The 72,089-nt window shown below is 43.3% G+C and overlaps 2 protein-coding genes and 1 long non-coding RNA gene across 3 annotated transcripts; 1 reads left to right on the top strand and 2 right to left on the bottom strand.

The window, feature by feature from the left end:
- The first annotated feature begins 41,140 nt into the window (after positions 1 to 41,140).
- Positions 41,141 to 43,358, top strand: LOC142892187 (uncharacterized). The gene is made up of 7 exons (XR_012927381.1): positions 41,141 to 41,617; positions 42,120 to 42,456; positions 42,530 to 42,594; positions 42,666 to 42,752; positions 42,844 to 42,885; positions 42,919 to 43,094; positions 43,177 to 43,358. It is a non-coding gene; the product is annotated as an uncharacterized LOC142892187 (long non-coding RNA).
- A 12,644-nt stretch (positions 43,359 to 56,002) lies between these two features.
- Positions 56,003 to 59,853, bottom strand: LOC142892451 (leucine-rich repeat and coiled-coil domain-containing protein 1-like). The gene has a single exon (XM_076032633.1). It carries the CDS (start codon positions 59,681 to 59,683, stop codon positions 56,252 to 56,254), a length of 3,432 nt encoding a protein of 1,143 aa, XP_075888748.1. The 5' UTR covers positions 59,684 to 59,853; the 3' UTR covers positions 56,003 to 56,251.
- Positions 59,743 to 62,084, bottom strand: LOC142892505 (uncharacterized). The gene is made up of 2 exons (XM_076032721.1): positions 60,149 to 62,084; positions 59,743 to 59,757 (listed from the first exon to the last, which is right to left on the bottom strand). Exons 1-2 carry the CDS (start codon positions 61,427 to 61,429, stop codon positions 59,743 to 59,745), a joined length of 1,296 nt encoding a protein of 431 aa, XP_075888836.1. The 5' UTR covers positions 61,430 to 62,084.
- Positions 62,085 to 72,089: the final 10,005 nt, after the last annotated feature.

Raw genomic sequence — 72,089 nt, 5'->3', positions numbered from 1 at the left:
CGTAATTTGTAGGCTGTGCAACATTTATTTTGAACACATTTTTTCTGACTGATTCACTTCTCTTGCAAGAGACAAAGGATACAGGTACACACAGACCTTAGTTATATAGTTTAATAAATTGGGATAAACTGCTTTTCTTTGCCATTCAGTACAAGGTCTTCAGATCTTCTCATGTGGCTCATAAGGATGAAAAACAAGACACATTAGTGAAAAAATATATAATTAATTATCATATAATTATTTTTACATGCACACACAAGGTAAACAAAACACATTACCACAATGGCATTAGCAGTGGAGTCTGGCTATTTTGAGCCTCCACATGATTATCCAGAGAGGCCCTGCTCTTGGTGAAATCACCACAAGAGTTGACTGGCGTGTTGTTTTGTGGAATAGAGGGCATTGCCTCTAAAACACGGTGTCCTGAAAAAGGCCTTGGGGCGAAACAAAGGCATGTTTGGATAAACATAATAGGTGGCTTTGCAACCATCTGCTTAATACAGGAATCCTCCTTTATATATATATATATTTTTTTTTTTTCACTTTGCTGGGCCATATTCAGATACAACTATTCACTAGGTTTCATGGTGCAGCCTACTTTCCTCTAATTCAACACTTTCACATGTCCTGAATTATTGCATATTTTTAGTTTAAGAATTTCTCCCAATGGAAGGGTTGCCTTTGTCTTTCATCGCCAACCCACGTTGCAGCATGTCTTACCTAATTAGCCGCTCTGCTTCACCACGTGGGTGCCTTAAAGCAAGGCTTAGCAGCCCCTTTGCAATTATAATGCTTGTTTCACCGAAGAGGCACATGCACTTTCTATGTGCAGTCTTCAGCCCCTAAATACTGCCTCCATGACTCGGAGATGTGGTTATTGCAGTGGCAGGCCATGCATTTAACACCTTTCATACCTTTCACGTCCTTTAGTCATACTTAGCCCTACCTAAATTAATATACAGTACCTCATGTTATCCCAACATCCGCAACACAGCAACGCTTGAGAATTCCTACAGAATCCCTCTGACATATTACATCACCTCAATACGGGCCAGTTGAGCAATGCTTCAGAGCATTTAAATTCAACGAGCTTGCATTCACACTAAATATTAGGAAACTAAGATCACTGATATTGTCAAAACGTACAGAAAAACCAATTTGAGGTGCAAATCTTTGGCTGTTGGGGTGAGGGAAGTTGGACCAATTCAGAGCATGTCTGATTTATCGCAGTTGAGTTTAACAAAGTTTGCTTGCATCCAGATTTTAATTTCGGAGAGACAGTTTGACAGGGTTAAATGGGCGATGGACAGTGTTGTGCCTGAACACATTCAATGAACGATGGTTCATATATTGGGCGAACGTGGACCGTTCATTAATTGCGTTTGAAGGCGTTGTTGTCGAATGCGCTCATTCTGGCGTTTGTGAGCGGTGTTCAAACTCCGGTGTTCAAACTCCGGTGTTCAAGACTGTGCCAGATGTCCAGAGCCTGCCAGGTGAAACCCAAGCTAAAACACGCCGTGAACAGTCTTTGATATTTAGCAGACAACCACCCAATCTGGCAACTGCAAGCTACATCACTATCAGGAGGGCTCTCAAGTTTTGAATGCAGACCAGAGTGATCCCCCCCCCCCCTTTCATATTATCATCAGTGTGGTTGCTGCTATAATAACTGCTCAGGCTTACAGAAGTATGACACTAGGCACCGACAATTAAACCAATTAGAAAATCTTGATTGAATTTCTGTTCATTGAATATGAGTGAGTGAGTGAGTGCCTATGACTTGTGTTGTTGGCCAGGACTATGTTCAATCAATCAACTTTTATTTGTAAAGCACTAAATCACATCCAAAGACGTCTCAAAGCGCTTTGCACAATCAGAGAAAAGGCAACCAACTGGGCCCCCAGTTGTTAATTTTGTAATTTTGTTTACTAAACGTAAACACTATTTCAGCAGCAGGTATACTCGCTCGGCACTAAGCAGCAGAACAAAGTATCCATTTAACTAGCAGCTAGTTACCGTTGGTCAGCCGTTAACATAACAAACCCGTTGTCTGTCACGGGAAAACCATTTCTATTTATTGACTACCGTCATTCAAACAACCTGAGATGGTTCGCTGATGTGTGTGAGTATTTATGACTTACTCTGTTCGCATACTCCGGTGGTTTCTGTGACGCTCGTAGCTCATGATCCAGTCGTAATTTCCAAAGAAAATAAAACTTCCAGGGAATGCCGCCGGTTGTAGCAGAAGTGCTTTTTTCATTGGTTGTTAAGATTTACCCAGATATAGTAGCGCTTCTGTTTCTGATTGGCCATAACTTTCCTTTTTTGACTGACGGTACTGACACAGGCGCTCTAATGGGAGACGTGCTCGATGCCTGCCGGTTCCGTAGCGAGAGCGGTACGCTCTCGATATATATATGTATTTTTTTTTATCAGCGTGAAAAATACAATGTGTGGCGGGAGTGCGTGACAAAAGACTCAAAAGAATGACTGTCACGCTCAATGCGCGACACTTGAGAGCGCTGCAATCAGTCATCACTACAGCATCCTGGTACACTGGGACGAGGAAGGCAGCAATGGGCTGTGTCTCGATTCAGGGTCTGAATCCTTTGAAGCCTTCATTTGAAGGCCAGTTACGCCGTAAGACTGCACAAAAAAAATCCCCCCCTTCAAATGCCCCGTACTTTTAGCTGATTTTGGGGATGCACCGCCACTATCCTTCGTAGCCTCCCGTATCCCAGGATGCTTTGCGTGCTGCTGCAAAGCATCCTAGGTAGTCAGCTGAAATGGCTGCATCTACTGGCAAAGACATGAAATATAAATTTAAGTATTCAAAATTTCACATAAAATATTAACTTTTTACCGTAGGGTTTTTACTTATTTGAACATCTAACGGCATATATGTTAAAACAAAACACCCAAATTCAGTTAAAATATGGGACTGTTAATGCTGAGTAAGGGTTAGCTTGATGCTATAAAAACGTCACTTCTGGGATTGGCCAGCAGCAGGGAACGGTGGTGAAGCAACCAGAAAACACCCCAAAGGCTAGACCGTCCCACGTGGTTGCCGGGGAGGCGGGTTTGGGTTTGTTCTCCGTCGACCGGGTCCTCCAAAGGACCCCCCGCCCTGTCGAGCACCTGAGTGCACTCTGTGCTCAGGCAGGTGGAGGAGACTACAAAAGGAGGAGAGAGGAGCAGCTTCACTTTCCTCTCACTAGCCTTTTGGTCGGGCGCACACTGCGACCACAGAGGAGGCCAGGTTATCGCTCAGTTTGATTTTTGTTTTGCCAACACCACACAACACATACAACTGCAGTCTGAGCTCCCTTTTCATATGTCACAACTCTTCCGAGCCACATTTTTTTAACAAACTGCCTTGAAAAAGAAAAATGTTGAAAAGTTTTGTACTCTACTATACTATGTTTGTATGCCTCGGCTGGTATATTTTTTCAGTATTTGTTTAGGTTCATTTTTAGCATGATTGAAATGGAATTCCATGTGAATTGTTTCCAGGTAGGTTTGGAAAAGTATAGAAATGAAAAACATTTACACCTTAATTACAACAGTTCTGTTTTCGTATTCATAATAAAGAGTCTAAAGACCATTTAAGCAACAGGTTTCCTCATTTTATGAAAATGCACTCTAGATTAATGCTGCAAGGGCTACTAGTGTCGACTGGGGCCGGTTCTAGGAATGCACATATGAGGGAGCAGTTACAAATGTTAAGGGGGCTTTTTCTTTTCTTACACACTGTTCGTGTTTTCTTCACGACGTGGGTTGTTAGCTGTGTGTCCAGCTCTCAACCTGGAGAAGTGGATTGCACTCTGTCAGGCCTCTACCCTAAGACCTGTCCAACTTGGGTGTCCCACCTCAAGACTAAAGCTCCTGCTGGTCGAGAGCTTAGGGTCACTGTGGCATGGAAACCCCCTGACCACAATAAGGTGGCAATCCCTCAGGGGGAAAACTGAAAAATCTAAATGAAAAGTAAAATAAAATATCCTTCACCTCACCTTCATCATTCACTGCAATCAGTATTTACAAAACTGAAAGGTAGTCTTTTGAAAAAAATATCAACAAGCATTACAAGTTCTCAAACTAATTTGTAAGACACAAAAGATAAAGGGAAGAACATTTAAAAAAAAAAATATTCATTCGCGAATAACTCAAAAACATTCCTTTCTCTCCACCTCACTATTCTTTCTCTCACCTCTCCTTTTTCTCCACTCCACTATACAACAACACAAAGCATTTTTTCAAATTTATAAAACACATCTGTACAACACTGTTACGGCCACCTGCCGTCTCACCTCCTGCTCAGCTCCCGCTGTGCCATTCATCCATTCATTTCAATGGAAGCGGAAGCGCCGACGAAATTCGCGAGCGAGGCTCGAACCGGTTCACACCAGACGCGAACAGCTCTGCGACGGTCGACAAGCGCTTCTGCTGAGCTGAGACTGCCTCACAAACCGACCCCAGGCAGTGAAGCTCGGTCCCCACCTGTCCTCTACCCACAAACTGAGCACGGGCTCCCCACAAGGGTGCCTGCTGAGCCCTCTCCTCTACACACTACACATCGGACTGCAGCCTCATTTCAATAACACCATTGTGAAGTTTGCGGACGACACGACAGTGGAGGGGGGGGCTGCGACGTGGTGTTCGTTTAACAACCTGTTGCGGAATACCATGAAGACCAAGGAGATCATCTTGGACTTCAGGAAGAACAGAGCAGACCTGCCTCCCCTCCACATCAATGGAGCCTGTGTAGAGAGGGTCCACTTCACCCTCACCTTCCCATATCAGCCAACCTGTCATGGTCCCAAAACACAACAGCTATAGTGAAGAAGGCCCAGCAGCATCTGCACTTCCTGAGGCTCCTCAGGAACAACAATATCAGTCAGAAGCTGCTGGTGAACTTCTACCGCTCCTCCATAGAGAGCATACTCACTTACGGTATCTCAGTGTGGTTCACTCTCTGCACTGAGGCAGAGCGGAGGAAGCTACAGGGGGTGGTGAAGACGGCCCAGAGAATCATTGGCTGTCCCCTCCCCTCCCCGAAGGACATCTACATCTCCCGATGCCTCAGCAGGATTACACAGGATGTATCCCACCCCGCACACCACCTCTTTGAACTGTTGCCCTCAGGCAGGCGCTACAGGTCAATCAGAACCCGGCGCGACTCGGTGAGCTTGTTCCACTGCCACCAAATGCCGATTAATAGTGGGACTAAACTACGTTTTTTTGGCCAGTGGAGAAGGACGTAAAGTGTGTGAGAATGTAAAAATTTCGACTTTGAAGCTTATCTCACTAAGTATGAGTTCGAAAATTCTTCTACTATCAGTCCAAGACGCGCCCCCGCTCAATGTCAAAAGAAGTCAATAAGTTATAATGAAGATGAGTCAGCCAGTCTCCAAGTCAAACAGGCGTTTATTGTAAAAAATACAAAAGAACACTGTGAGTTTGTTGACTGTGTTGAAAAATCCTCGCCGGCCTTTTCACTTCCTGATGTGAGGGACAAAAATCTGTCATCATCATGAGAAACAAGTATGATTTTTTAGGAGGAAAATTGCACAATGAAAACAAAGTGAGTGTGGACTCACATGGGAGAAGAGAAGGAGCGCTCCACTCCAAGCACTGAACTCAACACTCTTCAACCTCATACCTCTCCCCGTGTTGGTCCTGCTGAGTTGGCCTGATGTCTTTGTAGAGGGATTTTTCCGGGTTCTTAATGAAACTCCCGCTGGTGTCGTGAAGCTGGACCTGCTGCTCATCACACAATGAACTCCTTCTCAGCTTAAGGGCAACAAAGTAATTTTTTTACTAGTGAGCACAGTCAACTTTAATTAATTTCAATCACAAATTGACCAACATTGAGCTTATGGAGTCACTGAGGACAGAACTGCTAAAATTACAAAACTTTTTTGTTCTATTTAGTTTTTCTTCTGACGTGTGTGTTGGAGACTGGTCGCTCACTTCTGTGGTTTAACAGCAATTGTCTCCTGAACAGATGTTAAACACAAAGCAAATAAATGAATGAATACGATATAAATAGGAAAGAGGCAGTTTGCTTAAAAGGAGCTTCATGCTGCGACTGTTCTGAGGGCTGGTGGGGGGAGCTCAGATGTACATGGTCACTTGTATAAGCACGGTAACCTGATTGTGGAGGCAGTCGGCCACTAAATGAGACACAGTGCGCTCTGATGTCACTTCCTGCTGTGGAAGTCATGGTCATAGAGGTTTTTTACAGAGCAACATTTGTTTTCCGGAAGTGTTCAAAGCTGAAGTTTGTTTTGCTTTAAAGTATAATAGGATTTCTGTATGGAGACTTTGTTTAATTGTAGCTTCTCACCTGATCAGGATCAAGATGGAGATAAAAACCAGAGTCAGAAAGACAGTAACAGCTGACCTGACGATCAGTGATGTCTTTGACCCTGCAAAGGAAACAGAGGAGAAAAGTCATTGCAAAGGGAACATTTTCGGTGAATGCTGATTGCTTTGAAATGTTGAGAGTGAAACCGTGCTGATTAACAAATTTGACTAATAATAGACACAAATACAGTTTTTATGATTTGGAAAAGTATCAGAGGTATGAACAGGACTATTGAATTCTGTAGACATCTAGAAATAAAAATAATAATAATAATGATAATTTTAATCACGATGGTAATAAAAAAAAAAATGAGACCTCCAGTTTAAAGAGGAGATTCTGTCTCTGATAGGACAGGAATAAGAGGAGCGGTGATGACAAAAAAAAATAAAAAAAAAAATACATGGAATCCATTTGAATCCTTCCGTTTGGGAAATAACGTGGGAAAATAAAACAGATTCTCAAAAGCAAAAGAATGGTGGGTGGGTGGGATCATCAAGCTTTGAGTAACTCAATCAATCAATCAATTATGGACTTTTATTTGTGAAGCACTAAATTGCGACCAAAGGCGTCTCAAAGCTCTTTGCACAATCAAGAGAAAAAATCTGACCAAGAAGTAGTGGAATAAAACAGCTTTTACCATTTATATCACCAGGTTGACACATGAGCAAGATTTAATGACTATTCGTCACATGCTCATGCACTGAACTGTAAAAGTGGCAGTGCTTGCCAAAGATCGTGCAAACAGCAAAACAACATTCACATTACAGGAACTTGATTAGAACATGTCCCAGTTAGCGTCTCCCACAGCATCCTGCACAGCGTGGTCTTTCATTGGTCAGACCACGGCTTCGCATCCCTTGTCACCACCGCAACGTGTGCTGTCCTTTGTTTATACTCTAGTAGCAGGAAACTAGCGTCATGGTCCGATTTCCCAAGAGAAGCCTTGTATCCTTGTAAAAAGCCTTGTATCCTCTCTTATAGCAGTGCTCCAAAGTTCTGTCTCCCCTGGTAGCACCCGTGAAGTGCTGATGGAAGCTAGGTATAACTTTTTTAAGGTTCGCCCAATTAAAGTCAATTAAACACCTGCTCTAGGAAGAACACTTTCACCCACAAATCACAGTTGGGAGTCCACGCCGAAGCTTTCTCAGACAACCTGGTTCCAGGCAGGGACTGGTACCACTGGCGGCCAGCGCCTGTCTTACGACCGTTATTATCTGCAGAACATTCCAAGGGCCATCCTCAACACAGATGTTCCTGAACATCTCAATATCAGACAAAGTTAAAAACTCTATTTTCTCTTTTCCAGAGACATCTGGAAGTGACATGTTGTGACCACCATCAAAAATAAAGCATTAATGGACTTTGAATCACTCTTCTAACCTCAAAATTAACAGATTTAGGATTTCCTCCTAAAGGAAGCCTGGAGGCTCTCAAGCTTCAGGTGGAGCAAGAGTGTCCTCTAAGGGGGGGGTTACGAAAGTGATTCCTAACTTTTAATTCCATAAATTAAAAGTTGAATAAACTTTGCACGTCGGTTTTCATCATATCAATGTTATATGCTTTGCCATAATCCCTATCATTACCATCACCATAGGCGACTGTTACCTCAATCCATACATACACCTTTTAAATATTGACAACCACAGATACATATATCTATTCATGTATATAAATATATTTGCTTATATATATACGTGCTTATATAAGTGCCTGAATGCGAAATCCTTTCAATCTTTCAGTTATCTTTTAAATATAAACAAACTTCCTCCTACTTCTGTATGCATGCTTAGATAGGTTGATAGGTATTTAGATATAAATATATGCTGAAAGTTTAATGTGCTCTGAATGCTATATCTTCCTCAACTGTTGCCTAACTTTCGTAAGGCATCCACCATACGAAGGATTCTATTTCATTTTTGGTTGTTGTTTCATTTCTTTATCAGCAACGAACCGGACACCACATACATATTCATCATATGCATATAGAGTAAGACGACCCATCCAGTTTTAGTGTTGGAACAGCCTTTTCATTGGTTCTTGGAGTTCAAAAGACCGCCCTCTTCTCCAAGTTTATACCAGTGAATTCAGTTCCTTTGTTTAGAGAGAGTGTTTTTTGTTTTCCTGAGTGTTGTCAGTCTTTCTTAGTGTCGTCTTGTCTAGTGTTTTTGTCTTTGTCATTTTTCTTTCTTCTATTTTTTTGTCAACTTGATTTTTTTCTAATTGCAAAAAGGCCAATTTAAGATAGTAGCAGAAACAACTCAGCCTCGTCCAGTGACCATTATTTTTCATTTTAACTTTTGCCCAATCTCAACCTGCTCATCCTCAGCCCCGAGATTGTGATTTTTGTAACTTTTCTTTTTGGACCAGCCAAGCAGCTTTTCCTTCCTCGTAACCGTGTAATTCGTTTGATCACTGAAATTACAACTGGTTACGAAGAAAGACTCTAATCTGATGCCAAAACGCCAGTGAAGCTTCCTGCAGGACAGAGCAGAACGGGCAGTTCCACCTCAACGGCCAGTGTGCTAATCCAAGCTCACACACAGTTCGTTGCTGATTGTCTCTTCATGATCACACTCATGTCATACTGTTCTGTGTGAACCATCTATTGTTACACAAATAAATGCACATGAAGCCTGATGTCATTGTTTGACTGACTTATTAAAGTGTGGTTCAAATCCCTGCGTATCGCCAAGAACTCCCCGCTAAGGAAACGGTACTGAGACTGATTCTGGCGTTTCCTGCTGACGTCAACAATCAAAAAGCAGGTGGTGCCCCTGTGGTGTCGGCACGGAAATAAGGAGCAGCGGTTTAGAACACAAAATCGTTCACTAGGCAGTCAGCAATAAGAACATGTGTACAGCAGCAGTACGTTAGCAACACGTAGGGCCATCATCACTCAGGAGCGACTTCTTCTTTTTGCCTTCTTCCTTCCTCCGTCACACCGCCACCTAGAGTTCACTCAAGGAACACAACATATCCGCTCTCTCTAAGGATAACACTCAATACTCAGTGAATAATACAGCTTCACAAAACAATAGAATAGTGTGCACCATTGTAAATAAAGAATTACTCTTACTTAAATTTCACAATTGCTCAGGAAGTAACAAGCATTTCAGGATGAACATTAATATAATAACTGTCTTAGCCTTACTATTCAAATTTTGGTCAATCTAAGGCATGACATAATCCTTGTGCCACTTGGGTTTGTGTTTAACACGTGGTTGTCTTTGAGAGGGGGAATGACTGGCATGTGTGTGTAGCAGACGAGATGCGTCACAGTCCTGTCCAGCCACAGGAGAAGTGTGGGCAAGATGATTGGCATTCCAAGTCTTCCCATCACTCAGTAAGAAGGTGTTTGGACCTTTTCTCTCTCTCACTGTTACTGGGGAAGTGAATCTGGGGTGTGCTTTCGGGATGTGATGAGGCTTCCTTATCCTCACTGTCTCTCTCCTGGACGGAAAGAAGGCATGCGTGCACCACGTTTAGTGTCGGTGTACTGCTTCATTTTACTCTGATGTCTCTGGACTGCATGACGAGCAGAGACATCCATTGAAGATGTAGCAGATGGTAAGGGAAGAATGTCCAATTTGGTGCGCATCTTCCTGCCATAGAGGAGCTCATACGGTGAGGTGGAGGTCGCAGCTTGAGGTGTTGCACGATACACCTGGAGCCAGTTCATCACGGTTTCTCGCCACGGTTGGGACTGATGAATGGCAGTTTGAATGCAGCTTCTTAAGGCCCGGTGGAATCTCTCCACAGCTCCATTTGCAGCTGGATGGTAGACTGATGTTCTGCTATGAGATATGCCTCTATCGTGCAGGAACAAGGCAAAAGCTGCAGACGTAAACTGTGGACCGTTGTCCGTAACAATGTTCTCCGGGTTACCATGACGACTGAAGATAGATGTCAAGAACCGAATGACATCATCTGTAGTGGCAGTATGCGAAAATGCCAGCTCTGGCCACTTAGAATAATAGTCTGTAAGGGTGATGGCAAACTTGCAGGCTGAGATGGCTGTATCAAAGGGACCAACAATATCTAGGCCAAGCTTCTTCCATGGTCCATCAGGCAGTGGAACAGGTTGCAAAGGGCCAGGGCGAGTAAAGGCCGTTTTTATCATTAACCTGACAGAGTACACATGAGATGATGCAAGACTGTACTTGTGAGTCCATTTGTGGCCGCCAGTAAAGGTCGCGCAAGCGCTGCTTCGTGCGGGCAATCCCTTGATGACGCTCATGTGCATGTGTGATCAGTGTGTGTTGTAAGGAAAGTGGAGCTACGAGTCTTGAGCCTCTGAGAACGTAGTCATCTTTGACTGAGAGCTCATCTCTGATCCTGTAGTATGGTGTCAGAATACTACTCACTGATTTAGCAGAGGGAGGCCAACCACTTTCAATTTGCAGGCGCAGGGCAGGCAGTTCAGGACAAGATGAGCAAGCAAAGTCAAACTCTGCCACTGGAAGGGAGCTCAGAGTAGCAGCAATCTGTGCCACCATTTCAGGTTCTACATCTGGAACAGAGTCGGAAGGCACAGGTAACGGAAGACGTGAAAGACAATCTGCAGTGTAGTTCTGAGAACCTGGTCGGTAGACAATGTCATAATTAAAACAGAGCAGGCGTGCGGACCAGCGGGCGACGCGCATTCCAGCCCGACCAATTCCTTTGATATTGAGCAGTGTTGTCAACGCCTGATGATCTGTGCGGAGAGTAAAGCGGCGACCCCACAGGTAGGTCCTCCACTTTTCAGTCGCCCACACGCAGGCGAGGGCTTCCTTTTCAACAATTGAATATTTTCTCTCCGTTGCGCGATGCAAAAGCCACTGGCTTCTCTGTGCCATCAGGCTGAACTTGTGCAAAGACAGCTCCTAGGACGTAGTCGCTTGCGTCTGTGGAAATCACAGGTCGCAAGGAGGGGTCAAAAAGGGCGAGTGCTGGACTGCTTACAAGAAGTTGTTTTACTTCCTCAAAACTGTCTTGTGCTGCAGGAGTCCATGTAAACTTGTCCTTGTCACTGGCACAGGCACGCATAGGGGCCACAACTGTTGCAAAGTTAGGCAGAAACTTTGAGTACCAGGAGACCAGACCTAGAAATGATCTCAGGGCAACAGCGTCAGATGGAGGAGGAGCTTTCAGAACTGCATCGATGTGATCTTGATCAGGAAGCCATTTGCAGTAATAGTGTGACCCAGGAAGCGAGGAAGGAGGTCTTCTTGAAGTGGCATTTGTTCTCATTGAGCACCAGCCCAGCCTCTTTCAGCCTTTGGAGAACAGCGGTGAGATGCTGGTCATGCTCATCAGGAGTGTTGCCGTAGACGATCAAGTCATCTAAATAATTCTGGACACCTGGTAGGCCGCTGAGGATGTCAGCCATCATTTTCTGGAAGGCTGAGGGAGGAGACGCAAGACTGTAAGGAACTCTGCGAAATCTAAACAGTCCATCATGTGTGATGAATGCAGTAAGGTCTCTGCTATCTTCATGAAGAGGCAACTGGTAATAGGCATTAGCCAAGTCGAGGGTGGAAAACATCTTTGCGCCTTGTAAGCTTGCAAACAGTTCATCAACATGAGGCAAGGGGTAACAGTCAGTGACAACAGCTTTGTTTGGTTCACGGAGATCTGTGCACATCTGTATTCCACCAGTTCTCCGACATGTGACAACAATAGGTGAAACCCAGGGTGATGCATCAATTCTTTCGATTACGCCAGCTTTCAGCAAACGGTCCAGTTCAGCTGTGACAGAAGCTCTCACAGCGAAAGGCAGACGCCTTAGTTTCTGGCGAACAGGCTTTACAGTCAGATCAATTTTTACTTTATGCACAAAATTTTGCGCACAGCCGATGTCTGGAGGTGCTGGGATGCAGGATGCAGGAGCAGAGGTTGTGGACAGCACAGGAGCAGGCAAGACTGTTGCACAGCTGACGACAGGAGGGGTAGAGATGGAGGGAGCAGATGCAGAGTTTGTAGATACAGGAGGAAGAACAGCATCACCTTCAATGCGAATGCTTAAGGCTTTCATGATATCTCTACCCAAGAGAGGGGTGCCCTTCCTTACCACATAGAACGAAGCTGGGGCAGTGAAATCTCCTCTGCTCACTTTGACTTGTAGGCAGCCAATCACAGGAATCCTCTTCCTTGTGTAAGTCACTAGTTGACTAGCAGGTGGAAGCAGCGGCGTGTCTTTAAAGTGCTGCACATAGATGTAGTGTGGCAGAACAGATACTGCAGAACCTGTGTCAACAACCAGTTCGTGTTCTTTGGTGCTGGTAAGTGAAGCAGATGAACTGATGTGGATTTAGCACTTAAGTGTGCCTGGTGCATGGCAAGGGTCACTTAAGTAGAGTACTGTCATTTCAGGTATCTGAATCTCACTTACATCACTTGGTTTAGACGAGCGGCAAACACGAGCAAAATGTCCAACTTTATGACACGATTTACAAGTTGCTTTGGCTGCGGGGCACTGAGAAGAGTTAGCCAGGTGTTTATCAGAACCACACCTGTAGCAGCTGCGGGAACGTGCGGGAGTGGCAGCAGAGGATTTATTTGCGCGAGCATGCTGTTTATATTTACTTTTGTTGAATTGAGAACGTGGCTGTGTGGCTTGCACTGGAACACTGTCGTTTGCTGGAATTGCTTTGGCTTGTTGAACAGCTGACTCCACTTGCGATGCAATTGTCAACGCTTTGTCCAGTGTCAGCTCTGGCTCAAGCAAGAGTCTCTCTCTTATGTTTGGATTAGCGACATGTTCAACCAACTGGTCACGGATCATTTCATTCGCTCTGTCGTCGAAACCGCATTTAGAAGCAAGATCACGGAGCACGGCGACATACTGAGCAATAGTCTCATGGGGTGCTTGTCTTCGCTGTCTGAAGGCGTGGCGTTCCACGACGACTACTCCTCCTACTTTCGGTGTGTAGTGTTTTTCTAGGGCGGCGACAGCAGAGTCAAACGAGTCACCTGTATCCGGTAGGGAATAGAAAGTCCGTTGTCCCTCGGCTCCGAGACAGTGGAGTAACGTGGCTCACCTGCGAGCTTCAGGCCAAGCAGCTCCCGTAGCATTAATCACCAGCATGTAATTTCTGAACATCCGCATCCACATGTCGAAGGGTATCGACGGCTCTCCCGGGCAAGGCAAAAACGTTGGCGGTGCAGGCACATGTCCGGCCATGTTGAATCGTCAGGAAGGTGGGAAAAAAGTTTTCAGAGAAAAAAAAAAAATCCCTTCTCGTCGCCAAAAAATGTGGTGTCGGCACGGAAATAAGGAGCAGCGGTTTAGAACACAAAATCGTTTACTAGGCAGTCAGCAATAAGAACATGTGTACAGCAGCAGTACGTTAGCAACAGGTAGGGCCATCATCACTCAGGAGCAACTTCTTCTTTTCGCCTTCTTCCTTTCTCCGTCACACCGCCACCTAGAGTTCACTCAAGGAACACAACAGCCCCGATCAAATCATATTAAATATTATAAATATTAAAAAATATTTAATTTATTTCTTTACATGCCCTTCCTACCTACCACAGACTCCCTCCGGTGGTCAGGGTAAGAACTGCATTCAAAACCCATTCATATCTATTTGATGACCCGTTTCCATTCCTTTGTGCTGGGCAGAGGAGGACGATGGTGTCAGGATTCCCACCTGGAACAATGTTTTTGTTTCCCTCTACCTGTCAGAGAGTGTCGCTGTCTTTCGTTTTTGTCACCATGTGCTTTGTCATGTGACTTCAATCAACCTTCTAATTTGGGTAACTTCTGTCTGTGATTTTCCTGCCATTTTGTTAATTCATCTGATTCCTATCTTGGACAATCAAATTAACTACTTCAGCCCAGCCTTTGCAATCCTGCTTTGTCTGATCGTGAATTCATATCTTTGGATGTTCCTGACCATTTTGAGAAGCCATTCACTCTGCTTTGTCACGTCTGTCCAGACCTTTTCTGTTTTTGACCTCCGTCTGTTTTTGACTTTAGAACTTGCAAGCCAATTTGGATTTCTCTGCCTCAGTCTGCCTGTCTGCCTGCCTGTGTACAACCCCTGCCTGTTTGGATTCCATCTATGTCTGCTGGATTTGAGAAAAAAAAAAAAAAAAAAAGGAATAAAGAATTCTGATTGCCTGTGGTTTCTGAATTGTGCCCTGACACATGGACCTGACTCCTCAGTCTGTTCTAAATACTACCCCATTTTCCAAGATGTTTTCTCTTTCACGTCATCCTTGGTATTGTTGTGGCTTGTATGCAAGATCTCCTCCGGCCAGACTGGATCAAAACGGAAAGTGAAATAAAACTTTTCCCCAAAGCAAGGAGAGTTTATATCCATAAGTGTGTCACGGTCATAGGTTTTAAGGGCACATTTCCACTGGCGCTACTCGACTCGGGCAACCTCGGCTCGGCATGGTATGCCTCAGCAGATGTTTGCTATGCCTTCCTTGTCCCCGATTAATAGGTTTTACTTTTTGTATTGACAGTATTTTGGTTTTATTTTTAACAAGACATTTTAGAAGGGCTTTGAATTATTTTGTTTAATACTGTCGACTTGTATCAAAACACTGTCCTGTTTGATACAAGTCAACAGTATGAAACGAAATCATTCCAAGCCCTATTGAAATGTCTTGCAAAAATACAAAACAAAAACATGGTCAGTACACAAAGTAAAATATATTTCGCAGTGACTTCCCTCCGACCAGACATGGTACTGATATCCAGGAGCGCAAAAACCATCATTATCGCTGAACTCACAGTACCCTGGGAGGAGAGGCTGGCTTCATCCCACCAACTAAAAAAAGCCAAATACCAGGACCTGGTCGATGAAGCTGTGTTAAAGGGGTGGCACGCAACCAGCTACCCCATTGAAGTCGGCTGCCGCGGTTTCCCAGCAAAATCGGTGAACTACTTCTTGCAGAGGGTTGGGCTGGGACCTGATCAGCTGAAGAAAGCCACCAGGGACATTGCCGCAGCAGCGGAATCCAGCTCAAGATGGCTGTGGCTGAAAAGAGCCCACAGTTGGAACCCTTCTGCAGGTTCACACATATATACACACACACGTATGTGTGTGTATATATATATACATATATATATATACATACATAGGGAGAGAGAGAGAGAGAGAGAGAGAGAGAGAGAGAGAGAGAGAGAGAGAGATTTTATAGATTTTTTATATATATAGATTTTATAGGTGGTGCCTTATGGTCCTGGGGCTGATGCCGTCTGTGCTTTTGTCACCACTGCCCTCACTTCATCCATGGTGAAGTCTGCCATGTTAAAAGGGGTGGCTGGCATGGGGCTCGGAAGTTGGATTGGACATTCGCCCAGGGGAATGCCTCTGGATATATATGTGTATATATATATATATATATATATATATATATATATATATATATATATATATATATATATATATACATATATATATATATATATATATATATATATATATATATATATATATATATATATATATACACACATATATATATATATATATATATATATATATATATATATATATATATATTCATTCATTCATTTTCCATACCCGCTTAGTCCCGAGCTCAGGGTCACGGGGGTCTGCTGGAGCCTATCCCAGCTGTCTTAGGGCGAAGGCAGGGTGACACCCTGGACAAGTCGCCAGTTCATCGCAGGGCTATATACATATATATATATATACATATATATATATGTATATATATATATATATATATATATATATATATATATATATATATATATATATATATACACATATATATATATACATACACATACAGGTACCTCTTTTACACCGTAGTTAAGGCGGGATGAGAGTAATGTGGAGTTTAAAAACGGTATCATCCATCCCAGGAGCCACAACAATTGAAAGGACAAGCAGAGCAGGAACACAGTATCAGGTAAAGGGCTGAATGGCGTGCAAACATGGTGTTAAAAATGATGAATAATGAAATTGAAATTGCATTTTAAATAATTGAACATGTGGTCATGGAGTGACAGGATGCAAGGTCCTGACAGGTGAGTACAGTTTCCAGAAAGTCTCTGATTATTCTCGAAGTGTAGATGACTCCAAGTAGGCACTCTGGAAGGTCGCATAGCAGCCCAGCTCAGGTGAGTAGAAGCAAGTTAGTTTATACAAGTAGGTGTAATTGGTGCTTGTGGAGAGGGAGAGGACCTGGCGTCATCACTCCCTCCTGCAGAAACTCAGATGGAAAGGTTAATTGCAGTGAGTCAGAATAAACAAATAGTAAAAGCTGTGTCCTGTCTGATGTGCCTTGAAAAAGTAATTAATTAATTAATTAATTTGTTCATCTTCTATACCCGCTTATTCCTATGCAGGGTCACGGGGGTCTGCTGGAGCTTATCCCAGCTGTCTTAGGGTGAAGGCTGGGGACACAATAATTATTAAAAATAATTATTATGATAAAATATGTTGTCAACGTTTTCTGTGTTTTTTTCATTTTCGTCGTGTGAATTGTTATGTGTGATTTTTTAATGAATGCTGGTGCAATAGACCGGGCCTGAGTTAAGAACTCATCTCCCACGTCGTCATCGTCGTCATCATCGTTGCTGTGTGCTGCATCTGCACCCCTGGGGTCAGTGGGAGCCAGTTATCCTGCGTCCCTCAGCTTGAGTGGCGGATGGGTGTTGACCCTCTGGCACTATTTTTCCAATCAATGCCATTTATTTTTTTTACCTTTTTTAAACTTAGATTTTCTTGTTGTATAAATATAAAATTATCCCTTCAATGGCATATATTTTAGAATTCACCTAACACAAATATTCTTGTTGAATAAACATACATTTTCCCTTTATAAATAAAGGTCTTATTATTTTTATTTTAAAACTAAATACAGACTAAAGCTGAATGTTATTCAATTTTTTATTTAATCAAACCATAACAGCTGCAGTGTATCAGAATCACAGTCGTACACAGCCATGAAGACATAAATAAACACACTGATAAAAATAAGGTGCATGATCTACTTAGAAAATGTAAGGCAACTTTTTGCATAAATTTTTCTCGTAGATAAAATTAGATAAATATTTGTTTGTGCAACATTCATTTTGCAAATAAAGTCAACTGGCTTTTGATAATAATCTCAACTTACTTTTTTCAAATAAAGACAAGGTCAATTGTTACATTGACTTCATTTCCAGATATTAAGTTCTCTAAATTTGAAAATGTATGTTAACTTCACAAGATAAATTATTGTTGTAAATACAAATATTACTCTGGTTTGATTTATGTATTAAAAGGATGTAAAATATCTTATTTTCCACCAGTGGATAAAACATAATATACTTTGTCACATTAAGCTACTTAACTCAAGCATGATGTATAATCTAGAAAGCAGTCTTTCATTTCCTTAAAATAACAAACAAATTCAACCGAGCAAATTATTTGAGATTTGAACTAGATGAAATGTCATGGAGCCAAAATAATCAAGAGGTCATTGCCAAAATTGACATTTATTTTAAGAAATTACCAGCAAATCCATGTTACCATGACAACAATCCAATAGAACTGGCATGTATTTGAAATTGTCACCAAAAACAATGACAGGCAAACCCAACACTGCTAAACAACATTAAGAAATTGCACAGGCCCTAATCTCTGAAAATTTTAGTCAAACGAAATGCAGATTGGTCATGTAATTTACACCACATAAGATCTAACATTCCAAGCATTAACAATTAAATTAAACTAAAAAAGTGTGGTGGAAAACATGAAAATTGAAAAAATAACACCTTCACAAGATTACTCAAAACACTTACACATTGACAGCTATATCGGTACTACTTTTAGGCCTTCAAACTGACCTTGAGGTCATGAACTTTTGGCGAAACCTTTTGGTTTGTCAGCTTTGTCAGTCCACTTGTAGGGGAAAAGTTTGGATGAGATAATTGAGCTGAAAAAAACTAAAGTGTTTTCTTAACTAAAACATTAAGACACAAAGCCAATTCCAGAGGTACAATTTCCTCAAACAAGTCATGAAGCAAGTCTGGTGGATAGCCTGATAAAACATGAAAATAGCGCAGTGTATTGGTTAAGGCACACTGCCTTTTCACCATATCTCTTGACATCCACGGCCTTACAAAGCACAGCTAGATAAATTAATTTCAGTGTAGCTCGAAACTGAGATTGACTTTTTTCAGTGCAGGCAGATGCATCCAACCCCAACATCACTTGGGTCAAACCATCTTTTTTCAAGTAACTTCTTCTTTAGTTCTTCACTCTTTAAACACATCAACCTTCACCTGAAGCAAAGAGTATGTAATGGAAAATAAGTATTCTTGGCATCCCGTGTAATCTGTTAGTCTGTCTTCTCGAGACATTCTCCTCGTGGCCCGCCAGGGTGAGGTATTCGTTGTTTTGTCTCCTCTCATCCTCCCCTCCCCTGTCCTTATCCTCGTCCTTCCCAGTCCAAGGGATAAAGGACCTCCATCTTCCTTGTCTCTTTGCACTTGCACTGGCATTCATTCGAGCTGTTGCACCTGTTGCATCTGTTCTGTTGGTTGTACTTTGCTTGTGCTTCGGATAGCCGATCTTTTATTTTCTGTTCATTAAATTACTTATTCACTCAGCATTTCTGCATCAGTAGCTTTGCTCTTTTCCACAACAAGTATAAAATACAGAGAAACATATCCTGCAGAGACAACACCTGATGTCATCTTTCAATGATCGAAAATACAACCCTCACTAAAATCAGAGAAAACTTTGTTTCCACATGCAGCAGAAACAAACCCTGCACGTCATTTTTTCCTACTTTCTCGAGAATATAATAAAAAACCATTGTGTCCAAACAATCACAACTGCAACGTGCTTTCCTGCATTAGTCAGGTAGCTGTATAAAACACTAACATTAACACACTTATAAAAAACAATACTTTGAACGTTTTGGCAACTGCCAAAGTCACAGGACACGTTTGGATTTGAGCGCCCTTGTGCACTGGGAGCATCGAGACCCTCCAAGCGAAAAGAAGATGGTCTGGATGCCCTCGAAGGTGTACCTAATGTCTTTGGGGTAGTCTATGTTAAGGGCGTACAGAAGACCAAAGAGGTATGCCATTGCAGCAGACATGTCGGGAATATTGTGAAGCACAATTGCCCCTTCCAAAATGACCAACTGGTCTCGCACACAGGATTGATCCTCAGAACACCGTGAGGATGGCAACAATCACTGGAGCCATATTTTCCCACATGATAAGAATATGGATGACTGATCTAATTTCCTTCTTTTTCTCAATGAATTATTACTTTTTAAACCAAAATATATGTGCGTTACATGTCGTCTATATGCGAAAGTCTTTTCCATCTTGAACTTCACAGCCTCTCGGTTGTTCCTCTTCTTTGCGTCCAAAAATAAAGCTTTCCGCATGGCTTCAAGACTCTCGTCAGTTTCATCTGATGGGTGTGTGGGGCAGAAATTAACTTCTGCTCTTTTAGCCTTTTTGATGGCAAAGGCTGATACAGTTTCTGTGCACCCCTTACAACTCCACATTCCCTGGACTTAATCCTGCAACATACATCAAGATCATCATTAGCCATATCATTCATACAAAATGCAATTCAGAACAAAAAGGATCCCTGTGCTACTAAAATTCTATAAAAGACGGAAATATGCCATCATTTCAAAATAAATTCATAGGACTTTAAACACAAGGACTAACGCTTACATTTGGCAGATAGATGCAAGTAAATATTTTCGATAATAATCAAATGAGGAAAAAAAAAAATTTAATCAATACATCTCAGATTCTTTTAAAATGGATCTGAAGACACAAATTTAGGGCTTGAATAAGAGTGACACTACCTACCCATTATAGAGCCTTTGAATGCATGATATGCAAATGGTACAATGAACCTGTAAAAGAAAATATTAAGCATCAGTCAGGTGTCTCAGAAAAAAAGGAACACACACACACACACAATCCGAGACATGTCGTAACTACATACAAGTTCTTACTTCTCCCCTCCCCCACCCGCCATACTTTTTAACAAACAGCGCTTCAACGCATCTCATCTCTGTCACCCGCTTAACGTTAAAGTCTGGGTGTTAGCTAAAGCTACCCAACATGTAGGCTAATGTTAGAGTTAACAGGCTTTTTATATTACGTTACTGTTGAAAATAGCGCTCAAGTCGACAGTCCCCCAACTTACTCTAATAAGAACATAACACAACTTACTTTTTCTAATAGTTTGGTCGTGACCTCGTGCTGCAAAGATTGGAGAATTTCTTCTCACCGATCGGTTCGCGTATGGATCTGTTGTTTCGCGGTCTTTCCTTTGGCTTTTCTTCTTTTGGTTAATTTTTAGCATTGAACTACCACCGCATGAGCGCCACCCTCTGTTCCGGAGGGATAACGACAATAAACTCAATTACAATGAGTTTGTATTTTTTAATTTGATCAATTTCAATCACCTTGTAAGAAACTAGTTAATTCAACATTCTTCATTAACAACTTAAGTGTACTTGATTAAAACATGTTCACAAATGGAATATAAATTAATTGTGTTGGTTTTACTAACTTCACTTTTGTAAATTCAAAGACCCAACATTTCCCTTTTTTCAGTGTACCTCCTCATAAGAAAACAGAGCAGGCCACCTCTCCTGCACCTCAGACACCATCGGCTGACACTCTAACACCTCTCTCCGCCTGAGGGAAAACGTCAGCTCCATTTTCTGCTTTATCAATGTTGTGTTCTTTTTCTTTTTCATCATTTCTTCAATCAATGCAACTCTTTCCTCTTCAAGGGTAGCATCATCATGGTATTGTGGGCAATCTGGCACGTGATTGACCTCTCCACGCTTGGGCTTCTTCATCGTGAATGGACTGTCGTCTTCACCTCCCCCTTTCCTTTTCTTGGGCACATTTAGCTCATTGCATCCTGCCTGACAAAGTTGTGATCTATAGTTTCCAAGTTTGTACTTGGAAACTATAGATCCGCCCCTGACCTGCGTTCTTGTCCTGGTAACCTGACCTCGCTTCTGCATCCGACCACGAGCCTGCTTCTCCTGCCCTGTTACTGCCGACCTGGAAAGCCTTGGACACGAACCCTCGATCTTCGCCCCGGACATCCGACCCGCCTTACCGTGATGCTATTTCCGCTGCCCTACACTCAGTTCTAACCCACCTAGACGTAAAAGACTCATACGTTAGAATGCTGTTCATTGACTACAGCTCAGCATTCAACACGGTCATCCCCCAGCATCCACAAACTGGACCAGCTGGGGCTCAGCACCTCCTTGTGCAACTGGTTGCTGGACTTCCTGACAGGGAGACCGCAGTCAGTTCGGGTGGGTAACAACACCTCCGGCACTATCATGCTGAAGACAGGGACCCCCCCAAGGATGCGTGCTGAGTCCCCTCCTCTTCACTCTGTTGACCCATGACTGCACACCGTCATTCAGCTCCAACCTTTTCATTAAGTTTGCGGATGACACAACCGTGATAGGTCGCATCAGAAACGGTGATGAGACGGCCTACAGGAACGAGGTGAGTCGTCTGGCCATGTGGTGCAAGGAGAACCAATAAAGTGTTTTGGATCATGGTAATTTGTGTTTCTCCTTTGTTATGAAATGCCAGAGAACACACAGATATATCTATGTACTTGTAATATAATGTCTTAATGAGTCATTAAAACTGTGTTTTCTGTTTAACCCTTATCTAAATAATTATCTAAATATCTGCCAGTGGCTAAAAAATATATTTTATTCTAAACTGTTTTAATAACTTTTGAACCACTAGTCTTATCCACAGGCTTTAAAAAGTCACCTTAGAGAAGATTCTCAGCTCTCCAGTTTCAATTATTTTCATTATCATCAGTTACTCTATTACTCATTTTCTAAAACTGGTTCTTAAAATGTACAAAATGTGGGAAAACGTCAGAGAGTTTTAAGATTAAAGTTTAACAGTTTTGCGTGAATAATACAGTGGAATGTGTAAATGAGGGGAAGGGGGGCAGGCTTCAGTACTCAGCCCCATCCATATCATTTGCATTTGAAAGGCCAAGCCACCAGCTAATGACTTTCGCCTGGCAGCTTCCTGAAAACCTGCTGTATTCAGGAATTTGCCGGTCCGCGTAACACATTGCTGCATACTTCCGGATACCTCTGGGAAACAGCAGGTTTGCCTGAAGTTTACTGTGCCCGGATATTTCCGGATACAGCCCTTTTCATGCAGTGACTGAAAAGACATTTTCAAAAACTAGGAATGGTTAAAGTGGAATCAATGAGTTTAAAGATCCAGGAGATCTGGGATCCAGGATCCTAAGACTTAGGCCCTGTTTGCACTTGGTCATTTCATGCGTTTTTTGCTGATCAGATTACGAAAAACGCATGAAATGACCAAGTGCAAACAGTCCAAATCCTTTTTGACATCCTCGGGAGGTGATTTTGGTGATCGCATCGCATAAAAACGCATTCGTCACGGACGTGCGAACAGAATGCGACTTCAGTCCACATTAACGACCGCCTACTCCACTCACCTCTCCTGTGTACGTACTTGGTCGGCGCCCCAACTTCCGGCGTCGTCATTATAAAGTTACAAACAAGATGCGAAAAAAAAACATTTTTGTTAGACTCGTTTATTAGCATGCTAATAAATTTCATTCCGGATTAGCGTATTTTGTCAGCGGAGCAGTGGTTGCAGTTTCCCACATATCTGATTAAATGTGCGACGTTGCATCCGAAAATTTGCCAGCCACTGTTGATCCGAAAATAAAGTCGTCACCACTCTGTCCCAACAGTCGTTACTCCTCGTTCGGATCCATACGAACTGCAGTAGAATTAAAACAAGTGACTTGATATAGCCCGCAAACAGGAAGTTGATTCTTATTCGCTGTCATGTAAAACTCGCCGTGGTTTTGCGCTTTACTGCCCCCAGTCGTTAAAAACGGAAATGACGCATGTTGCATTTGCATAGGTTCGGCAGGGGGGGGCGGGGTGTGATGCGATCACAAATGGCACGCTTGAGACGCATGTTAATGGCTAAGTGCGAACAGATGCTGCGAGATCCGTTCTCGTGATCCAATCACAAGTTACAAGTGACCAAGTGAAAACAGGGCCTTAGTCAAGCCACATGGAAACAGCTTAAATCTCAACCATTGTGCACAATGAAATTACCACAGATACACGCTCCTTAGTATGGCGGAATTGCACATTAGCGGTACTGTGTACACATCTGCTTGTAATGCGCTCAACAGGTAGGAAGGATGGTGCAGTGTCAGTCTCTGTCCCCTTAATACCCCAGACTTCCACGGGCATTTCCAAAGAAATGCCTGTTTGGGTGAGGGTCCAGCCACATCATTTTTGCCACTACATGCTGGATGATGGAGGCTTGTGTTTTCACAGAAATCACAAGAAATTCTTTCACAATTCCAGGATGCTCCTCTGCAGCTGGGTCAAGGATTGGCTCTTCAAAGCATGAATTATATGCACACCATTTTGCAGACACGCATGCACACCTTTCTGCTCTACTGTTTGCTAGTGAGACTGAGCTAGAAGGATATACAGTTGTGTACATTGTCAACAAAGCTTGTTTAGCAGACTCTGTTAATACAACATGCTGAAAGCGGGGTAACGCTTTGACCATGACAAAAGGCAAAGTAAGTGTTGTAGGTGATCTACAGGAATACTGTTTTATGTACATTGCATCAGTGGTGCCATGGAGTGACAAGGATCCCACATCTTTTTTGGACAGGATGTTAATGAAATCAGCAGCATAGGCATTTTCCTTTCCTTTGTTTAAAATGCCTCTTGATTTGAACCTCCATATTTCTGTTGTTGTTATGGTACTGCCCCAACAATCCATTAAGCCGCTCAAATGAGAAACACCAAAAGGCATAGACAGGGCCATAATCTAGCATGCAGTCTTTTAAATGTAAATGCAAGTGCATGTTGGGTGTGCACCGAAGTGGTCCATACAGTTCAACAAACTTTGACAGAAATGTTTGCAAGTAGCGGTCAGCAACTTCAAGCCTATCAAATGAGATGACCCTTGAACAGATAATGATGCAGGCTTGCACAAAGTAAAACCACATGTCATAGTCTGGGTCTCCAATCAAGCCTTTTAAGCAAAACAAAGAGTAGATGGTGGTCCAGTTCTTCCACTGGTCAGCAGTGAACCTACTAAACCCTAATGCAATTTTGTGGGAAATCCTTCCAACATCCTGTGGCACCTTGAGAGAGTCCATTCTTTCTTGGAGTTCCTCAAACTTTTGGTCACTTAACACCCCAAGCTCGATCCAGTTTGAAAACATGTCTAGTGGTTCCAAGGAGTAAATTGTGCATGGGATCAATAACAACAAACCGGATGGCATCGTAGTATGGCAGAAAGAAAAGTTCGGACCATCTCGCACCATACTGCGCTTCCAGTTTCTTCTGAGCTGCCTTTGTTGTCACCTTCTCTGTCATCTTAGCAAATCGCTTGTGTTCCTCAGATGTGCGCAAAGTCCAATTTGATCTGTCAAATCCAAAGAAGTCTGTTCTGCTACCAAATGATGTCTTCTTAAATGTCTTCAGGCACTTATTACAACTTGAACGAAAATCAAATGGGTTTTAGTATGTGATTCATGCAATATAATTCAATTCAATTTATGTGTCTTGAACAAGATCTTGTTCAAGACACTTTATATCTTTAAGCAATGGCTCAAGAAACTTTTCATACCCATATTGTTTGATGTCTACACAGCTAGCTGAATTGAAGTGAGACTCGATCGGAACCTAGCAGGTAAATTTAGAACCACCCAATATACTGCAGTGATCTTATTGTGACAGTGGCGGTCCTGTCACTATGCCTCCAATTGATCATGCGCCCTGGCTACTTGGCCAAAGGGATATCCCTTTGGCCGAATGGTTAAGCGCGCATGGCTATTACCTGGGAGTCTGGGGTTCGAAGACTCCTAGTAGATAGGGAACCTTTCTCCGATATTGTTGAAAGGAGTGGATTAGTTAGAGCTATAGCACTAGATATTTCTTGCAAAACACAATCATTTACTTCAATTTTATGTTTTGAAAGGATCTCTTTGACACTGTTGAAGGTTTGAATGTTGGAGAAAGACAGAAGGCTTTGCACATTTTCTACAATCTGCACTTGCAACACAGTTTGCACAGACAAAAAGAGAGAGGCAAATTGGTGCTCAAGTGTCTCACTGGCCCTGGTTTGACCTCATGGATGAGGTGCTCGGACAAAGGCCTTCCAAATTGTTGAAGTTTTTGTTTGTTAAAAAAATAAAAAGTGTTATGTTATCCCATGTTATCTTGCATCAAGTACTTGCAACTTAAGTAAAATTCATAAAAGTTTTAATAGACAACATCAATTGATACTTTCATAAAGAAGGTTTTTAATGTAAAACAAACATTTGCAACTATTTACAGAACTAATAAACATTTCAATCTATTTAAACAATAACAAACTTAAGTGTTACAAAAGTGGTACAAAAAAAACTGAACAGGAGTCCCTGGCAGTGCTGCTGGGATGGATGGGGTGCCACAATAGACATCTTTTGTTCCTCTTCTGGCTGGCTAGGACATCATATGGGGTGGTGGTGTTCAGGGTGTTTGGGATGCCTCGCTCAACTCCACCGGATTGTCCTGGGTTTGCAGGGTGACTTGATCAACGGCTGCCATGTCACTAAGAAGTTTTTTGAGAAAGAGGCAAAGATTATTACATACTTTAATAATATAAATATGATAATAAATTATCACAACAAACAAAACCGTCTACAAAACACTTCAAGTAGGAATAATTGGCTTTAAAGTTATGTTACTTACCAACTACATATGTAGTCGTGATCAGGGTTAACCTACTCCAGAGCAGACACCTCAGCAGACAGACGGTCCCGCCATGGAGCCCCACTGACGGCCTCTAGCCCGCTCCCCCCCTCAACCTCCGGCATGACGTCCTGCACTTCATCTTCTGGGGGCATGATGTCACCAGCTCCCAGGCAGATGTTGTGCAGGACGCCTCTTGCTGTTATGACCTAAAATAATCAAGGATTATTCATTAGTTTGGATTGACTGTTTCAGGACTCAAAAACAGGAGTCATGCTTTGTTAGGCCTTACCTGAGGCACAAAGGTGTGGTGCACCTCCAGCGCTTTAAAAAAAAATGGCCCGAAACCTGGTCTTCATCATTCCAAAGGCTCGCTCAATGATAGAGCGTGCCTTGGAATGATGGCTATTAAAGCGCTGGGCTCCCACACCTTGAACAGGTTGTTTATATGGAGTGATGAGGGGGAGAGGATGCTGGAGACATGGGTACCCGCCGTCTGCCAGGATGAAGTGTCCTGGAGGAGGGTAAGCAGCCTGCCTGTACAGTGGGCTGTACTGGAGTACTCTGGCGTCATGCACCGACCCCGGCCAGCCCACGTACGTGTCCAAAAAGCGGCCCTGATGGTCACAAACTGCCTGCAATAGGATTGATGGAAACAATTTTCTATTGATGTAGCAGTGACCATCAGGGCCGCTTGGTAGCTTTATCCTGACATGGCAGCCGTCGATCGCACCAGCAGCCTTGGAAAAGGCTTGGTGTTTTGCCAGCCCTGCAAACCCCCGAGTTACTGCCGCCAGGTCTTCTGCAGTTTTTGGGAGGTGGATGACCTTCTGGCGAATGGCCACAACCTCTTCAGTAACTCGGTGGACGATCCGGTGGACAGTGGAGCGAGGCATCCCAAAAACACTGGCAACCACCCTGTACAATGTCCCACTAGCCAGCCAGAAGAGGAACACTATGGTCTCAAGTGTGGCACCCCATCCATGCCGCCGGTCCTGGTTCAGCAGGTTCAGCAGCACTTCCAGGGACTCTCTTTTTACGCGAAAGTCCTGCCTGGTCTCCTCCTCGTTCAAAAACCTGTCCAGGACAGGAACAGCCAGGTTGATCCTGCAGTACATTGGTCGGGTCTGAAGGAATGGAAGAAGAGAAGAAAAACCATTAAACTATTACTACTTACTTTTAGTTTACAGCATGAATCAAGTTAATTTAAGAGCTTTTAATACAAAGGCACAAAATCTGTTAAGCAAATTATTATTCTCTTTTAATACATTTTAAATACATTTTTAATATTAAATCAAGGTCAAGGTTGACTACTAATAAAAACAAAATTACTGTGGGCTCAAAAAACAAGTTTTAACGTTGCCTCTGCTCGGTCCTCTCTCAGACGGATAAATGTCACCCGCATGTCGGCGCAGGCGTTGTAAACATAAGAAGGTCCTCCTCTTCCTCGAGGATATAGTAAAATAATAAAAAAAAATAACATAACTACTTCAGGATCCATTATTTCTTTCTTTATCTTTGTATTTCGATCTGTCTCTCTCTATTTCTTTTTCGTCTCGTTCTCGTTTGTCCCAGCTGTTTCGTATCTAGCGGGGTTGGCCAGCTGTGACGCGGTGACGTACGAGAACGGCGGTGACGCAACCAGGAAATACGCCGACGGCTAGACCGTCCCGCGTGGTTACCGGGGGAGGCGGGGTTTGGTCCGTCCTTCTAGGCTGGGAACGCTTCCTTCAGACGGAGGACACTCGGTCTGAAGGGTGCAGACCCTGAATTGAGACACAGCAATAGAGTCCACGAGACTCACATGCATCCAGCCCACTTCACTCTAGCATTGTGCACGTTCGCAGGCGCGACAGAGTGCAGCGTCAGCTAACGTTACTAGCCGGTATATGAGACGGTTGAAGCGGACCGGGCTCCGGTCACGTTCACAGAATAACGCTGAGCAAACACCATCATCTTTTACGGCCTTTTTGACCCAATGTTAGGCTGACATTAGGCCTACATACACCTATAAAAAAAGACAAAACGTTAGCTAAAATTGATATATCTTCCGAATTACTTACACCACTTTCTTTTAAAATGTTACAAGGATCGGCTCAATCCTCCGAGCTCAAGATAAAGTTAACGTATGACGAGGCACGTGGATTACAAAGCGAAAACAGCAGACAATGACACTCGCTACAGTAAAGAAAGAAAGGGAAAGAAAACCAGTCTGCAATAAGTGTGATGACAGCACAAACATGTATAGCTTACCTGCAGGGCGAAAGTGATGTGCGCTTTCAGCTTCGTCAACTCACACCTGTCGGATGGGCTGAGCTGCTCCAACTTGTTCAAATTTGTGCACGCAAGTGCAAATGAGCAATCGACGGAGTTGGACCAACTTAACTCAAAAATCTGCTCCAAGATTTAAAAAAAAATTTGTTGAGTTCATTTAAAAATAGTAGATAAGTCAACAATGGGGGAAAAATTGCTGGGCAGACAAGACTTTATACATTACTTATTGCAAAGTCATATTTCCAAGTCAGTTTAACTTAAAAACTGTAATGAGATCAACAATTGCTAGTTATCATTTTTACAGTGTGATGTCCCTTCCTGTGTGCAGTGTTTCCCTGAGTTGCGGTGAATTCACAAGGTGTGTGTGAGTGTGACTGTCACATCCTTTGGTTTATTTTTGACTTGTTTCACTTTATATTTTGTTTGGTTTACCACCCTCCCTCACCAGTTTTTGTCCACCAGCAGGCGGCAGCTCCTGATTCCTTTTCTTGTTTCTTTTCTTTTCATTTGAAAGGTATGAATGGAGTTTTTTTTTTTGTTTGTTTTTTTTAAATATACATTGGAGCAGAAAATATTTGTTTGCAAAAACTTGTAACCACATTTCTTGTCAATCCTGAGTAATCGAACCTGTGTGTCCTAAGAAATGAAAACCACAATTAATTCTTGAGGTGAAATTCCTAAAGTGGCATTGTCAGGCAACTCACGTGTTTGGCCACACAGTGTGGGGTCCGCTGTCTGTGTTTAAGGACGGTTGGAAGGGGTCAGAACCACCCACCAACCTTCTTGACTACGTCAACGTTTTTAAGCACCGGCTGTACTCTGCGGTAGAGTTGGCAAAGCAAAGGTTGGCTGCTTCACAAGCTAAGATGAAAAGGAAGTGTGATCGTTGGGCTGAGGCTCGCGAGTTTGCCACTGTGGATCATGTTGTGGCTCTTTGCCCACTAGTCAGTTTTCCCTTCCAGTACTAGCTGGATTGGCTGGTTGCGCAGTTTACCTGAATGACTTAGTGGTCTACAGTGACACATGGTGTTCCCATATGCAGCGAATTCGAGCTTTGTTTGCTCGGCTGGCAGAGGCGAAGTGAAGTCAGTTGCAATGCGCAACTGACTTACCTGGGTCGAGTGGTTGGACAGGGGCGGGTGGCTCCTGTGCATGCGAAGGTGTTGGCAGTTGCCCAATTTCCGCAGCCAGTTACTAAGAAAGAGCTTATGAGGTTTCTTGGGATGGTAGGCTATTACAGGTGCTTTTCTAAGAATGTTTCTACTGTTGTGGCACTGTTGATGGACTTTCTTAAGGCCAGGGCTCCATTTGCGTGGTCACCCAACTGCCAAGCTTTTGAGAATGTAAAGTATCTGGCTACGCCCTATTTTGATCAGTCCTTTATTTTACAAGTAGATGGAAGCAATGTAGGGGCGAAGGCTGTGTTGATGCGGGTGGATGAGCAGGGAGTTGACAGGGTGATCAGTTTCTTTTCTGAACAGTTTAATCGCCATTAGGTAAATTACTTGGTGGTTGAAAAGGAAACTCTTGCTTTAATCTGGGCCTTGCAGCACTTTGCTGTCTATGTGGGGTCTGGAGTGACTCCAGTGGTGGTGTATACAGATTACAACCCACTGACCTTTTTGCACACCTTGCAGTGTCTAACCCAAGGCTGATTAGGTGGTCACTGTTCCTTCAGACACGTTAAAGGCCATGATAATGTGGTGGCGGATTCATTGTCGCGTGCTCCTGTTTAATGTTGCCTGTGTGTGTCCCTCTTATTCCCTTCCCAGTGCATTTTTTAATCTGCTCCTTTAGGTTGACTATGTCCTGTGGGAGTGACCTGTGGACTGGCAGGCTGTGGGAGGGGTGAGTTGTGGTCAGTAGTTGAGGAGTTTTATTTGTTCTTTTTTTTAAATTCATTTTTAGGGTTAAATTTTGTTGTTGCTCTCCGGGTCGATGGGGAGATCCTGCCTCAGGTGGAGGAATTCAAGTATCTCGGGGTCTTGTTCACGAGTGAGGGGAGGATGGAGCGTGAGATCGACAGGTGGATCGGTGCGGCGTCTGCAGTGATGCGGTCGCTGTACCGATCCGACGTGGTGAAGAAGGAGCCAAGCCGAAAGGCGAGGCTCTCGATTTACCGGTCGATCTACGTTCCCACCCTCACCTATGGTCACGAGCATTGGGTAGAGACCGAAAGAACGAGATCGCGAATACGAGCGGGATAAGCTAAGAGAGATAACTTCAACACGAACATGACATGGTACCAGTAATAACTGGTTACGGACGACATGGCGTTGAAACCGCCAAAAAGCTTGAAGCGGGCAATGTCGGTGAAAACTGGTGCGCCTTCAAACAGCAGTTCCACCTGTATGTGCAGGTTGGAACAGTGTTGCAGCAGCGGAGAAGGCGCACCGCACACAGACCTGTCCTGCACAGAAGTTGGATGAGGCGATGTTCAGCTGCAAGTGGATCGCAGCACAAGCCCAGACAATGTCCAGCTTTTGCTAAGCAGTGCTCCAGTTGTCAAGGCAAGAATCATTTTGCTAAACAGTGATTCTCCAAACGGAAGGAGGAGAAGAAAGGAAGAGATGTAAAGTGGAGAAGCTTGATCTCAGTCACACGTTCTTTGTTTGTAGAGTAAATTGTGAAAGTGAACAAGAAAATAACACAGACGATGAAAATGATGTCACTAGAGAAGATAAATGGTTGGCTCCACTACTGATAGTGGAGCCATGTAGTTAGCATAAAATTGGACTCTGGTGCGAAAGTAAATATCATAAGCATGGGTGACGTAAAGGCAATGGAAAATAAGCCGCAAATATGGATGAAAGCATCTGGACTGAAAGACTACAATGGGCGGCCAATTAAATGTTTGGGCACATGTGGCACTCAACCTAAGTGCATCACCTATTCTTCTTGTTTGTGAATGAGGGACGTGAATCACTTCCGGGTGATAGAGCCTGTGAAGAACTGGGGTTGGTAAAAAGAGTGTACAGTATCATTCCTACCATGAACCCAGCAAATGGCTCTGTGGACACAATAGTCCAGAACTTCTCAGAAGTTTTCAAGGGTTTCGGTGCGTTGCCCTTCACATAAAAAATACAGTTGAAGGAAGGTGCCCAACCAGTTGTGCATACAGCGCGCAGTGAGTTCCTGCTCCATTGAAAGACGGCCTAAAGAAAGAGCTGGACAGAATGATTAGGTTAGATGTGATTAAAAAGGTTAATGAGCCTACAGACTGGGTCAACTCAATGGTCAGCACCAAGAAAAACAATGGAGAGTTGTGAATATGTTTGGACCCTAAAGACCTAAATGAAAGCATAAAGCATGATGTAACCAGGGTTAAAATCCTATCATTTTTACTATTAGCGATATTTTATTTTGTTAAAATCCGGTACTTCCGGTAAGTTCCGGTCGCGGGCAGGTACGTCAGCGCATACGCGTATGCGGGGCTGTGGCCGTCCGATCACGTCGCTCGCGGCGGCGTTTTCGAGCAGCACCGCTGTCTCTCTCTCACAGAAGGTGAGAGGAGGCACGCGGAGCAGCAGCTCGAATGCGACAGGTCGGTCGTAGCAAACAATTGTTCGTTCCGTTCGTGTTTTTTTGTTAGACGATTCACTATGCCTTACCCTATTGTGCAGACATTATAGCTGTTCAGCCGGGATACGTGGGAAGGATACGTGGTCATGGTCTATATATATGTATATATATATGTATATATATATATATATATATATATATATATATATATATGTATATATGTATATATATATATATATATATATATATATATATATATATATATATATATATATATATATATATACATATATATATATATATATATATATATATATGTATATATATATATATATATATATATATATATGTATATATATATATACATATATATATACATATATATATTTCCCCACACTAATTTAGTGGGGAAATAACAATTCAAGACTTATATATGTATACATATATATATATATATATATATATATATACATATATATATATATATATATATATGTATATATATATATATATATATATATATATATATATATAGTGTACACACTAATTTAGTGGGGAAATAACAATTCAAGACTTATATATGTATACATATATATATATATATATATATATACATATATATATATATATATATATATATGTATATATATATATATATATATATATATATATATATATACATATATACATATATATATATATATATATATATATATATATATATATACATATATACATATATATATATATATATATATATATATATATATATATATATATATATATATATGTATACATATATAAGTCTTGAATTGTTATTTCCCCACTAAATTAGTGTGTACACTGAATATATGAAAATGTTGCTCATACAACAAATGCATCAACTCATACAATTGAAATTGTATTGACAAGGTTCTGTTTATACAGGCCAGGGTTCCGGCAGAAAGTCGGCCCCGACTGACGGCTAGAGCAAGCCGAACAACGAGCCAGAAACATCTCCTGTTCTGGTAGGAGGTTCTGGCAACCTTCTTTTCTATTTTTCTCACCTTCTGTGTGGTTTCCCGATTTTCTCTTTTTTTTTCCCCTCTTCTTTTTTTACACACACAAATACACCCATACATGGACACACCCTCAGCCATTGGTAGCAGTAAACTCTGGATTCGAGTTGGATTCCCATAGCATAGCACCATAACTATGACATGCGGCGCATAGCTGATCTTGGTTGTGAATATTGTTATTCTTGTTTTGGATTCTGTTTTGTTTATTGCACTGTATATATATTGCACAATTTATCCCATTAATATATGGTGTCAACCGCAAAAGAAATATTGTGTGTGTGTGTGTACCATTACCTCTTCGAGACAAACTTCTCTTCTGATTTTACTAACTGCGTATTGGTTACAATGAACATTATCAAATACCCACACGTGAAGAAATCATCAGTGAAATGTCAGGTGCTAAGTACCTCACAAAGCTTGACCCCTCACAAGGCTTCTTGCAGCTGAAACTGGCAGAAAGCAGTGCCAAGTACTTTACCTTTAATACTCCGGTCGGTACAGATCATCGAGGGATTGAAAGGTGTTTGAGTCTACATTGATGACATTATCATCTGGGGGTCCCCAGCTCAAGAGCATAATGAGAGGCTGTACAGAGTTTGGTGTACAAGAAATTCTCTTCCTGGGTGACCAGCTGTCTGCACGCGGGGTTCAACCAGATCAAAACAAAAGAACATGCAATACAGAACATGCCGAGGCCCACTGACAGGACAGGCGTGCTACCCATCATGGGCATGGTCAATTTCATAGGCAAGTTCTTTTCCAATCTAACGGCGAAAACATTGTGCATTCTGGAGCTTCTGCACAGGAACTGTAAGTTTAAGTGGACAGTTAAACAGGAGCAGGAGTGGCAGGAACTTAAGAACACACTGACCACAGCTCCCACATTGTCAATTTTATGACCACAAAAAGAGGATTAAACTGTCTAAAGATGCCTCCAAGGATGGCACTGGTGCCGTTCTACTCCAGGCTGAGGGTGAGCACTGGAAACCAGTAGCAAATGCTTCTAGGGCTATCAAAAAATCTGAATGCCGATACGCTCAGATAAAAGAATGTTTAGGTCTGGTGTATGGTTTGGAACGTTTTCATAACTATGTGTACGGCCTGCCATCTTTCACAGCCGAGACTGATCATCGCCCACTGGTTGCCATCATCAAAAAGAATCTGAGTGAGATGTCTCCACGGATTCAGCGGTTAATGATGAAGATATATAGGTATGATTTCGAACTGATATATACTCCGGGGAAAAACCTGTTCCTCGCTGATGCTCTATCCAGGGCCACTGCAGGCAACAGGGTGAGCACTGCTCTAACACATCTACTCCCAGCGAGCCTGAATTGAGAAGATCCACTAGAGCAGGCATGGGCAAACTACGGCCCGGGGGCCATATGTGGCCTGTTATTCTCTTTTATCTGGCCCGCAGAAAATTGGAAGAAATTATATTAATAATAAGTAGGTCATAAAATAGCTGTACTTCATCCATTTTTCATTGTTTTAAGAGTCATTTCAATAAAGAGCTGAATAATATGGGGCTTCAAAGACACTGATTTTGTTGTAACTTTGTTTTTGTTAATTTACAATAGACGTTAAAGCTACATGATATGTTTTCTACATATCCCTCATACATATTTATAGGCTCCTCTATCGAATTTTGGAACCCATTGTGGCCCACCGGTCAAAAAGTTTGCCCACCCCTGCAATAGAGAGACTAGAAAGCCTGATAGAATGAATTTATGGAAGAAAAAAAAAAGAAGGCATATGTGGTAAAACCTGTTGAACAAAAGGTATGTATGTATGTCAGTTTTGTCAATATATTCTCACTGATCAGGTGTTGGAGTAGCTTTAGGTTTTTTAAACTGAAGGCTGGTGTGATAGATTACATTAATGCATCTTCGAAAAAAGGGGGACGTTGTGATTGTATATTACATGTTTTGATCACCGGGTGGCACCACCCACTGGTTGTCAGCAGGATCCCAAGGTATAAAAGCATAGAGCGAGATTGAAGTGGAGGCCTGTGTGTGTAGCTGAGAACGTGATTTAACAAGTGACTGACTTCCAACTCGACTGCATCATTTCACCACAAACATGACACACACCGCATGTTAACTTAAGTTCCTTTTTTGTGTTAGTTTTGTAAAATAAAAACATTTAAATTGGCTTTCCTTGTGTTGCGTCTCCCTTATTGTCATGGCCGTTGCAGCCCGATTCGTGACAACACAAACTTCAATAAACAGCGTATCATACACAAAACTGAAGACACTTGTGGTCATAAAGGTCCAAAACCGAATATGACGCAGAGGTATGCAGAGATGTTGAAAAAGTGTTGTCTTTTGCCACTACGCACCATTCTTTGTGGATCTGGCCCCATATTTATAATGGAATGTTCAATGTTGATCACACACACACACACACACACACACACACACAACAAGCTCAGTGAAACAGTCAAAATAGTAAATACATTTCTTGTCCAATTAACATGTACTTGACAGAGCCTCTTAAACAGGGCAAGCAAGCACAGAACATCAGATCATCTGCAGTGGCCTACTCTGTGTTTGATGCTGATCTGACTCAATGATGAACTAAGTCACATTGACATTAGGCCGCACAGAGGCATTTGAATTGGCCAGACACACACAGAATCAGATAACTGTGCCACAATGATGACATAACTACACACGTTATCCGTCTGTGAGGGTTGGAGGGGGCTGAGAGCAAGAGACAGGCAGGATGGTAATTAATGGGCATGGGAGAAATAAGGATTATAACAGGATAAGATACACACGTTAAAATATTTCATCGAAAATAAACATGTATTCATGTAAGTCATGATGAAAGAGTTGTAGGCAGACCGCTCAGTAATTTAATTCAGGATGGACATTTGCCGCAGGGTGCAAAATAACATTTTTGCAAAGCTTGAGACAGATTAACCATTGTGGATGGTTAGACAAATGGAGAGACCTTATTTTTTTCCACCATATGGAAAGGATCCTAGTGTTTTCATTATCATTCATTATGGAGCTCAGATGGACTCACCTATAAACCTGCCAGTCATCTATAATCAACTCCACCTCCTCACCGCCACCTCCGCTTGGCTAATAAATTTGAAATATACTGGGGCATATAACTGGCCGGTGGCCCAGGCGTACTTTAAAAACCGTCAGGGCCACCAGAATGCCCCAACCACTGGCCCCACCGGTGGACATATACACACACATGGACCTTTTAAGGCTTTGTGTTCTCATGAAGAAACCGCTCATCTGGCAGTGGACTTTGGATGAGGTGCTGGAGCCCAAAAAGGAGCTAGATGAAAAATTAAAAGAGGGCCTGTGACGACCAGAAGCTGTGAGACTGCTGAATTCTGGAGGACCCCTGTAGCCCCTGCAAACATCCTCTCCCCCAATTCCCTCCTCTCTGACACCTACAGACAACATATACTGCTCCTGTCACTTTCACTGTTCTTGTTTTGCTCTGAGTTTTGGCAAGTGGATGAGTTCAGGTATCCACAGAGCAGTTATTTTGTTTTGGAATGCTCTGATTATTCTCAGCATGTCACTTGGAAGCTTGTCCCTCCCTTGTAGCTGCAAGTTGAGAGGGTTCAGGTGACAAGTAATGTCAGTAAGGAGGGCCAGCTGCATAATCCAGTGTGGATCTTTTAACTCTGGCTGGGGTTTCCCCTTGTTGTCCAAGAAAGCACACATTTCAGGAAGGAGGCTCAGATATCGCTCCAGCACCTTTCCACAGGACAACCATCTTACTTCACTGTGCGTCACCAAATCATTGTACTCTGTATCATAGTCTTCAATTAACTGCCTGGACTGTCTGTGGTTTAGTGATCTTGAAACAATATAATTTTCTACATTCACAACCCTTTGCATCACTCCTTTGAATTCATTGTTTCTGAGCTTTGATATAAGTGCCTCCTGATGGATGATGCAGTGAAAACTGATGAAATTGGGTGTTTCCTCTCTTTTGTTCATGAGGCCAACAAGACCTTTCTCTTTGCCTCTCATGCTTGGGGCACCATCAGTACACACACTTGCAAGTTTGGACCAGCTGAGGTGTTTTTCCTCAAAACATGCTGAAAGTGCTTTCAGAATATCCTCACCTCTTGTTTGGCCATGGAGTGGTAGAAAGGACAACATTTCCCCTCTAAAAGAATTTTCTTTAGGGAACCTCACCCCCACACACAGCTGAGCAACATCGGTGATATCTGTGCTTTCGTCCACTGCGATGCTGAAGCATGGCGCTGAGCGCAGACCAGCCAACAGCTGGTCACATAGATCCTTTCCGATATCTTCCATCCGCCTCGTTATTGTTGAATCGGACAACTGTAATACTTTTATTTGTCTGATAAATGTGTCCTTGTTGTCAAAGTCTGTCAACAATATTTCTGCTGAAGCCAAAAAGCAGTCTTTTACCATTTCTGAGTCTGAGAATGTTTTTTTTGCCCGCGCCAGAATCCACGCAATCTCAAATGATGCCTCTGTTAAACGGTCTGCAGTAGAGGTTGTCCTGTGAATAAGATTTTGCTGCTCACAGAGTGAAGCAGGAAGCTGTGCTGTTTTTCTCTTTCTGAGTTCGCTGCCAGGCAGATGACTTTCATTGAATTTCGGATGCGCCGTTTTAAATGGCGCTCCAAGTTGCTTCGTTTGAAAAAGGCGCGGGTTTCTTTGCATATTAAGCACAGAAGTGCCTTGCCGTGAAGAACAAATAAGAATTTGTCTGTCCAGATAGATAGATAGATAGTTGGATATTTAATCAGAATCGTGCAGAAGAGTGCTTTTCTGATAAAAAAAAAAAAAAAATCATTAAAAAATAGGAAGAGACTATTTTTTTTAGATATAATATATATAAAAATATAAATTAGAGTTAACATGTAAAATCTAAAGGTGTGTCTCCTGAAGCCAGTTAAGGACTATGAATCTAAGCAGCCTGCTTGCTTTTGGTGCCCTTCTTAACCAATGGTGTTTTTAAGACCGGTGGCGCGCACGAGTCTTGAGGACATTGGTGTGCCAGTACCTGAGTGTGCATGTCTTTACGTGTACGAGTGTTACGGCTGCCGTCTTTGGTATATGTATGTTGGGGTGTGTGTTTCTCCCAACTCCGTTCGCCAGGTGGTTCCCCGATCATCAGCTGTGTCAACGTCGTCAGCTGGGGGGGAGTTCCTGCCTCCGCCCACCGTGATTCGCTGATCACCGCCACCTGTGCAAATGGGAATGCCCGAAGATAAAAGCTCCCGTGTTCCTGAACGCGGGGGCGCAGTCTGGTTGTGGCTGTTAGCCCCGTACCCTGTTTGATTCTACGTACAGCACCCTTACCCTATTTGACTCCCATGTTTATATATATTTGTTTGTTGAGGAATTATAGGCTCTAGGTTTAGTTTTTTGGTTTTCTTTGGGGGGTTAGTTTCCCCCTTGTTTTCTGTAGTCTTTTTGTTTAGGTTTATGGGTGGCGTTCCTTTTTGGGAACGGTTGTGTCAGCCTCAATAGAGAGACTACTTTATTTATATTAAGTTATTGATTTGGCGCCACCCGCTGCCCTTCCTCTGTTGTTGCTGTTGTTATTTGCTGTTATTCTGTTAAACCATTAAAACATCTAGAATTTGGAAACCTGCTCCCGGAACTTGTTTAATGATCCCGCTTTGTTACTAACCCAAATCCCCTAGACTCGAGCTGGTTCGTAACAAATTGGGGGCTCGCCCGAGATCTCGTCCATTAAAGGAGTCCCGGGACAAGCAAACAAACCAAAAAAAGGTAAGCATTGTGTTTTGAACTTTGGAATTGTTTTGGGGTACTTTCCATACTGCTTGGGGCAAATTGGTAATCGGGCCATGTCACGGTTTGACTTAAATAGCTTCTTAGCTTCCCCTTCAATTAAACTGGTCGACTGTTGTCGTAAAGATGAGTTGGCCCAAATAGCCAGTCACTTTGGTCTCACGGTTCCCTGTCAAGTTCTGAAGAAGGAGCTTAAGGCTCTGGTGCTTCATAAATTGGTAGAAATTAAGCCTGTGCAAATGCCAGTTCAGACCGAACCAGCTGTGGTCGAGGATGTCATCCTGGGTGGAGAGGCTGGTTGTCTACCACTTGAGGGTGCTGCCCCAGTAAAGCTGATATCGTAGTGGGGGTTCGGAAAGAGAGAAGCCACCGGCCACATTGCCTTGATACGACCCTCTCTCCTTCTCTCAGTAGTTCGGGTTCCAAACAGCAGGCTCACTCAAAGGTCCGTCTTGCATGCCTTAAATTTTAATCTCAGGAGAAGATTCAGGCCCGGCAGGCTGAGTTGCAGCTGCAGCACCAACTTGAGGTGAAAAGAATGGAGATTGAAGCAGAGAAGGTCATACAACTGCGTAAGCTGGAGCTTGAGTCACAGCGACTGACTCAAGGGTCGAACACGTCTGCTGGTCCGGTAAGCAAATCCTTTTCGTCTACCACTTCTACACCAGCTGTCTTTGATGGTGGTAAAAATATTGTTTTGGTGCCAACATTTCGTGAGACTGAAGTCGACTCCTATTTAGGGGCATTTGAACGAATTGCTAATTCTCTACAATGGCCACCTGAAGCTTGGGCACTTTTGCTTCAATGCAAACTTTATGGGAAAGCTCAAGAAGCTTTTGCTGCGCTGCCCGTTGAAGAAAGTCTAAATTATGACTCGGTAAAAGCTGCAATTCTCCGCGCTTACGAATTGGTACCTGAAGCCTATCGACAAAAATTCAGAAACCACAAGAAAGCCCCTTCCCACTCTATGTAGAGTTTGCTAGGGAAAAGGGAATATTATTTGATAAATGGAGTACTGCTTGTAAAGCGTGTGATTATGAGTCTTTGAGAGAATTCATTTTATTAGAGGACTTTAAGAAATGTTTGCCGGACCGGATTGTAATATATATATAAATGAACAAAGCTCTCATCTACTGCTGTATTAGCTGACGAGTTTGTCTTAACTCATAGAACTGTTTTCTCATCAGGATCTGACAAAAAAACTCGCCAGCCCTTAGTTCGTCAACACCCTCCCCCAACAGGTAGTCCCAAGAAAGTGGAAACATTGTGTTTTTGAACACAATGTTTCCCCATTGCCATTAGCTCAGGTTTACCAATTCATGGTATAGACTTGCTAAGGTAACCCCCTCCCTTGAAGTATTGGATTCCCCGCAACACACTAAAACTAGCAATGTGAATTCATGTAACTTGAATATTTTTCCCGCCTATGTGATCACTCGCTCACAAGCACGCCGACAGCCTGACGTGGACTTGTCGGCTAGCGTGTTTATGCCAGCCTTCTCTGGCGACACCGTGGTGAAGAATGTGGACGAAGCCGAGGCGGCACCGCTCGCCGATGCTGCTGCGGAGCCGAAGCGGCCCGTCTCTCCAACACCGATCGCCGAACAAACGCCTCTTCCGGTTTCACGTGAAGGACTGCAAGCTGCTCAGGAAGCTGACCCAATGCTGCGCAACAAAGCAAGTGGTGACCAGATATATTACGTTAGTTGACAACAGCATCATAATGCGCAAGTGGGTCCCGCGAACAGCACCCGACGATGTATGGGCATTCGTTAATCAAATTGTTGTACCCACTGTTTACCGTCAATACATTTCATCTGTCGCCCATGAGAGTCAATGGCCGGTCATCTGGGAGTCACAAAAACGTATAACCTCATCCTTAGACACTTCTTCTGGCCAGGGTTAAAGTCCGATGTAGTCACGTATTGCTGTAGTTGTCACGTCTGTCAACTCGCCGGGAAGTTATTCCACCAGCTCTGCTGCACCTGATCCCTGCGGTGGGAGAACCGCGTGTAGTAATCAGAAGATTGTAGTGTGTAGAGTGTAGAGTTCGCTCAAGGATGGAGTGGAGACAAGAGACAGGTTTGTATTTTCATATATTATATTAATAGTGGTGATTAACAAGGTGAAGCTATACACAGTGAGCAAAAGTAAGTTTAACAAAATAGCAAAAGAAAAATGAAATGGCCATTTAAACAAATACAGGACAAGAATTTCAACAAAAACCATCGGACAAATTATCAACTACAATAGCCCAGCCCAGCCACCCCAACCGCAACCCTTCAGCCCACCCACAGTTTATGACAGAACCCACGTCTGGGTTTGGGGTCAAGCCCAACAGTCAGGGTGAAATATGGGAAGGAATAAAAGTTCAGCAGAAGAAGGTGTGTGTGTATGAATGTAAGTGTATGTCAGTATGTATGTGGATGGAAAGTGGCCGCGGGCTAAGCAAGTGGGGTGAGAGATTTCATTGAGCTCCAAGGAGCCCCCTACCGACCTGGCAGGTGGGGGGCGTTTTTGCTGTAGGCTCTAATCCTGCTCCTTTAGCTCGCCATATTTCACGGACCTGGCCTGGAGGACAGGACCGCAGTTCATGTAAATAATATGCAAATGCAAGTCAAACCAAAAGTTCATGGGTATACTGTATGTATCTAAAGGTTTCAAAGTAAAATTAGTCAACAAAGGTCAACACATACAAGCCATATAATTTCACAGAATGAGGCATTTGTTTGTTCAGCATAGAAAGCTGGCTAAGCTAACATTAGCATAAACAAACTGACTCACCAGGTCACAAGCAAGGCAACAACTCAGCCTTGTTCAGTACAGGGGCCCGTTGCACGAAAGTAGGATTCCGTCATCTGAGATGAGTAAGTAAGCCGCGCTCAACCAATCCATAACACGTGTGTCCAGGCTTAATCGGTTGCACAGAAACACATCCACGATGAGAGCACACAGAGTCATCAAGCCAGCTGAAACCTATCCTGGATAAGTGCGCGCACGCGGCTTCCTTAAATAGACCCCCGTTATCGAGCTCGGATTCACCGATTCACCATGTCAACACGAGCGGCTTACTTTTCCCCATCCGAGGCAGAAATCCTCATTGAGGCGTACAAGGAGGTTAAGGACCAAAAAAAAAAAAAAGGCAACACCGCCACGGCAATTAAGCAGAGAGAAAAAGCGTGGCAAAGTATTGCAGACCGTCTGAATGCATAAGTAGTGCACAAATACGAACTCACCGCTCCGCCGAAACCATCGCAATTGCGATCATAAGTTATAATAATAATTATTAAAATTATTACCATTACTATTCTCATTCGAATTGTAATAATAATGACTTGTCTGTCTGTCTGTCTGTCTGTGTATGCACAGATCAAACATGACTGGGCCAAAAAGAACATGGCAGCAGATAAAGGTAAAATACAAGAATATCCTGCAGAATGGTAAGTGACAAACTAATGCTTAAGATACACAAGTGTAATTTTGTATGCAGAAGTTGCCTGCTCATATTGTCTGTTGGGTTTTAGCAATTAAAAAGAGCGCGCACAGAAGGGTACAGGTGGGGCGTCCCCAAAAACTGACCTCACCCCAGCAGAGGACTTGGCCTTGGCTATAAACCGAGGCAGACCTGTGATGGAGGGAATACTTGGGGTAGTGTAGTGTGTAGCTAGTGTAGGTCCCTCCCAAGATGCCAACCATTTCATACAAGGTATGTTGTATCTCTACATGGGACACATTGACATGAAATGGATTCAAACTATCTGTCTTGGCTTGTCTCGCAGTTTGCGGCAGCAGTGTCACACTGTTGGAGCCATTGGCATCATCAACACCAGCTGATGTTGTTCCGGTGAGTACTGGCATTTAGGCCTGGCAAGTCTAGTCTACTAGCTTCAATACTGATCCTGTTAAATGCGATAGGGTGAAGGCACCAGTGCAGCAGCCACAGCAGCATCTGACCTGGATGATGAAGAGACCATCTCCCTAGGGTCCAGAAGGAATGAGGAGGTATCCTGTCAAGCTTATTGACGTTATTTTCTGTCAATAATAGTGAGACTTCATTATTTGGTACCCACACAGAATTTCATTTTTGTAACAGGACCCAGATGCTGTGTATGCAGAGAGTCATCCAGGAATTATAGTGAGTATCAATGGAACTGTCATGTGTTTACAGAACTCACAAGTCATCAGAAAACTGTATGCCCAGCATCTAAAGCGGCAAATTGAGCTGGCCGATGTGGGCATACTGTATAAAAAAAAGGAAAATGGAAAACCTTTCCTTAGACTCTGAAATAAAAAAGAAAACCTTAAAAAAAACTTGAACTTGAAATTAAAAAACTTGAACTTGAGGTGGGTCATGCTTTCAATACACACTGTATGCTAACTACATTTGAGACACAAATGTAATTATTTTTCTTCTTTCCTCCCCCAGCTCAAGGAACAAGACAGGCCTTGACCCTGAAATAAAATTCAATTGAAATATAATGGTGTTTGTTTGCCTACAAAGAGATTACCTTAGTGTTGAGATTGGTTGGAAGTTGAAACACTGGCATCATTAGTAAGGTTAATAGAAAGTCGCTTAATGTACCCTCAAATGCAATTTCTAAAAAATATTAAAACACTTAATGCTAATAGGGTTAGGGTTAGGGTTAGTGAGTAGAGGGAACAGTTTGATTATTTATTCTTGAAGGTAGTCTGTATCATAATGACATTAAATTGCAAAAAAAAAAAAAAAGGTACCACAATAAACAAACCAGTTGCAGCTTGTGTGGCTTGAGGTTGTAAAGGTGTTTCACGTTAAGTGAAACGGACCAATGGCCTATATAAAGGACCCAAATTGTCAGTTTATTCCTGCTCTAACAATGGCGTGCCCATTTTGGCAAGACGTTGTGGACGAAAAAGCTCTTGCGGTCTGGAGATCCTTGAGAAGACAGAGGGTTTTTCAGGACCGGTTGGATCCACTGGCCTTTCCTGATGGCCACCTGTACGAGAGGTACAGATTTTCTGCAGATGGCATCAAGTATCTGTGCAGACTGTTGGGTCCCAGGATTCGGCACTGCACCGCACGGAGCCATGAGTGTGGAGCAAATGGTTTGTGTGGCCTTGCGCTTTTTTGCAAGTGGGGGCTTCTTGTACTCAGTTGGGGATGCGGAGCAACTAAACAAGGCCACAATTTGCCGCGCAATTCGTCGTGTGTGTGTGGCTATTAAAGCTCTGGCAGGTGTCTTCATCAGCTTTCCTGGCCACAGGAGACTGTCTGACATCAAAGAGGAGTTTTATAAGATGGCAGGTAAGAAAAACTACAAATTACAGAACTTCTGTTAATAGTCATAGTAGGATACTTTTTTTTTTGTTGGTGTTACAGGTTTCCCAAATGTCATTGGTGCATTGGATTGCACACGTATCAGGATCAAAGCCCCCTCAGGTGCTGATGAGGCAGATTTTGTAAATAGAAAATACTTTCACAGCATTAATGTTCAGGTAAAAGATTTTTTTTTTTTAGATATTGTTAAAAAAGAAAAAAAAAAGGAATGTTGTACATTAATTCTGATGTGTGGTAATAATCTAATAGTCATCTTATAATTTCAGATGGTCTACAATGCTGACAGTCTTTTCACTAATGTTGTGGCAAAATGGCCTGGGTCAGTCCATGACTCCAGAGTCTTTCGGTCGTCTGAAATATATCGGCGCCTATCACAATGTAGCCTGCCTGAGAAAGGAGAGGACCCCCAGAATTCTGTAAGAAATGGGATTGAAGGGGGACTTCCGGCCGACATGCGGAAGCTGTAAGACGTGTTTAGTACGTGCTCATCTCTGCGACTTTTTGAAATCATCTTTATATCGCGTTTTTCTACGTATAGACTAAAAGTGTCTGTATATATACCTCCCGAAAACCTTTAAGGAACTGGGAATCCAACATGCCGAAGCCAAGCACCTCCAGCAAAACCAAATCTACCGACAGTCAAGCCACTGGAACTAGAGCTAGTACCATTGGTAGCCATAACCATGCTAACGACTCTCCCACCAAGCCAGAAGGATCTTCGGACGAAACCTACGCTATGTGTAAAGAAATATGCAAAGAGATGTCCGAATCAATCCTTCGCTGCATAAATGAACGATTTGATGCATTTGAAGCCAAGTTTCATGCGCTTGCAGCTTCACAGACTGAACTTCAAACTCGTGTGACCAATCAAGAACAAGCGATGAGCGACCTTGACGTCCGCATGCTAAAATTGGAGGCTAAATGCACTGAGCTAACAAAACACAACGCTCAGCTCCAGACTAAAGTCCTTGACTTGGAAGCTCGCTCCCGGAGACACAATATTAAACTCGTGGGGATACCGGAGGATGAGGAGAAAGGTAGACCCACTGAATTTGTCTCCAAACTAATCCCTAAGTTGCTTGGTGATGAACATTTCCCGCATCCAGTTATGGTGGATCGGGCGCACCGATCCCTCCAGCCGAAGCCGGCTACCGGCACAAGACCGCGTACAATCCTTGCGCGCATCCATCACTTTCAGCAGAAGGAGTTAATTCTACGCCTTGGCAGACAACAGTCCATGGAATACAACGGAGGCAAAGTCCTTATCTTTCCGGACTATACCAGTGAGGTCATGGCTCAACGGCGAGCCTTCAAAGAACTGCTACAGGCTCTACGCGACAAGGGATTAAAATACAATTTACGGTACCCGGCCAAGCTTTACGTCTATCCGGGAGAAGATGAAGAGCCCAAGATTTTCGTGGACCCGGAGGAGGGGACTAAGTTCCTGAAGAAGGATAACCTACGGGAAGGAGATTGATCCGCACAGGCAAAACTTTTTTTTTTCTTTCATTATTATCATTATTATTTAACTCACGATTGTGCTAAGGGGATGTTACCATTTGTTCAAAACGGCTATGCTGCTTACATTTTTTGGATCTCCTTGCATTGACGATTTCTTTGTACAATTTTGCCATTACAATTGTCCATTTTGAACTGCTGTCATACCCGCACATTTTGAGGTAATGATACTGTCCACATTTTTCTTAAATACATTTATTTATTTTTCTACGCGATGTCATTTGTTAATTTTGTTGACATTAGAATGTTGCAGAGAGGGGGCTAATGGTTTAGTCATTTGCCCAGTAGGTCCCGTTGTGATAATCACGCCTGCCATGCACCAGGTTTGGGAAGGCGCAAGGCGCGTGGAGGGAGGGGGGAGGGTGTGTGTAGTTATAGCATATTTTTCTTTTCTTTTCTTTCTTTTCTCCTTGCACGGTCAGTGCTTTATTTTGAAATACTTGGTTATACGGGAAGCATGATATGGTTGGGACAATATTTCTTAAGAAAGTTTATGGTTGATGAATAGAGTGGTGAATTTTGTAAGTTTTAATGTGAATGGGCTTAATGGACCAATAAAACGGAAGAGAGTTTTGATGTATTTGAAAAAAACTCAAAATAGACATTGCTTTCGTACAGGAAACCCATTTAACACCCCTGGAACATAGAAAATTGAAGAGAGATTGGATAGGGCACGTAATATCATCATCTTTTAACTCTAAAGCCAGGGGAGTGGCCGTCCTAATAAATAAGAACACCCCTGTAACAATTGGAGAAACCATTGTTGATACATTAGGTAGATATGTTGTGGTGAATTGTCAGATTTATTCAGAACCCTGGACCCTCTTGAATTTTTATGCGCCTAATTATGATGATGAGTCATTTATTCAAAATATATTCTTGAAGGTCTCAGGTGGACATAAAAACATTCTAATAGGGGGAGACTTCAATTTCTGCCTGGACCCTCTTCTAGATAAGTCAGCTCTATCAGTAACCAAATCTAAAGCAGCTAAAACCACCATTAACTTCATGAAGGAATTAAACTTAACTGATATGTGGAGGCAGATGCATCCTCAACTCTTTCACTTGGATTGATCTTTTCTTGTTATCGACACACCTGACTCACAGAGCAATAGAATCTAAATATTTACCTAGAATATTGTCAGATCATTCTCCTTTGACACTGTCAATTTATATGCCTGAAAACACTTCTAATGTCTATAGGTGGCGTCTCAACCCTACCCTCCTTCAAAAACCAGATTTTTGCAAATTCATAAGGGCACAGATTGAGTTATTTTGTGATACAAACTGTCCTTCTTCCCCCAACAGTTTCATATTATGGGACACACTTAAAGCATTTCTAAGAGGACAAATAATTTCCTATACCAAAGGTATCAAAAAGAAATACATGGCAGAAATAGAAGAACTGGAAGCAGACATCTTAAAATTTGAAAAAGAGTTTCAACAATCAAAATCTATAGATATACATCAGTTATTGGTAAATAAAAAGCTTAGATCTAATACACTGCATACTTATACAATTGAAAAAAATATCATGAGAAGCAAACAAACTACGAACTGGGAGAAAAGGCACACAAAATTCTATCTTGGCAACTAAAAAAAGACAATTAATTCGATTCAGACTAAAACAGGTTTCCTATCATATAACCCTAAAGAAATTAATGATACATTTAAACAGTACTATACGCAGTTATACACATCAGAACCTCCAGAAGATATGAATAGTGTTGATGAATTTTTGTCCATGATTGAACTGCCCAAGCTCAGCAAGGAAGATCAAGATAGCCTTGATCGTCCTTTTATACAAACAGAAATTGAAAAAGCTCTTAGCTCATTACAAGCAAACAAATCACCAGGAGAAGATGGGTTCCCTCCAGAATTCTACAGGGAATTTAAGGATTTACTCCTACCACTTCTTATTGATGTCATCAACTTAGCCTCAGAAACAGGAACACTTCCTGATTCTTTCTCTACAGCGATAATTACTGTCATTCATAAAAAAAAATAAAGATCCATTGAATTGCTCCTCTTACCGGCCAATCTCATTGTTAAACACAGATTATAAATTGATTTCCAAAGCCTTGGCTATCAGGCTTAGTCAATACCTGCCTCAACTAATAAACCCGGACCAAAGTGGTTTTATCTCAAAACGTTCCTCAGCTAATAATCTATGCAGCCTATTTAATATTATTAATTTAACAAAATCTGAAACAGAACCCAGTATAGCTGTGGCTTTAGATGCTGAGAAAGCCTTTGATAGGTTAGAATGGGCATATTTATTTAAAGTGCTTGCCAAATTTGAGTTTGGCCCACTATTTATTAAATAGATCCAAACTCTGTACCATAAACCCCAAGGTAAAATTAGCACCAATGGACAAATTTCGCCTGCATTCCCTCTAGGCAGATCAAGTAGACAGGGATGTCCTTTATCCCCAGCACTTTTTGTTTTAGCAATTGAACCCTTAGCTCAAACAATTAGAAATGATCTTGATATAAAAGGTTTCCAGGTTGGTCAGATAACTCATAAAATTAATCTTTTGGCAGATGACATCATTTTGTACTTAAACGATCCTGGTAACTCTCTCTCCAAACTGCAAACTGTTTTGAATATGTATGGTAATATTTCTGGTTACAAAGTAAATTTGGAAAAAAGTGAAATTATTCCTTTAACGAATTTTGACCACTCTGAACTTCAGCAAACAAGTTTATTTAAATGGCCTACAGATGGTATAAAATATCTTAGTATATTTGTAGACAGCAATCTCAAAAACCTGTATGAACTGAATTATCTCCCACTGCTCAGTAAGATTGAAGAAGACTTGCGTAGATGGACGTTCTTGCCTCTCACCTTGATTGGCAGAATTAATTGTGTTAAGATGAATGTACAACCAAGGTTACAATATTTGTTTCAATCTCTACCTATTCCATTACCACAATCCTTTTTTCGAACCCTCAATGGATATGTCAGACAATTCCTATCTGACCATAAAACACCCCGGGTATCCATTGAGAAACTAACGTGGGACCATCGTTCAGGGGGACTTCGATTGCCCAGTTTTAAGAAATACTACTTGGCAGCTCAAATGAGATTCATCTCATCTTTCTTCGAGGGCAGTGAGGCCCCCAACTGGATACAAATTGGTCTGCACGCCTTGAAAGAAAAAACTCCCAGTGACTTCATTTATAAACATAACTCTGCAACTATAAACAAAAAGACAGATAACCCTATTTTTAGACATTTAATTAAAATTTGGCACGAGGTCCACAAAAGCCTTGGACTGAAGATGAAATTGTCCCCTAAAACTCCTTTAAAACAGAATTATCTTATACCAATGACTCTTAACAATAAGATCCTAGACCAATGGCATCATAAAGGAATACAACATTTGGAGGACTGTTTCGATACTGGACTTTTCATGACATTTGAACATATGAAGGGGAAATATAACTTGTCCAAGCAAACTTTTTTCTGTTATCTCCAATTAAGATCCTTCCTGAGATCTAATTTAGGTTCGGAAATGACTCAGCCTGTTATGAATAATGTGGAAAAGCTTCTTCATGGGAGGAACACACAAAGATTCATCTCTAAGATGTACCACCTGCTGTTGAATGAGAGCCCAAAGTCAGGCTTACATAAGTCCAAGATGAAATGGGAGTCAGATCTGAACATTACAATTAACGAACAACTCTGGGAAGATCTTTGCCAAAATAGTTTGTTAAATATCATCAATGCCCGATATAGATTAATTAACTATAACATTTTACATCAATTATACCTCACCCCAGAAAAATTACATCCATTTAAATCTGATGTGTCAGATAGGTGCTTTAGATGTGACATTGAAGTGGGTTGCTTTTTACATTGTACTTGGTTGTGTATTAAAGTGAAACCTTTCTGGCATGATGTCTGCTCTACTTTAACCAAAATCATTGGAGTTGAAGTTCCAGTCAATCCTGAACTGTGCCTATTGGGAAACTTGGCAAATATTCGTGGCTCACTAGACAAAACGCAGCTCAAATTTATGGGAATTTCTCTAAGTGTAGCAAAGAAATGTATCATGATGTCTTGGAAATCTGACTTCCCCCCTTTTCATTGATAGATGGTTGCTTGAAATGAATAGTTGCATACCCCTGGAAAAAATCACATACTGCCTCAGAAATCAGTACAACACTTTTTTTAAAATATGGCAACCGTATCTGCACTATAATCATTTATCTGTTATACCAAGTGTCTAAATTGGTAATAATGTCATACACTGACCTGTTTGTATTTTATTTTATTTTATGTCATTTATTTTTTTTATTTTTTTTATTTTTATTTTTTTTTGGGGGGTGGAGTGACAGGTTTCTTGATTAGTTTGTGCCTATATACTGCTGGTATATTGACTCTTTTGTTTCTTTGTGTGATAAATGTAAAAACTGAAAATAAAATATTCCAAAAAAAAAAAAGAAAAAAAGAAATGGACTGGGATAAGCCAGCCATCTTCCCTGACGACGAGAGTGGTCGGCTGGTCAGGGACCAATATGTGTTAAATTATTTTAGTTAATGCAACATAAATTTAAGTTAAATATGTCCTGCATTGACAGAAAAGTTTGTTTTCTTTTAATCCAATTTAAATTAATAAAATATGTCCATACAAGTTTGCAAGGAGGCAACTGCATTTGTTAATTTGTCAATTTGTTGTATGGATTTGTTCTGCATTTATTTCAGTATACAGACATACGGGATGTATAGACATGTGTGTTCTATGAAATGCCTCGATAAAATGTTTTTCAACTTCAAAAATCACTCCGACTTCATTTTTTAAAAGGACATGACGGTTCACCTGCTTTCATGTTACTCGTGGTGTGTGTGCGCACCTAACCCCCAAATGCCACACCAGAGGGTCAAGAAAAGAGGATTTATTTCTGATAGTTAGCAACCGTAGGCTAACGCTCGTGTTTCGGGGACGAAAGGCGGGTCGATCCTCCGGGACGGCGGCGAAGCAGGCTGGTCGGGGAAGGAAGGCGGGTCGATCCTCCGGGACGGCGGCGAAGCAGGCTGGTCGGGGACGGAAGGCGGGTCGGATGTCCGGGGCGGAGATCGAGGGTTGTTTCCAGGACGTTCCAGGTCGGCAGGAGCAGGGCAGAGAAACAGGCTCGTGGTCGGAAACCGTGGCGAGGTCGGGTTACCGGGACAGGAACGCAGGACGGAGGTCAGGGGCAGAAACAGGTCGAGATCAGGCAGGCAGAACAGGAAACGCTGGAAGGTCATAACAGGGGTTAGCGGACAATCTGGCAAAGAGTGTGTGTGGGACCAGGGCTTTTATGCAGCAGTAATAGCAGAGGGAAAACAGGTATGTGAATCAGTGGAACGTGCCTCAGCTGCGCGCCAGCCAATGGCACACAGAACCCAGCAGGCACGACTGACAGGCATGTGACAGAACCCCCCACCCCCCTAGGGACGTCCCCTGACGTCCCAAAAAAAGGGTGGGTGGGTGGGAAGGAAACGCTCAGAATTCCTGGGATCCTGAGGAGTGTCTGTCGGCCTGCTCCGACGTCTCTTCCTCCCGACTTGTCCTCGGAGGCTCACAAGCTCTCCTAGGCCTGCCCATTGTGGGTTGATCCGGGTGTTTTTGATCGGTGAAAATCCTTGATCATCTGGGGATCCACAATAAAACGAGAAGGCACCCATGACCTCTCCTCTGGGCCATAACCCTCCCAATCCACCAGGTACTGCATTCCTCGATCCCTCTTCCTGGATTTGAGACGGCGTCGTACTGCGTACACTGGACCTCCCTCGACAAGCACTGGCGGAGGTGGGGGTGGACGGGGCGGGACCAACGGGCTCTCGTGGACAGGCTTGACCTTCGACACATGGAACGTGGTGCACTCTCATGGTCCTCGGGAGCTTCAACCTCAACGGACCCACAAATCTAGGTGCCAGCTTTCTTGACTCCACCCGGAGCGGGAGGTCCCGGATGGAGAGCCATACCTTCTGTCCTTCCAGGTATGTAGGTGCCGGGGTCCGACGGCGGTTGGCAGAGGTCGTATAACGGTCCACGGTCCGTAGGAGCGTTGTCCGGGCCTGTGCCCACGTCTGCCTACATCACCTAGCATAGGCCAAGGCAGAAGGACATGTGACCTCGGCACTAAGTGCCGGAAAAAGAGGAGGCTGATAGCCATACACACACTCGAACGGAGATAACCCTGTGGCAGAGCTGACCAACGAATTGTGCCCATACTCGATCCATACCAGCTGAGGGGACCAGGACGTAGGACTCCGGGACACCATGCACCTGAGAGCCACCTCCATCTCCTGATTCTTCCTTTTCGGTCTGCCCATTAGACTGTGGATGGAAACCAGAGGACAGGCCCCCACCGCCTTGCAGAAGTCCCTCCAAAAAACGGATGCGAACTGTTGTCCTTCTGTCCGAAACAACGTCCTCCGGCAGGCCGTGTAGACGGAAAACGTGCACGACCACCAACTCCGCAGTCTCCTTGGTTAGCCATCTTACTAAAACGGTCGACGATAGAAAGAATAACTGTTACCGTCTGATGCGGGCAGTCCTGTAACGAAATCCATGGAAATGTGTGACCAGGGGCAGCGTGGAATGGGCAACGGTTGTAGCAGCCCTGCTGGGGCTTGGTGCGAATTCTTGTGTTGGTTGCATCCCCCAAAAACGTTGTCTGAGTAGCCCCCCGGTTCTTTGGACACCAGGGTGGCAGGCCAGCCGTGAGGAGTGTCCCCACTCCAGGACCTCAGACCTCAGCGGATCGGGGACAAACAGCCTATTATCCGGGCAGGCGCTTGGAGGCCGCCCGGACTCTCTCCTCAATGTCCCAGGTCAGGGAGGCCACCAAACAAGCCGTCGGGAGAATGGTCTCCAACCTGTCTGTTGACTCCTCCCCCCTGGCGAACTGACGTGACAAGGCGTCGGGCTTGCCATTCCTAGAGCCGGGGCGGTAAGACAGAACAAAGTTAAAGCGAGTGAAGAACAATGCCCAATGCACAATGCGAGACTGGCGGGGATTCAGCCGTTTGGCGGAGCTAAGGTACTCAAGGTTCTTGTGGTCTGTCCAGACCAAAAACGGCTGCTTGGCTCCCTCCAGCCAGTGTCGCCATTCCTCCAACGGCAACTTCACATCTAGAAGCTCTCTGTTGCCGATGTCGTAGTTCTGTTCCGCAGGGGTGAGTCGACGGGAGAAAAAGGCGCAAGGATGGAGCTTCTGGTCTTTGGCGGCAGTCTGAGACAACACCGCCCCTACCCCAGTGTCAGAGGCATCCACTTCCACCACAAACTGGCGCTCAGGATCCGGGACCTGGAGGATGGGTGCTGAGGAAAACTTGGTTTTTAGCAGACGAAAAGTCTCCTCTGCCTCAGGAGACCATTCAAAAACCCTCTTCGCACTGGTCAATCTGGTGAGCTGAGCCACCAGCGTGCTGTAGTCTCTGATAAACTTCCTATAAAAGTTAGCAAACCTCAGGAAGCGTTGCAGCTGCTTCCTGTTCTCCGGAACCAGCCAGTCCATCACAGCTGTTACCTTGGCGGGGTCCATCTGGATGCTGTCCCGATCACAGCTGTTACCTTGGCGGGGTCCATCTGGATGCTGTCCCGATCACAGCTGTTACCTTGGCGGGGTCCATCTGGATGCTGTCCCGGGCAATGATAACCCAAAAAGGGCACAGACTCTGCGTGGAATTCGCATTTCTCTGCCTTGACAAACAATGAGTTCTCCAGGAGACGTCGCAGCACCGCCCTCACATGCTGCACGTGGTCCCGCTGATTCTTGGAAAAAATCTAAATATCATCCAGATAGACAAAAACGAAAATATTCAGCATGTCCCGGAGCACGTCGTTCACCAAAGCCTGAAATACCGCTGGAGCATTGGTGAGCCCGAAAGGCATCACCAAATACTCATAGTGCCCGGCCGGGGTATTGAAGGCAGTCTTCCACTCGTCCCCTTCCCGGATCCGGACCAGATGGTAGGCGTTCCGTAGGTCGAGTTTACTGAAGACAGTCGCCCCCTGTAGGAGTTCGAAGGCCGAGGAGATCAGGGGAAGAGGATATCGGTTCTTTACCGTAATGTCATTGAGGCCTCTGTAGTCGATGCATGGCCGGAGGGACCTGTCCTCCTTCGCCACGAAGAAGAATCCAGCTCCGGCCGGAGACGATGATGGCCAGATGGTTCCTGCAACAAGTAAGTTGTTGATGTACGTCTCCATGGCCTCACGCTCGGGTTCAGAAAGGGAATACAGACGGCCCTTGGGTGGCGCTGTTCCTGGCAACAGGTCTATGGCGCAGTCGTAAGGTCGGTGCGGAGGCAGAACAGTGGCCTTGGTCTTGCTGAACACCTGTGCCAAGTCGTGATACACTGCCGGGACCCCGGACAGATCAGGTTTCTCAGGGGTTGGAGAGGACTCCTGGAGAAAAGGAGAGGCATGACGCAGGCAGGAGGAGTGGCAGGCTCCCCCCCACTCCAACACGTTCCCCCCCCTCCAGTCAATATGTGGGTTATGACGCTGCAGCCAGGGAAAACCTAAGACCAACGGGATATCAGGATGATCAATGATATGGAACTGAATCACCTCATGGTGGTTACCTGACAGGAGCATGGGCACCGGGGCAGTCTGATGAGTGATGGTGCCCAGGGAGTGACCATCGAGAGCCGTAGCAGGGACCGGACTAGGCAGAGGCTCTTGAGGGAGACCTAGTTGACGGACCTGCTCACCACTGATAATGTTAGCATCCGCCCCTGAGTCCACCAGAGCTGCCAGTTCATGGGCGCCCCCTGGCAGGAGCAACCGACCCCGAAGAAAAAAACGTGCAGGGTGGGGAGACAAAGACATAGGACTCACCCGTATCTCCCCAGTTACGGGTGAGTCTTGTCTTTTACCGGACATGACGCCACGAAATATCCCTTTCCTCCGCAGTAGAGACACAGACTCCCCTGGCGGCGTCGTCTCCGCTCCTCAGGAGAGAGGGTTGTGTGTCCCAGCTGCATGGGTTCTGGCTCAGCTCCTCCAGACGTTGGGTGTGGTGGCCGCGCCACCTCCTGGCCGGCAGTGAGCAGAGCAAGAAGGAAAAGCAACACATGAAATGAACTTTGGTTCAATTTATTTAGAAATAGATACTTTATTAATTCCCCAGAGGGGACAATTTGTGTGTTCGGTTGCCAACATACATACAAGGTCATACAAAAACACAGAGTCATAAAACACAGAGTAAAAGTTATCAACGATGGTAATAATAATAATAACTAAAGTGCACAAATACAGCAAATCTCAAAGTGCACACTTGATCGGGTCATCAACCTTTTGCATGGCTGCAGTACAATCAATGCGCCAGCAGATGACCCCCACGTTCTTAATGAATGAGGCATCGAGTAATGAACCAATTTTCAACACAGTAGTCCAAAAGGGTTCAAAGCCTCATGAAGCCTCATTTGGACATCACTTGCCGCTGCTGCCGCTGGACGGTGAATCAGGAAGTGAGCGCGAGAGTTGCAATCACCTACCCCCCTTTATAGGTTCTAATCGCTAAGGAGCTACACCTGTGGGAAAGGAAACAGAATGTGCACAGGGTCAGACTGATTAGCAAGACGGAGGGGGAACATCACATGTAACATATAAATATATATATATATATATATATATATATATATATATATATATATATATATATATATATATATATATATATATATATATATATATATATATATATATATATATATAAATAAAAGCGCGACTATTTCCCTGTGAAATGTCGGGCTTTGCTCTTGGTGAATTGTTGAGTTTCAGTTCGACGCGCCCAAGCGTGCTTGTGATAAACAATAATTCTGGAGGATGCGGCGATCCACTGTTCAGATTGTTTATTTGTAATCCAAAAACAAAAAACAAAAAACAAAAACGGTCTTACCGCGACAGCGGACAATGCGGCACAGGTTGTTTGCAAACTCACAGATCGACAAAGTAATCCAACAATCGTCAAAAAATGAGAAATCCAAAGAGTGCTTGAAAAGCGGTCTAAAACTGTTTGGCTGCATTCAACTCAAGAGACCTGCCGGCCCCGTTAACCACCCTAATATAGTGCAGGTGCTGCAGTCACCTGCCTATGGTGATGTGGGGGCGTGGTCCTTAGCGCAACCAATACTAAGAAAATACTAAATAAATAAAACAATTACTTTTGTGTCCATAATTAACACATTAAGCCACAGTACCAATAAATCAGAAATAAGGAAAGAAAATAACTATTTTGGCTCCAACATTCCGGCCCCTAATTGGCATGCAGGAAACAAATGTCAATTATCAAAACAAAACAGAGGAGCCAAAGTTCTTTCACATCTTGTACAATATTATCGTCTTTTTTTTTCTTTTTTCTCTCTTTTTTTTCACAATATTGCAAACTTTTCAGTCTCTTTTGAAGATCTGCAACAGTTGATGAGTCCAAGATGTGTGCATATGTGTGAGTGAATCTTCAGGTGCTGCTTGTAGGTGTGTGTGGTGGGAAAGGGAAGTGTGTGTGCGTGAATTTGTGCGGGGACGGGTGTGAGTGTGTGTTTGGCATGTATATGCGTTAGTCTCTGTCTGATGCCTCCAGAAGAAGCACGAGTTTGGTGATAGGCCGGCAAAGAGTGCTGGTCTTGGTCCGAACTTGTACTTGTCTTACGGCTCCCTTGGAATCAGGCACGGGTTGAGTCACTTGGCCCATAAGCCATGATCCTCTTGGTGCCATTTCGTCCACAATTAAAACGATGTCTCCTTTTTTGAAGTTTCGTGTCTTCCTTGTCCATTTTTGTCTTTGTTGCAGTTCTGGCAGATATTCTTTTATCCATCTTCTTCGAACTACATCTGCCATGTACTGAACTTGACGCCACCTCCTTTTGCTGTAACAGTCGTCCAGTATTGTGCAACTTCGCTACTGCAGCCCTTTGTGCATCGGTTGCTTTATTCCTTTCTTCCAGCAACACAAGTTCCTTGGCTTCAAACTTCTCCTTCATGCGCTTCACCTGGCTCTCCAGTTGAGTCAAGAAGTCTGTCTTCTCCTGCCACTTCTTGATTGTCTCACCGTGAACTCTTTTGGCCTCTTCCAACTCGACATCCTTGTCCACCAGCTGCTGTTTGAGCTCCTCCTTGTGGAGGCTCAAGTGCTCCAACTGCTCTCTGGCTTCTGCCTGCTGAGCGCGGGCCACCTCCCGCTGCTGCTGGAACCTCTTCTGGGCCTGCGTTGCCTCTTCACGCATCCTCCGTAGCTGGTCGTCACGCTCCTGCAAGGCCTCTTTAAGTTTGCGGATGGATTCAGTCTGGTCATCGACTATTTTGGCTTTAATTTTGAGGGCATTGCCGTCCCTCTCACTCTGCTTCTTCCGACTCTCCAGCTCAGCACCCAACACCTCTATCCTGGCTTCCAAACGTCCTCGATCCTGAGCCAAGGACACTCCTTGATGAGCGAGTTCCTGGCCCCAGATCTTCCTCTCTGCCCTGAGGCCGTCTATCACAGACTTGTGGGCTGTGAGCTGAGACATCAGTTGTGCCTTCTCTTTCTTCAGCAGCTCCAGCTGCAGACTCGCACGTCTGTCCTGCTGCAATTCTTCTTCCAAGGAACGGAAGCGGCTCTTCAGATCTGTCACAGTGTCATTTTTGGCTTTGTTCAACTGAGAGATGCGGCTGTTCTGTTCTTTGACCATTGCTGTCAGCTGCTGCACCAGAGAGGAAGATTTCTTCTCCTTCTCCTGGAACTGAGTGAATGCCGCCTTGTGACCCACAAGCTCCTCGGTCATCTGGTCACAAACGTCTTTGACCTCAGAGAAGCGAGCAGCCTCAATGGTGAGCGCCATGCGGAACTCGTCCTCCAGGGCAGCGTACTGTTTCTTGCCCTCTGCCAGTTTCTCCTGCAGCTCAGACTCCCTTTGGCCGTGTTTCTGCTCCATGAATGCAACTTCTTTGGCAACTGCTTGGCGGAAATCTGACCCATCAGGCTGCAGCCGCAAGTCCAGTTGTTTCCTGTGCTCCTGTTCCCTGGAAACCAAGAGCTCGTGCAGCTTTTGAAGTTTGTCTTTCTGCTGGCGCACCGCTGCTCTCTGGATGTCCAGCTCTCTCCTCAGAACTGCTGCTTTGTTCCCCAGCTCCCGCTGTCGCTTCTCCTCCTCGGCTTGCTGTTGCGCCCTCAGTGACTCCCCCTGGGAGATGTTTTCCTCCAGCCTGTGCAATGCAGCCTTGTGTTGCTCTTCGCTGGTGCGGGCTTGCTCCACCTGGTGGGTGAGGGATCGACACCTCACCTCCAGCTCCTCAACACGATTTTTCAGTTCACAGCGCCCTGACCGCTCCCTCAGCAACAGTTCTTTCAATCTGTCGGTGGTGTGAAGGGCCAAACTCTGAAGATCTTTTTCTTCGCCGGCCTTGGTCTGCCAGCACTTGAGTTCGTCTGTGAGCTTCCTAACGGCCTGCTCTGCCTTCCAGCGTCGCTCTCTCTCCTGGTCACGCTCTTCCAAGATAGTCCTGTAGGTTTCTGCCTCATCTTTGGGTTTACTTGTCACGTCAACAGAGGCTCCAATGGCTCTTTGCAGGAACTTTCTCACTGGCTCGACTGCTTTCGCGCCGCGTGCAATGTTTACTTTTTTCCGGGTTCTCACTGTGGCCTCTGAACTCGTCTCGATGCGACACTGTGGATCACTGTCTGATTTCCTGCTTCTGATCTCCTTGGCAGGCCCCTTCTTCGTAAGGCTGTTGCGATGTCTGGGGATCCTGGACCGCCTCCGGTTTTCCTTCCCACTGTCACACTCGCTCTCTGACGTGTGATCCGTGTCCCTCTTGAAGATTTGTTGTGTCACGACAGCAGAGGAGCTACTGGTTGTTTTATCAGCAGGGGTCAACTTGATGAGCTGGTAAACTTGTTCCTCCAGTTTTTTGATGCGTTCTTCATTGACAGAGTCCACTGTTTCAGCTACACAACGATTGTTTGGAAATTGTGTGTCCTTTTTCTTTAATGGCAAAGCAATGCTGTAATGTCCATCTACCATTTTGATGGATGCAGAAACACTTTCCATGAACAATTTATCCTCCTGCGACATTTCAAGACGCTCTTCTTTCTCACGCTCCGGGAAGTCTTGCTTGATTTGCTGTCGTATCAAGTTCTCCAGCTTGACAACAGAGATCCTGTGAGCCATGACAACCCGTTTACCATTTTTGGAGACACTTGTTTTTCGAAAGGGACCATTTACAGTCCATCCTAAGGCTGTCTTAATGGCATAAGGTCCATTTTGCCTGCTGTTAATTACCTTCCAAGGTTCCAGTGCCATTGGAACGTTGCTGCCGATAAGCAAGCCGATATCAGAATTGATTGGATTGAGTTTTACCTCCTTTAGATATGGCCATTGCTTCAGATCCTCATGCGTGGGAATATTTTCCTTCTTAACAGGGATTTCATCTTGCATGTATGTAGTCGGAAGATCAAAGTAATCGTTACTGTCGACACTGCACATCTCTAGATCACATACAGATGCTGTCTTGACAACTTGAACTTGAACCATTGTTCGTAAAAGTATATCTGTGGTCCTTCCAGTGAGTTGAAGCTGCTGGAGAAGTGCCTTGCTGCAAAAACAATCAGTGCTGCCTGGATCTAAAAAGGCATATGTGGTGACTGTTTTGTTGTTTTTCTTGTTTCTTACCTTTACAGGCACTATAGCTAAGACCGGTTCCACTTCTCCAGTGTTGTTATCACTTGATCCAGTTTCTTTGTCAACTTCAACTAGACCACTTGTGATAGACTTTTCTTGGTCTTTATAAGTTTTGGCTCCTCCTTTATTGGTGATGTGCAAAACAGTAGGGTGCTTGAGAGAACAAACTTGACATGTCAGCCTTTGTGAGCATCCTTTGCTCATGTGCCCTGACTCCAAACATCCAAAGCACACTCCTTTCCTTTTCAAAAAATCCAGTTTTTCATTGTGAGCTTTCCTGTTAAATTGAGAGCAGGTATCAAGCGTATGAGCGCCACTGCAAAATAAACAAGGCTTTCCATTATCTTTAATAGATTGGACATGGGAAACACTGCCCCCTGCTGGTCTTGTCAATGGGGACACGCTGGTAACTAAACCACTCTTGCTCCTTCTCACCATGCTGCCTTTTGGCAGCTGTGGTACCTGGAAGTTTCCTTTTAAAATTGGTGCAACGTCTTTTAAGCTGCCGAATACTGGGTGGGATAAGACTTTAGCTTGATTATCCACAAAATTCACCAAATCTGCAAACCTGGCTCTTCTTCCACTCTGCTCTTGCAGGTCACAAGCTTTGAACCTCCATTTTTCTTTCAATTTATAAGGAAGCTTGGAAATGATGGCTTTCATATTCGTTGGATGATCCAGTTCCTCCAGATAATCCACCGTGTTCATTGCGTTGAGGCAGCTGTTTAAAAACAATGAGAAGCTCTTCAAAGATTCAGCATCCTCCACTTTTATAGATGGCCAACAGATTGCCTTATCCAGGTAAGCTGTGGCAATTGTGTAGTCATCTCCAAAATGTTTTTTCAGCAGTCTTTTTGCCTCCAGATATCCTCTGTCTGCTGGCATATACTGGCAGCTGCGCACAAGCTCCTGTGGCTGGCCGGCTGTAAACTGCTCCAAAAAGTGAAGTCTGTCCCTGCTGTTGTCCGTTCTCTTCTCAATTCCATATTCAAACGCTCTGATGAAAAACAGATAGTCCAATGGTTCGCCTTTGAAAACTGGTATGGAAAGTGAAGGTAATGATGACATATTGTGCTGCTTTACCAGAGCTTCTGTAATTTTGTTTTGCTTTTCCATTATTTCCGCTAACTTGTCAACGCTGGTATGCTCTTGCCTTGGTGCAGAGTTGAACCTCTGCATGGTGGTTGATTTGTGGTCATGCTGCTGAGCGCTCACGTGAGTTTGCATGCTTTGTTTCACTGTGTGCGGCAGGTCATAACCTTTGACAGAGGTTTCTCTAGTTTTTGGTCTCACCACTTGTGGATGTTGTACCTTTTCAGTGGAAACTTCCTCGTGTGGATTTTGAGCAGCGCCCTTTCTGTAGTACGAGCTCATTCCATCAGATTGAAGAGATTTTTTGGAGCTGTCTCTGGCTTGCATAGACTCCAACACACTGATTTTTGCATTTGCTGCGGCGAGTTCAGTTTCCAGCTCCAATTGTTCCTGTCTCCTCTTCAATAGCTCCTGTTGCGCTTCAAGCTCGTGTTTTTTATCCAAGGCCGCAACTCTCTCCATGATGGCTGCTCTTTTGGCACGAATACGAATATGCGATGATGTTCCGGATGAACCTGACCATGACGTAGCCTTTGATTTTGGGGCATTAGAAACGCTGTCATCTGGTCCAATGTCATCACAGTTTACATCACCTGGTTGCTTGTCGTTATCCACCATAGTGAATGAAGTCATCTGCTGTCCATCTCCAATACTTGACTGTTTGACTTCACACAACCATAGTTGCACATCCTGTCCAAAAGCACTCAATTCAGCAATCTTATATTTAAGCCACTGCACTTGTTTAGCATATTCATTGTCAGGTAGCAAACCTTCAAGTGAATTCTGACATGCATTTGCTTCGTCACAAAGTCTGTTCAGTTCATGCAAATGGCCTTTTACTTTATTAGCATTTTCATTTGATTGCATGAGCTCTTTCATTATTTCCATTGTTTTTTTTGCCTGTTTGCACTTCAAGTTTCTTGTTTTTTGGGTGTTGAATAAAAACATCTCCCAACCCTTGGCAGTTAGTTTGATAACCCTTTTTTCCTTTACAGGGCCCGTCACATTTTCCATTGCGACATTTTGCTTTTCAGCATCACCATCTTGTCGCTGAACAACAGGATCAATGTTAGACGTGACGTTTTCATCCATTGCTTATATTCAACTTTGGCGTTACATTTACAGACTTCAATCCTTCGGATGTGCGAGTGCGACATTCCCAATGAATGACGCTTCATTGAGTGGGCGTGACAGATTAATGTTCATTGACGCTGCGTGCGTTCCATTTGTTTGCACAACAGCGTTCGAACGATCGTCATGCGCCAGTTTTAGACAATAAAAGCGCGACTATTTCCCTGTGAAATGTCGGGCTTTGCTCTTGGTGAATTGTTGAGTTTCAGTTCGACGCGCCCAAGCGTGCTTGTGATAAACAATAATTCTGGAGGATGCGGCGATCCACTGTTCAGATTGTTTATTTGTAATCCAAAAACAAAAAACAAAAAACAAAAACGGTCTTACCGCGACAGCGGACAATGCGGCACAGGTTGTTTGCAAACTCACAGATCGACAAAGTAATCCAACAATCGTCAAAAAATGAGAAATCCAAAGAGTGCTTGAAAAGCGGTCTAAAACTGTTTGGCTGCATTCAACTCAAGAGACCTGCCGGCCCCGTTAACCACCCTAATATAGTGCAGGTGCTGCAGTCACCTGCCTATGGTGATGTGGGGGCGTGGTCCTTAGCGCAACCAATACTAAGAAAATACTAAATAAATAAAACAATTACTTTTGTGTCCATAATTAACACATTAAGCCACAGTACCAATAAATCAGAAATAAGGAAAGAAAATAACTATTTTGGCTCCAACAATAAATACTGCAAAGAATCTACTCAAAATCATTGTGTAACCACAGTACTCAACTGGCTTTATGTGACACACCTTTTATTTTTTTTCTATTTTAACTCTTTTTTTCTATTTTTAATGAATTTTTATATCTTAATATTAGCATTTCAGCTCAATGGCTTCCAGGTCAGCTCAATAGCTTCCAGGTCATGTGACCCATGAACTCAAAATAAGGTTGAAATCATATTACTTCATTGGCTTTATGAGACACACCTTTTGGTTTTATATTTTAAGTGTTTTTTTCTCTTTTTTATGATTATTTTATTGAAAATATTAGCATTTTAGCTCAATAGCTTCCAGGTCATGTGACCCAATCACTCAAAATCTGCGTAGATTCATAGTCCTCAACTGGCTTCAGGAGACACACCTTTTGATTTTAACTTTTAACTTTTAATTTATATTTTTGTTTATTTTTTTAAAGAATTTTTTATCTAAATATTAGCATTTTAGCTCAATGGCTTCAAGGTCATTTGACCCAATGACTCAAAATCAATGTAAAATCATAGTCCTCAACTGGCTGAATGGGACACACCTTTTGATTTCTATTTTAAGTATTTCCCTATTTTCTCTGAATTTTTTCGCTAATTTTTATCTTTTCCTATTTTTTAATGTTTTTTTTTAAATTTATTTATATATTTTTTTTAAATCAGAAAAGCACTCTGATTCTGATTAAATATCCAACTATCTATCTATCTACCTACCTATCTATCTATCTATCTATCTGTCTGTCTGTCTGTTTATCTGTCTATGGGGGCGGGGAGAGTGAAAACGGTTCACGCTTTCGCTGTCCTCTTTCTCGGCGTGTTTACTGTAAAGTCTGCAATACGTGTGCACTCTAAATGGGTGGCTGGAGCCCTTGATCAGCAGAAGAGGTTTCCCCCCACCGCGAGCGTCTGTCGATTGTCGGCGCAGTTGGTGGTGCAGCAGCGGTCTGTCGAATATCCAACTTCAAACTATCTTCTCTGCGGTTCTTTATCTTCGTTATTTGTTATGTCTGGTTATTTTCTTTTTTTTTCTTTTCTTTTTTTTTTTTTTTTATTATAAATCGATCCATTTTGCACGTCACGCTGTCTACCTGAGCTGTCACGACACTGCGTCCAAGTGAGTTGGTGTTGCAAACAATGCCGTAAATGTGCTACGTTGCCAGGTTCGACAGTTATCCAACAATAGCAATCGAGGTGAACGGAGAAACACAGTGCGGATGATTGCGTTTTTGTAGTGTAGCGTCCATTGAGTATTTATGTAGCATATTTTTAAAACGTATTGGCTGTGTTATATTTCGGCATTAACTACCATGCGAGCCACCAATTAAAGCTCGACGAGCCGCGCAATGAGTAACCGTGCTCTAGAAAGTCTGCAACCTCTTGGTTTAAATGAGGATTTTGACATGAGTGTTGTACTATAAATAAATCACAATAGATTACTTTTGCCTAGTGCTTTATGATGTCTTCTGACTGATTTCTGCATTGTAGTGCATTTGATATGTTGTTTATTGTTTTGTGTATATTTTGTAAATATTCCTTTTTTGGGTTTCTTGTCTCAGTAAACACTTGTGCCTTTGGGCTTTTGTAGTTCTTATTTTTAGGACTACAACGCGCACAAGTATTGGCTGAAATGTTTGACACAGGCGTGCCACATCAACTAATCAAGTGATGACACTCTTTGGTCAATGCTCAATGACCGAAGGCGATCCTTGAGCCTGGAAACGTACTCAGGAATGCTTGTCTTTCCCTGGTGTGACCAGATGCTCTTTAAGGACCTTTAAAGGACCCCGGACCTCATGGCCGAATACTAGCTCAGCGGGACTAAAACCTAATGACTCTTGTACAGCCTCACGAGCAGCAAATAAAACAAATGGGACACCATCATCCCAATCCTTTTGAGACTCATGGCAGTGCTTGCACAACATAGATTTCATGGTCTGGTGAAATCGTTCAAGTGCGCCTTGGCTTTCAGGATGGTAAGGACTAGATGTTATATGCTTTATGCGTAAAGTTTTAAGTACCTGGGCAAACATCTTGGATTTGAAGTTGGTGCCTTGATCCGATTGAACGACTTTTGGCAGACCAAACACTGTGAAGAACTTTACCAAAGCCTTGGAGACAACTGGAGCTGTTATTTTCCGCAGTGGGATGGCTTCTGGGAACCTGGTGGAAGCACACATCATTGTTAGAAGGAACTGCTTTCCAGCCTTAGTCTTTGGTAGTGGCCCCACACAATCAACAATGACCTTTTCAAATGGCTGTCCCATTACTGGAATAGGACAAAGAGGTGCAGGGGGAATAATTTGGTTCGGTTTTCCAGTAATCTGACACAGATGACATGTGCGACAATAAAAGACTCTGTTGTGTGTTTTTGTCACCCCCAAGTGTCCTGACCATGGGTGGTCATGAGCTAAGGACAGCACCTGCAAACGATAGGCCATAGGCACGACTACCTGGTAAGTTGCACCCCAGTTTGCATCCTCCTCTGAAGGATCATTAACCCAGCGACATCATTATAAACATACGCGGCTTTCTTCATCTTGGTCTCTGCTTCCTCCTGGCCGAGAACAGAAGAATGACATTTTGAAAGTGTGCCATCACCTTGCTGTGCTGCAATTAATTCCTCTCGGGTGGCTGGCAGGTTCATAACCTCTGAACTGGTAGAGGTTGATGCAGCATCAGAAGGTTTGGCTTTTACCCGACTTTCAGACTCAGCTACCACAGCATCAGGATCCTGCTCAATAACCATGAAAGAGTCAGACAGGTCAACACCATATTTCTTTGACTGGGCTCGGGTTACCACACAAGCAGGAAAGATATCACATTTCTGGGCTGTCAGATTCTAGGGTCAGATTGGGCTTGTCTAGTACCTCAGGGGCTGTCACAACTTTGTCTCCTGCTATGTCACTGCCAAGAATGAAATCAACACCTTTAATGGGCAAGGCAGGAAGAACAGCCACTTTAAATAACCCGCTGACCAGGGAAGACTGAAGATGAATGTTGTGCAGAGGAGCAAGTACGAAGCCCATTTCAACACCCCGAACAACCGCACTTGAGCGACATGAAGATTCGGAAGTTAAAGGCAAGATGCCCTTTAACTGTGTGGCCTGTGCAACCTGCTGCCCCCCTTCATCATCCCAAACCGAGGAAGAACTTGGCCCAACTACAGAAAATACCCCTGGAGAAACCCCAGCCATAGGCTGAACGGAGTCAATAGTGTCTGTAAGGATCCCCAAATCCATTAGCTTCTCCAGGACTTTATTTTTGATCTCCTTCTTAAGACCATACTTTTGCACAGTAATATCAATGTGAGCTGCAATACACAGCAAATCATCCTTGCGACAAGAGTCAAGTTTTTCAAAACTGGGGTCATCAATGAAATTCTGCAAATCAAAGCTCATGCTTACTCTCAATGCCACAACCACATCAACTCATCTGGGAAAAGGGATCCCGGACGAGCCCCCAATTGTGTTACGTCCACCTGGTGAACCCAGTTGGTGGACAAACACGAGACAATCAGAAAATCAAACGAGTCTCAATGAAAGTGAACAAAGGATTTATTGTGATAAATGAACACAAGGTGGTGGAGGACGGGGCAGGGTGACTTTGCCTAAATAAATGAAATCAATATAACAAAAGTGGGCCTGCCTGGCTGAACTCTAAAGAAAAACAAACAAACAAGATGCCTCACTGGCTTGTCTAAAAAAAGGTCTCTAAAAACGTACAAGTGTGGCACAACCAATAAACCTAGTGGGATAACAACAAATCAACTACGTGCGTGCAAAGTGTATAGGGTACCCCAACTTAGCTACTCCCTCAAACCTCCCACCACGAATCAGACAAATAAAAATCATGTGTCTGAGCAAACAAATCAAACACCAGGCGCAAGAGAGCTTGAAAGCCGCAGACCTCCTCCATTTTATAAGGTAGCCTCCGTCTTGATAGGCCAGCTGGAGAGTCAGGAGGCCAATAGGAGGTGTGGCCTGCTGCCGCAGGCAAGTACCTGAAAGAAAAGGAAAAACACAAAGGGGAGGGGGGAGGGAAGACACAAAAACGCACGCTATCTGCTTGACACGTAACACTTGGCAAATATGCATTTGCTGATATCATTCCATCTTCCTTTATGTTTTTTGTTTTTCAAAATAAACGCCTTCTACTTTCATAAACAACATATCTCAGTTCAACACAAAGGACTTTACTACTTTACATACTACTATCAGAATAACCTTTATTTTTTACATAAAAACATTATTCAATCAAAAACATAAAACCTTGGTCTGTCTTGACAAAATTCGAGTTGTCTTCCCTTTTGTATGTATTTTAAAAGAAATAATGATATCTCTCTTTTTTACATTTTAAACTCAGTTAAATTAAAGTTAACAACAAAATCAGCTTGTACTAACCTCAGTCTGTACCACACAAGTACACAACTGTAGTCAAAACTTTAAGAGATATTACATCACAACCAACATGTAAACACATTTAAATCTGTTCAATTAGGTGACTTCACATTTCTTGAAGATTTCTTTCGTCTCAGGAGAGCTCCATCTTCTGTCTGAATGGTGTATGACCTTGATTGAACTTCACTGAGAACTCACTTCCTGTGTCCATGTGTTTGTTTTGTCTTTAAATCTTACTCGGTCCCCAGGATGCAGTTCAGGTAGGTTCTTTGTTCCTCTGTCATAATAGAACTTCAGCTTTGCTTTTTGCTGCTCCTTGAACGTCTTCACCTTCTTTCCCTTCTTTGTTTTCAGTAGGTCATCCTGGATGGGCAGGTTTGATCTCAGGCGTCGTCCCATAAGAAGCTGAGCTGGCTACACGCCACACTCAAGTGGCGTTGTGCAGTATACAAGCAGGCTCTGGTAGAAGGCAATTTCAGTGTCCCGTGCCTTGCCCATCAGTCTTTTCACAGTTTGGACCAACTTTTCCACTAGCCCGTTAGACTGTGAGTAGTGAGAGCTTGATGTTGTGTGAACAAAGTCCCATGCTGCGGCAAACTGTCTTCACTCAGCACACCGTGTCTTGCGAATATGGCTTTCATGGATGTAATCACAGTCTCTTCGGTCGAAGTGTGCAATCTACAGACTTCTGGATACAGGGAATAGTAGTCTGTGACCACAATGTAGTCCTTTCCTCCAGAAACAAAGAGGTCAGCACCCACCTTCTGATAAGGTCGGTCTGGCACAGGGTGTGGCTTAAGTGGCTCTGCAGGATCGATTGCTTGATATGCCAAACATGTTGAGCAGTTTGACACCTCATTTGTCACATCCTGGTTCAGAGCCGGCCCAAGGCATAAGCGAAGTCAGCGACGGCTTAGGGCCCCAAGGCCACTAGGGGGCCTCCAAGAGCAATCAAAAAAAAATAAATCAAAATTATTACATACATACAGTCCGTGTGTAAAGACATGTCAGGCCGTCAATAGGATGTAAACAACACTGCCAGAGCTGCATTGAACTCATTGGAGGTGTGTGAATGATCAACAATCAGTATTGGCTGAAATAGAGGACCCCAAAATCTAATTTTGCTTATGGCCCCATGGAGGCTTGGGCCGGCCCTGTCCTGGTTAATCTGTGGCCAATACATCACCTCACGTGCTCTCTTTTTGCATTTTTCAATGCCAAGATGCCCTGCATGTATCTTCTTGAGCATGTCTCCTCATAGACTCTTTGGAATGACTATTTTGCTTCCCTTGTAGATGATGCCTTCCACCACTGACAGCTCTGCTCTGCAGTTCCAGTACTCTTGAATAACAGGTGTGTATTCTTACTTACAGTTGTGCCATCCATCTTTAATAGTTTTGCACAGCATTTCTAACGAGTCATCTTTGCTTGTCTCTATTCTTATGAGCTCCATTTTTCCATCTGCAACAGGCAGTGCGCTCGTGATCATGTTCACATATGCTGTTACGTTATTGTCCATTTTGGTGTTTGCTGGCTCTTTTGGGTTAACAGCTCTGGATAAAGTGTTGGCTATGTACATTAGCTTACCAGGGGTGTACATCACGTTGAGTGTGTAGCATTGCAGCCGTATCATCATTCTTTGGATTCTCAGTGGACGGTCATTGAGTGGCTTCTGGAACAATGCAATTAATGGTTTATGGTCAGTCTCAACACTGATTGCTTGCCCTGACACAAACTGGTGGAATCTTTCACAGGCACATGTTATGCTGAGCAGTTCTTTTTCAATTTGTGCATATCTTGTCTCTGCGTCCGCCAAGCATCTGCAACAGGCAATAGGCAACTGGTTGCCAGTCACCATACTCCTGCATAAGAACAGCTCCAAGCCCACTCTGTGAAGCATCTGATGATCTTAATAGGTCTCACCGGGTCATAAAACTTTAGAACTGGCTCTTCTATGAGCAGTTTCTTCAGGTCGCTCCACGATTTCTCATGTTCATGTTCTTTTCAGTCAGTTGTCTCAGTGGGGCCATCTTTTCAGAGAGATTGGGTATGAATTTTCACATGTAATTGATCATGCTATTAAACCTCTGTACATCCTTCTTGCATTGTGGCCTTGGCATATTTTCAATTGCTGACACTTTTCTGGGATCCGGTCTGATGCCTTCACTGCTCAGGATGTCACCCACAATTGTCAGTTCCTTTACTCCAAGCTGGCATTTGTCTTTATTTAGCTTCAGATTTGCTTCTCTGGCTGCCTCAAGAACATTTTGCAGTCTCATGTCGTGTTCAGTTTTTGCGCTTCCCCACACAATGATGTCATCCATTGATGTGTCTACTCCTTCCAGGTGCTCATAAATCACTTGTATTGTCTTGTGATACACCCCTGGTGCTGAAGCAATGCCGGAATCTGTCTGCCAAATAGACTGTTGAATGTGCATAGTTTTGAACTTGCATCGCCCAGCTTTAACTGCCAAAATCCTGATGATGCATCCACTTTGCTAAAGTATTTCACATTTGCAAACTGTGACATTATTTCTTCTCTTGTGGGGAGTTTGAAATGTTCTCTCTGTATAGCTCTATTTAGATCTCTAGGATCCATACATACTCTTGGCTGTCCATTCTTCTCAACAATAACAAGAGAACTCACACATTCTGTTGGTTCATCGATCTTTTCAATTACCTCCAGGTTCTCCATGCGTTCCAGCTCATCTTTGAGTGGCTTTCGAAGAGCGAATGGTACTTTGTGGCATGGATGAATGACTGGTGGCACACTGTTATTCACTTGATGGTGTTTTATCCTGAAAGGCAGCCAAGACCCTGGAACAGATCACTGTATTATTTAATCAAACCATCATAGTCCATGTCATCATCAGTTTCTACAACAAGCACTCTTTTGACCAAGTCCAGTCTCTCACAGGCATATATATATACCTAATATGTGCGGCACATTCTTTGGCACCACAGTGAATGTTAGTGTATGTTCTTTGTTCTTGTGTGTCACTTCAACCATGCATTTTCCTTTCACAGGTATTTCTTAATATCCACTTACTTTTACTTTGGTTTGGTCTATTTTGGGTCTGGGTCTGATTCTCTTGAACTCTGCTTCTGATATGAATTTGCTTGGGCACCAGTATCCAGTTTAACCTCCATGTGCGTGTCATTCACTTTGAGTGTCATCAACCATTCCTTTTTTCCCATTTCGTTTTCTGTCACAGCATCTACCTGTAATTCCTCAGTGTCATCTTCATCCGCTGTATGGACTTTGTTTTGTTGTATGATTTCTGCAGCACCGATCATAATGGTTATTTTTGTTCGAGTAGTTGAACGTTTTGCCATATGCCGGACATTTTTTAGGAGGATGCTGCGTGCCACATCGACCACAAGCTTTTTCTTTACTGTCTCTGTTAACTGGTAACTTTGATTGCAGTTTAATCTCAGAGGCAGCACTCTTTTTATTGACTCTGTTCTTTTTCACAGCACCTACCTGTCACTGAACAGTTCTTTTGATTGCATTTTTACAGTCTCAGCCGCTCTGCAGTTTCAATGCTTTTTCCAGGTCGAGATTTTCCTCTCCAGCCTCTCTCTTATACCATTATCAGGAATCCCGCACACAAGTCTGTCTTTCACCCACTGGTGTGTGAATGGGTGAATGAGAGGCCTTTGTAAAGGGCTTTGGGGTACTCTGAAGGTTCTGGAAAAGCGCTACATAAGTGCAGTCCATTTACCATTTACCATTTTATTAAAGAGTCTGTCAGTCCTCCATATTCACACGTCTTACTTCTGTTCCGTAGTTCTGTTGCATACAGATCAATTGTCTCTCCTGTCTTCTGTACACGTGAAGAATCTGTGCCTCTCAAACGTCACATTTCTCTTAGGAATGCAGTAAGCTTCAAAATTCTCCATTATCTTATTTAGCTTCATTCCGTCTCCATCAGAAAACGTGAAATTAATATAAACTTCTAGTGCGCCTTCACCCACTACGTGCAAAAACACTGCTGATTGCTTTTTGTCATTTGCACCGTCAAGTCCACTTGCCGATATGTCCAAAGCAAAGCGTTGCTTGAATCTCCTCCAATTTTCAGCCACATTCCCATGTTGTCGTCGCTCGTCCCCTTTCTCTCATGTCGAGTTAGCAACACAAAGTTCACTGCTGAGCTGATGTGTCGGTACTGTCAGCTGGGTGGCTAACCTCGGTAGCTTGCTTCGGCAGCTCATCCTAGTTTAAATTTAAGTCCGTTACCTCTCTTCAAGACCATCTTCACCATGTATTGTTTTGGTTGTGGGTTCTCGAGAACGACGCTGTTACTTGAGGAAGAAGATGCTTTATATAGGACTTAACTTTATCACGTGTACAGACAGGGGAAATCTAAACATGTCTCACCTCTGCAGTTAATCTAATCACGGACACCGAACGCCCCCTACTGTCCGGAGGTATAATCGGCATTCAGCTGAATCATTAACACTTGGCAAATATGCATTTGCTGATATCATTACAGCATGCGTCAGGTGTTCTTCTTCCTCTGCCTTCAGGGAGTAAACTTGCAGCGACTCACCAGGCCGGTCATAGGTACTACATCGTCTTCAGTTGTCTCCAGCGTCTCCGTGTAAACAGGATTTTTTTTGGAAGATGGCTTTGTGTAAAAGCGTTTTGTTTTTTTTAAAGAGTGTTTTCATAAATGTGTGGTTTCAAAGAATCCGTCCCCATGTAAACGGCCCCTTAGAGAAAAGTTAATATGTATGAACATCTGATATTAACGCATACTCATTGCTGTGTCATAACGACGGTCTTGCTTGAATACGCAGATCTGCAAGCACACGCGTCCCAATTGTGACACTGTACATTGGCGTTTGAATTATTTTTTTCTGTTTATAATAGTATTAATATCTTGGAATTATTATGATACAATTATTTTAATAGTTAATTTACGACATCAAGAGGGGGCACAAAAATCAGCCAATTGAGGAGATGTAGGAAGAATACAAGAATACATATATAAATATATATTGCATTCCAAAAAATCTTTGCATGTATAAAAAGGTTTGCGTTCACATATCAAAAAAATACATATATTGCACATATGTATATATATACATATATCATAACAATCTTACATATTCCAAATATTTTTTTTTTCTGGCTTTTCACATAAGGGAACTGAAGAGGACATATGTCAACCCTCTTATTCCCATGGACTTATCTGGTATTTCCTGTCTGCACTCTGGGGGTTGATGCTGTAAATTGTCAGCAATGGCCTTTAAACCTTTATGGTTGTGCAGTCTCACATTTATCCATTTTCATCAGAAAAAAAAACTTACTGTTCATGCAAAAAAACATTTCTGACTGACTAAGAGAACTGTCTGGTTGCCAATCACTAATCTGTGAAATTGAAGGGCAGGGCTGAGTGGAGTCCGCATGACCTCACCAATAGAAAATCTGCCCAAACCCATGTGACCCACTTTAGAAAGACAGAGAGTGTGAGTTTCAACTGGACCTTAGTTCAGTGATTTACATTAATAGAACACAGAA

Source organism: Nelusetta ayraudi, unplaced genomic scaffold, assembly GCF_046127955.1.
Source record: "Nelusetta ayraudi isolate G7.1 ecotype Tasmania unplaced genomic scaffold, CSIRO-AGI_Nayr_v1 ptg000034l, whole genome shotgun sequence".
NCBI classification, from domain to species: Eukaryota; Metazoa; Chordata; class Actinopteri; order Tetraodontiformes; family Monacanthidae; genus Nelusetta; species Nelusetta ayraudi.
The sequence above is the reverse complement of the archived record's forward strand: the minus strand, read 5'-3'. Positions and strand labels throughout refer to the sequence as shown.

Excerpts from the sequence above, each read along its gene's own strand:
- LOC142892451 (XM_076032633.1), bottom strand. The coding sequence starts at position 59,683 with ATGGTGAGAAGGAGCAAGAGTGGTTTAGTTACCAGCGTGTCCCCATTG.
- LOC142892505 (XM_076032721.1), bottom strand. The coding sequence starts at position 61,429 with ATGGATGAAAACGTCACGTCTAACATTGATCCTGTTGTTCAGCGACAA.